Genomic DNA, 60,948 nt, shown 5'->3' on the forward strand with positions numbered 1-60,948 from the left:
GACACGATCAGATTCGTTTTCTGGAGCCCGGAATCAATAACCTTGTGTATGTGGAGCCGATTAGACATTGCTAATTAGAGCTCTCAGACATTAATCAAATACCACGTAGAGGGCTAATCAACCAATGTGGGAAGCAGAAAAATCTATGCTGTCCTGAGTCTCCCTTTGAACCCTGCAGCCTGGTTCACCTTGAAATCCCATGTAAAGGCAGCGGAGCCTGCAGCAGGCCTGCATTCAGGGGCTGGCAGACTCCCGAGCCCTCTGGAATGTGAGGCCAGAGGTATGTCGTCAGCCTTCGTCTTAAACAAACTCCAGCTCATCCTGCAGCCTCCACACACTTGCCATTGACTCAGGGCCAGTGCTGCGCGTGGGCCAGCTACAGGCTGCTCCCAGGGAAGCAAACCAGTGCTCTCAGACCTGAACGATAAATAAAACCAAATGCTCACTAACCGATCTATTATTCATGAAATAGCCCAACTGCCTATCATGCTACGTACTTGTATTCATACAATTATTCCTGTGTGTTTAAATAATGAATGTTGGGTCTGTGTGTACTTACACAGATCACTGACCAACCCGTGGTCGAATCGAACGTGCCTTTATATGAACCCTTCAAGATCAGCTTGCCCGCTTTATTTATTTTTTTTTACTTTATTTACTTATTTTTTTATCACAGTTTAGCAATAAAAAAAAATCTGTAATGCAAGTTCTACTGCAAGTGATGGTATAAAATGGGCTTGAGTAAAGATTCTGCTGATAACCCTGGTCAAATCCAGATGTGATTTAACATCAGTGAAATAGATTAAAAATATTTCCGAGCCCCTGCGTCCTGAAATGCCGATTCTTGAATGTTTCTGAACATCACCCTGTAAAAAGCTGCTTATGGCCCAACAACTCTTTCAGTCTTCCCACAACCTCTCTTTAAAAGACATTTTGTTTAGAAAAACCCACAACACATGTGCATGGTATACTCATAACTTTTTTTTTCTTCAGAGATGGAATGAACTCCAATCTCAAAAGATTCATATCAGAGTTAAGATTTCCAACGTATAGGAACTGATCGGTTTTAGACTTAGCTAAGTGGCACTCCTCACCACCCCCAGCATTATCAGGATCAACCTTAAGCAGAGAGAGAGAAAAAAACACAATTTCTAGGATTTAATTATAGAGCACACTGAACAGTACTGGGGGAAGGAATAGTGCAATTTTGGAAAAATTAGCATGGAACCAAATCTCGATTTTAATCTCAGGTCACAACATGTTAGCGGCACAGCCTGGGCAAAAACATTTAATGTCTCTGAGCCTTTGAGATGAGGACAGCCATGTCCAAGGTCATCACATGAGATAATACACGTGAGTGCTTGGGACATGTCTCCCTGGAGTTAGACAGGTCAACCAGTACGTGCCTGGTCAGCTTCCCTGGGCCTCTTCCACTAATTCTAGAAGACAGAATGTATGGATCTGTGTGCTTGGCACCTGGCAGTGTTGTGGCACATAGTTGACTCCAAAAATCCTTATTGAACTGAATGGAATTGACAGAAAAACCACCGAGAAGATATCTGAGGGACATGTGAGTGTTTCTTTGTGTAACCTTCTCAAAAGTCAATGTGGGATAGACGCTCCAAGGCCATCATCTCCAGAAATCAGAGGAAATAGTCCAGAAGAACCAAAGCAGATCTCTCCTGAAACTTCTGGCTTTCAAAAGAATGGTCATGAGTAGGAAAATGCTCCCGATCACTTCTCTGTCCCCTTCCTCTTGCAATCTTGGGAATATTCATAATCTGTTTTAGTGTAATTTGAGGGACATCCACCCATGGAAAACATTCATTCAGGGCACAGAACTCAATGCCAGTTTTCCAAAACATTTATTTCATAAACTACAGAGCTCTGGGTAAACTCCTGGTGAAAGTTAAAAAGTCGAGTCTGGAGCATCGATGACAGCACAGCTGAGAAACCTTGGGATCCGGGGATAGTACCCACACCTGATTCTCAAGCAAACATATGGAGCAGAAGCCCCGTCATCATTTTCTGTGAGTTGGATCCAGGGTACACCTTTGGATTTTGCTTGATCTCAGTACGAGGAGGATAGACAAAATGTGTCCCTACCACGTGCCTTAGCCACCAAGTGAAAAGCACTGTTCCCACCAAGAGGGCTGGGGGTGATCCATCAGCAGCTGATACAGATTCTGGCCTGAGAAGAGGGGCCTAGAATGTCACTGAGAGCGAATCTTTCTAATTAAAAATCCTATTTTCAGAGCTTAAAATAAGCAATTTCAGTACAATGTGATTTTTAAAGTCGATGACTACCTATTTATCCTGTCCACATGCCGCGATGGTGATAATTAAAAATTGAAAAACTTCACAAGAGTGGGAAATTTTTTTTAACCTTTATTCTACGTGGCTTATTTGTTGCTTTATTATTTAGCATTTTCCGATATCCAGCAAAACCCCACTGTGACACTTTTTTGTAGGCAGACCCAGAGAAAAGAGGGTCGTCAGAGGGGCTCCTCCTGCCAATTTCTGCCTTGCTGTGGGTCTCAACCAAACTGCTATTCATTTGTGTGTCACAATCATTCTTAATTTTATTAAATCATAAGTCATTATGTACAACCTAAGAGTATCACGATAGAACAGTCACATGATCTCTTTCTGGGTGTTTGGGAACTAAATCTCTGTCCTTTGGAACCAAAGTCCCCATTCCAAAAATATTGGGAATCTCCAGATAAGCCAAGGCTTCTCCCAGGGCCCCTGAGAGTGGTAGAAATTCCACTGAGTCGCATGGGAAGCATTCCTGCCTCGAAGCCTTTGCCCAGCCTTTATTTCAATGGATGTGGGCTCCGGGAGCCACTCTGTGTTCTAGAAGAAAACAACAGATGCTGACTCACGGAGAGAGGGAGGACTGGCTGTTTCCTTAAAAAATCGGAGCCTCTGAATTCCATTCCCAGACACTTCGCCCATGCTAGCCCTGGTCCTGACTCTATTCATTAGACTCCATCATCCCAAGCCGATTCATACACACAACCCAGATTTCCCCGTAATGAGGGACCTGCCGGAGACAAACGCTCTGCAGCTGCGTCAAGTCTCAAGTTATTGAATTAGGTTGGCATAACTTTAAATATTAAACAATCCCGCAGCCCCTGGTTATTGTCACTCACTACGGGAGACATATGTCATCTGATCTGCCCAACATTGTTTCTCCTTGTCTGACAACAACACCCCGATTTCCTCTGGGTAATTATCCTTCTGCCAATCCGTGGAGTGCTGGGTACCTGGGGAGAAAATGGCGTCCCACAAAGAGCCACCAGAGACCTTCTTGGATTTTCTATGTGGGCACTGAGAGGAAGGTGATTTTTTTTTTTCCTTGAGCAACACTCTCTGGCTTCTGGAAGCCTGGAGCCATCCCTAAGCCAAGGAAGACACCTGGTGACATCATCATGCCCCAAGCCAGCCAACCTCTGGACACGGAAATGACAGGGGTCCATACTAGAACTTCAGTAATTTAACAGTCTTTTGGACGTGTGCGCATATTTTAATCCACAGACCTCCCTTTTACACTCCTTTACTTAGTGACTCAGCTCTTTGCCGCCATGCCCCAAGGGGGGGGGGTTGAAAATTTCCTTCCTGGCCACTGAGCCACATCCCCAGCCCTACTTTGTATTTTATTGAGAGACTTAGCACCTTGCTGTTGCTGAGGCTGGCTTTGAACTCGTGATCCTCATGTATCAGCCTCCCGAGCTGCGGGGATTACAGGCATGTGGCACCGTGCTCCACAGAATCCATCCTCTTAAAATAAAGATTCTAGTGACACTTTGTTCTCAGGATGGCACTGGGTCTGTATTTTACTTGCCAGATCTGCTGGCCTCTGATGACAGTGTCTGGATTCTCCCTCTACCCCTCACTCTCCTGCTGCTATGTTCTTTCTTCCTTTGTTATCTCTTCTTTAGGGGTTTTCCTACAGCAGGGACTTGCAACAAGATCCATAGACGGTTCGTGAATGGGCTTCAGGGATATCTCAAAGCATCTTGGAATCATGAAGCTTCCCACGAATATTCGTGTGTACGTGCATTGGTTATCACTTGCTGTGTAACAAGTCACCCCGTAATTTAGCATCCTAAAGCAGCACACTTCTATTATTTCACAGATGTGGTGAGTCAGCCACCAGATGTGGCTCTGGCTCTGCTTCTCACCTGCAGCTATCAAGGTGTTGGTCAGGGATTTCTGTCACATCTACGGCTTTGGCAAAGGCAAGTCTGCTCTCAGCCGGTGCCAGGTTCTCATCAGTTGTCAGCTGGGAACACACAAAGTCTTTGCTGTGTGTGCCCTGCATGGCCAGCCAGTGTGACAGAGGACGAGCAATCGAGGTGTGGCAGCCTTGGTGTGATCTAACTCAGCATCGCTCCTTCTTTTGATATATGGATCAGACAAGCCCCTGCCCAGGGAGGAGAGTTTCACGGGGGTATGGACACGGGAGGCAGGGGCCACAGGGACCACCTCAGACTGTCCGCCACATGCCCGCTCGACAGGAAGAGAAGCCAAATCCTTTTTGTTTTTAAACTTCTGAATCTACACCTGTGTTTTTTTTGTTTCTGCCTCCATCATCAGTTTCACCTGAAGTCTTCTATGTGCTCATGAAACAGGCCACTAGAACTTTCTGGAAAGCAAGCTTGAGCTGACCTCCACTGGGAATGGTCATTATAACCTCTGCTGTCAAACTTTTTGTGAAGCAAAGATCTGATGTTTTCAACCTTTGCCTATCACACAAGTGTGTGTGCGTGCACACAACACACATACACACACACACACACACACACACAGGCACAGGCACTTGATGAGAAGAGGGGCATTTGGTCACACAGGCCAGGAACCTATAGAATACTGCTGGCTCTTATTGCTTTTTTGCCTAGGGACCCTTTTACACTCTAAAAAAAAATAATGGTAGAGCTTAAAGAGCTTTTGTTGATGCAGGCTATGTACTGTGTGAGAAACAAAAACTGAGAAATTTTAAGACTATTTCTTTATCCTTTTAAAAATACATCCATCATGTGCCAGCATAAATATTTTTATGAAAAAAAAATTTGTTTTTCTAAAACAAAAACACTCAAGAAGGATGACAATGTTTTACATTTTTAGAAATCTCTGTAACGTCTGGCTTAATAGAAGACAGCTGGATTCTCATATCGGCTTCTGTACTCCGACTTGGTAATATGCTGCTTTGGTTGAAGTATATGAAGGAAGTCTGGCCTCGCACAGGCACATGAATACGTCCCTGTGACAGGAGGACCGTTTTAATAATAGCCTTTTCATGCAATTGTGGATATTCTTTTTCGATATGATTCCAAAACTTAACATGGGTGGTTTCTTGAAAGTTACAGAATGTGGAATCTGAAAACATATCAATGATTGTTTTTTTTTTTTTTTTTAACATTCTGTTACATTAAAATCTGGATGCTGGTTTATCTTATATTTTCAATGGTTCTTTTACCAATCTATGGTTTTGTAACACCATTCATTTGGCCACGGGAGGGGGATCAATTCACTGAAACATGCAGATCCTCCAAATGTAGGCACATTTTTTTTATAAAATACAAAAAAAAAAAAAGAATCACATTTGCAAATATTACAACCAGTCTCATTATGAGTCTTCAGGTATTAGGAAGCAATCAAGTTCATGGTGGAGGAGACAAGTTGTCAAAATTCCTAATTTTCACTTGAAAAACTTCAATTTCATCATTGGCTATAAAAAAACTCTCAGTTATTTTCCTTGAAGTAAGAAGCCCACTGCATTCGTTTCTGAGAAAATATCCAAGTGTAAATGACCATAAGGCTGGAGCTGAACCCAGTGGTATCGGGCTTGCCTAGCACGCCGCAGGGCCCTGGGTTTCCTCCCCATTCTCTCCCCACCCCAGCCCCCAGCACGTGCACCCGCGCGCGCACGCGCGCGCACACACACACACACACACACACACACACACACATACACACACACACACACACACACACACACACAGAATTCTAAGAGCCATAGAACCATAGTTTGTCTGAGAGTTGGTCTTTCAAATAAAAATAGTGTTCCATGAAAAGAAAGGTGGCTGGTGGCTAGCTCAAGTCATTGCAGATCTTCTCCTTGGTCACCACCATTCTGCTGTCCCCCGTTTCTGGTTCACAGAAAAGGTCTTATTCAAATTTCCCACTTGAAATCCAATAACATTAATGATGTTTATTGCTTTGTCATTTCTGAGTGACACTGGTTTTTCTTTTTCTTGCAAGTGTGGTGAAATATTCAAGATCACTCACGCAGCCTTCCACCTGTGCCTGGAATTGTACTAAAGCCCCAGATGTTACCCCCGCCCCCCATTGCTTTTACATCAACAGTACAAGTGCCAATATTTTGGGGGGAAAAAAAAAGCAAAAAGCATCTTAGTGTTCTTGTAAAAATTCATTTGACTTCAGGGACACATAGATTGTGACTTGGGACTCCAAGGAATCCGTGGACTGCTCCTTGAAAGGCGTCGTGGTAGACTGTCTTCCATTCTTCATTCTAGCACTTGTTTACATGAAAGGAGCAGGGCTGATACATTATGTACCCCCTCCTGCTTTCCCAGATCTGATGGGAAAACAAAGTCCTCCAATAAAATATTTTAATTTAATAAGCATCAGCCATCTAATGATTCCCAAACTCACCAATTCAAGTTTTTCCAGAGAAGCACAGTCATTCTTAAACTTAAGTAAATATGCAAAAGAATCTTTTATCAATCTGAAAGAAAGCCTGTCTTCCTGCAAATAAAAGAAACATGTTTCTACTCTTAGAATAAATCTATACCTATTCAAAATTTTTTTGAAGGCTTTTCATCAAGTGGTCTGCCTAAAACCATCTCTCCTTTGGAAAGATTGCAATAATCCCTCCCTACTTTTGAGTTCTGTTCCTTTGCCAAATTCCATCGTTTGCAATTTACTTGCTTACATCTTTTAGATTCTTATACCTACAGATTGCAAGTCACCCCTGTTGGGGATAATTAGAAAAAAAGAAACTGGGGATTGGGAAAAAGAAAAGGGAGATAAAGCAGATGGCAGCAAAGAAATAGAGGTTTGGGCATAAAGCTCTGGGAGGAATAAAGGGAAAGGGGGGGGGAGGAAGCCCGAGCCCCCAACAGCCCTCCAGGGTGTGGGATGCAGGGAGGTGTGGAGGGCGTAAAAGGGGCTAGTAAAACGTTCCTGTGTGAGGAGTGTTGGGGAAAAAAAAAAAAGTTAAAAGGCCTTCCCAGCTGTGTTAAATAAAGCTTACCACAAAATTTTTCCACTTGAAATCTCTGAGTACTTTTGTGTCTATGAGACCAAGGAGGGATTCAGGACGTCACTGAGCATTTTTGGATGAAAGGCACATGCACATGTGTAAATGCACATGTGCATGTGCCTGCGCGCGTGCGCTCGAGCGCGCGCGCACACACACACACACACACACACACACACATTGCTTCTCAGTGCATGTATTTTCTGCAATGAATCAAAACCAATTTGAAAGCATCTTGTGATTATAGGAAAGCAGATCATGAGAAATCTCCACTGAGCAAGGACGCCTAATGGAAATTGGTGACATGATGTCTGTTGTGAAAACACCTTTTGTAGTCTTATTTCTGTGGTTATCTTTATGCTTTCATGCTAGCAAATATGTTTGAGGTGTCTGTGAGGGTTTCTACTGGCTCGCTCGTTACACTGATTCTTTAACACTACCTGTGCTGCAAGGTGGTGGTTTCAAGGGGTTCGTTGGAAGCCCCAGGGGTCACAGATGGGAAGGGAGCTGAGCGCCTGGTCCTTCCTTCTATAGGGACTTCTCAGCTGGACCTGCTTTTAAGTAAGAAAACCATAGTCAGAGGTCTAAAGTTCTTCCTTAAGTAGAAAAAGTTCTCCTCTAACTAAAAAAAATATATATATTGTTTGCCAGAATCATATGCAAAACAACCTCAGATACACGAGGACAATCAAATGGCCAATGGGCACGTGAACATGCAAAACAGAAAAATGCAAATCAAAACCAGATGGGAGGGGGCTAAGGGAGGGCAAACTGGGAGTCCAGCTAGCTTTGACGTCCATCACACGCCTGCAGGAAAATGTCACATGATGAAAGAGAGTGTGCAGAAGAGACCAAGGTCCCCAGACCTCCTTCAGGGGCACGTCTGAAGCTTCCCACCAGGCCCCACCTCCCAAGGTTCCACCACCTCCCATAGCGCCACAGGCTGAGGGCCAACGCTCCAATATGTGGACCATCGGGGGACATCTACCCTAAAGACAGCATGCCGAGTGCTCCTCTCTCTATTCGCTGTATTTCATCAAGAAGTTCACTTCAGGAAAATAGTACCATGCACTCCAAACAGTCTTCAATTATCTAGAATCTGGGGATCCTACAATATCTTGTTATTTCAATTAAGCAACGTCTCTCTCTTTGATTTTACTTTCTAGGTGCTAGACAGATTAAAAATCTATTCAGAGAGAGCATTTGACGTAACTTTCCCATGTACACATATGAACACACCACAGTGAATCTCACCATCATGCACGACCACAAGAGGCCAATGAAGAAAAAATAAAGAAGAAATTGTAAATAAATAGCAGAAAGACCAGTAGAGGAAGGGAAAGGCGGGAGAAGGAGGGGAAGAAAGGTGATGTACTAGGGACTGAATTAGAACAACTCATACTTCATGCTTTAATAATTATGTCAAAATGAATTCTAATATTATGTGTAACTAAAAAGAACCAATAAAAGTTTAAAAAAAAAAAACATGATCCATTCACTGGTCTGGGGCTGTGGCTCAGTGATAGAGTATTTGCCTAGCATGTGTGAGGCCCTGGGTTTGATCCTCAGCACCACATAAAAATAAATAAATAAAATAAAGGTATTGTGTCCACTTACAACTAAAAATATATTCTTAAAAAATCCATTCACTGTTTTCCAAACAGTCCCATTTTAACAGATTTCGGCTCTAAAAGCACAGCCGTGTATGCACCTCGTGGACCACTGCTGTCAAAAGATGAACGAACACATTCATTGTGGCCCTGAGTGCCTCTGTGATCCAGGCACCAGGCTGGGCTCTGGAAATGCACAGCACAGCTGTGGCCTGGGTGCTGTCACCAGCTAGCAAGGGGAACGTAAAGGGAGCACTGCCATCAGAGGGACCATGTGCCTCTGCTCAATTTGAAGGCCAGCTGGGCTCACGGTTGGTACTACAGAGCACAGTGACTCATGACTGTTCGTTCCCTCTCCCATTGTTGTCACCCGAGTCCACTGCCCGGAATTGATCTGATTCTGCATATCCCATTGGACTGGGGAGAAAGTGGGGAGGCGCCTCTGTAAAGAGGATTTGCATCTTGCAAACAAGAGCGGGAAGCATCTTTGCTAAAGAAAGTCAGAGGACGGTGAATGGGAATGGGCAGATGCTCGGGTTCGGGTCTCCAGGTGCTCAGAACCTGTAGAACCAATGAAGACTCTAGAACCCCCACCTGGTGTGATCCAAATGTGAAAAAAAATTGCTGTGACTCAGCACCTCTACTATGGAGACCAGGATGTGTTTGGGATGGAAGAACATCACTCCAAAAGTGCATCTGCAGCTCATTTGCTGTAGCCCGTGGTGAGGCTCAGTAGACCTTTTCCCAGTGTATGGTGGTTTGATATGCTGAGCACGTGCAAAGGAGGGAAACCAGAAGGCCTTAGAAGCAGTCTTGCCCTGTTCCCTCCATGACCCCCAGCAGAGGGAGGGACTTTCTCTGAAATCCCCTTTTCTATCTGCAGACCAGGACTACCAAAAAGGAACACAGTGGCCTTGAATCCCTCCCTGAGATTCCACAGATGAAACTCCTGTCACAGGAAGGAAGCCTGAGGAATGTCACCACATTTAATGTCACCACACTCTCACCAGCTATTGTCTGTCCTTTGTTCATTCAACTTCTAGAGAGAATTAGTGACAAACTACTGTGTGTTCTTTGGGCCCGTTAAATTCCCCTGAAAACCATTTTCTAACCCTTAAAACTGCCTACAGCCCCTCATCTGCCTTCCCTGCTGGGCGCTCGTCTTCCTGTGGGGGCCCCGGCACATTAATACATTTGGGTGCTTTTGTTCCCTGTTATCGACTGTCACTTGGTGTCAGTGAGCCTCCCGCGAGGATGGAGTGGAAAGTTCCGTCACCCCTACGTGAACGGCTCAGCAATCCCTCTGCCTGGAGATTTCAGAGAGACGCCACAGGGCTCACCTGATAAGACACAAGCAAGAGACTTGCACAGTGCCAGGGCTTCCCGCAGCAAGATGCCAACGGCTCAGGTTCCAAGAGAGAGAGAAACAGGGCTGGGGGAGGAGGGAGAGGGAGGGCGAGACAACCAGAGAGATTGCTTGCCCTGGCCAAAGGAGATCGGGGCACTGGGACGCAAACAGAAAGGAAGGGCAGAAAAAGACAGAGATGGAAACTGAGGCTGCCGTCATTCCTAAAATCACCAAAAACACGATCTTCACGACAGTTCTCCACCTGGGAACGCCACCAGAACATTCTATAGCCAGCAGGGATTATCCTGGTTATTATTATGGTCTATTACATGTTGATATTCAGATATCTAGGCTAAGCAACCCTTCCCTTACCTGCCACATTCTCATAAAGGCTTTCCAGAATATTCTTTTGTATGTCACAGCATAACTAATTAGATGACACCAAGGACTCACTATCTCCTTTCCACATATTCAAAGTGATTAAATAAAAGACAGAACTCTAGGCATATGCTTTTTTTTTTTCCTACTTACATGATAGATGTCAAAGAAACATTAAGTTCCTCCAAAGAGACACCAAGTTGTGGCCCTGCCCTCGCATTGATCCTCTTCCACAAGCAGGGTGGACGCTAGCCCCTAGGGAGCTTGAGCACACTGCTGGGTACCAGCTCTGAGTTGCACGTTCAATTCCTCTTGACGGTTCCGGAGGCTGCAGCCCCGGGACTCCTTCTTAGTTCCAGGCTTCCATCAGCCTCCTCTGGCAGGATCTGAATTTATAATTCATGCTTCTCCTCTGGTTTCCTTTCCAGGTCTCTCTGGGCTGGTGCTTAAACAAAATCTCTACCCTCATCAAGCACATGCTGGTCCTTCCTCAATTAATAATTGATAGGCATTGGGATAGTCATGTGCCAGTGTTTAGAGAGTATTTATCTTCAGTCTTTCATCTAAGGGTCACTTCTTTCATTGCTGTCAGGGGTACCACTGAGGCACAAACTCATGCAACCCTGGACATCACCAGCCAGATTTTATTCTACAGTTAACAAATATCACCCAGAAAGCCTAAAAGTGGAAATATTTTAGTTTTGCCATCAGAATCTAAATTGTCTCCCATGCAGTTACAATGTTACATTTTGCTTTGAGAAAATGTTCTCCCCTGCCACCTACTCACTCTCAGCTTTGTCCAAAGTTGAAGCTGAAGCTACCCTTAGGCTATAGGGATGGACAATATCACATCAAGAAGGTCAGGGAGTCTTGCTTATATCCTGCTACTCAAAGCACGGTCCTTGAGGTAGCAGCATCAGCCTTGCCTGGGAGCTAGTTAGAAATGCAAAATCTCAGGTCCCTCCTGAGACTCCTGAGACGGTATCTGCCTCTTCCTCTGAATGTATCTGCGTGAGTGCTGGGGGTCAAACCCAGGGCTTTGTGCATGCTCAGCAAAAAACTGTACCATGGAGCTACAGTATCTGCCTTTTAAAAAATGTCTCAGATGATTCGCATACACAGAAAGGTTGAGGGGCAATTGACAATATCCCCTGCATAGTAATTATTCCAAGGATGACAAACTCGGTCAGTTAGAACCACAAAGACTTTCACATCAGCAGTCTGGAATGAAGATTCTGACTGCCACTGGATTTGAACCTACTAGTCTGTATTTCCCTGTTGCTTGCAAGAAAGAAGAGTTTGCATGGAAATCAAATCTACACAGAGGAAGAGAAGAGAGAGGCCACCTAGAACCTCAATTATAATGAGACCATTCGGATACCTGAGCTCCTCCTGGCTTTCTGTCACTTAGAACCACCAGAATCCTAAATGACATGGACCCAGTTCCCAAAAGAAATTATCTCGTGGCCATCAGGTTCTGACATTCTGAAGGCAAGTCTATACTAATTTTTCTAACCTGTTCTTTCAAAACATTTCCTACATTAAATTTTTAAATATGTACCACTTCAGTGGTGGGCGGGGGGGGGGGACCCAGAGGTTAAAGGACACCAAATTGCTTAAAGGTTCCTTTCTGCTTTTAATATCTCAGATGTGACCCTTGGTTCCCATTTTTCTCTAAAAGATGAAAGACTTCTTGAAAATGCCAGGCACGCTGCTGTCACTTGGAAATGACAGCCAGCCAGAGAAGGTTAATGCTCTCATCAAAAATGCCCATCTTCTGAGTTGGCTGAACGGGTCTTTCTGGTTCACCTGACTACCCACTCCTTTCTCAGAGAGCTCAGCGTCTCCATGAAGTGTTCTTGCGCCGTGGCTGCCTTTGCCCACGTCCTGTGAGCACCCCGGTTTTCCCATGGGTTCTAGGTTGAACCAAACCCAGTCCTGGATCTGCCGAGCAGCCAAAGGCAGCAGATCAGCCCCTTGCCTTCTAGAGAATCGTTTTCTGGGTTTGTTTCCTATTTCTGTAGGAAAAAGAAGAGAAAAGGACACCGATGTGGCTGTCGTGGAGAATGCATTTCAAAAAAAAATCAAGGTCCCAACTGCTCACTGCATTCCCTCAGCAGTCTCGCTGACCTGTCTCTAGGAGTAGCTCCGTCGCCGTGTGTCCCAGAGCCCCCTGGCTTGTGTGCTGCTCCTGAGGGGGACTGAGCCCCATGGCTCCTCCTCCCAGCTGCCTGAGCCCCAAGTCAGCTGTTTCATGGGGATCAGGATAGGTGCACTTCATAAAGATCCTTCCAAACTCAGAAGTTCTAGGACTCTGTCAAGAAAGAAGGCTCACACCGACTCGGAGAAGCAAGAATTAACAGTTGACAAGAGTTTCGTGAAGACAGGAAGCGGGGACACTCACCTGGACCCCGATCTACAGATCCTACAAAAAGCAAAAAGGGATTTACAAAGGAAAGAGAGGCACGTGGCACCTCACACGGCCCCCTGCTCTCCCCTAAGAAGAAGCCGAGCCTGGCCCTGGGCGAGTTGGCAGAGGTGGTGAAGCCTTTTCAGAATGGGGCGTCCGAACCCTCCCGATGGGCTGTCCAGAACGCTGTGTGCAGGGGTGGGGCCGCTTTTCGTATCTGGTCAGGAAGACTCCCCTGGCAGCATTCGTTTTAAAATTAGATTTGAACAACTTAAATGTTCTAGCTGGGCCGACAGGGGTCAAATGGAGCTCAGAGGCTGACTTACTCTGTTCGGCAGAGCCAAGCCCCTCCGTCTGCTATTCTCCTCAGAAGAGCTCCGCTCTGGGAAGTGGCCTGGGAGCACAGCCTGGGGACAGACTCATTTGTCTCCCTTAGAAGATGCTGCCAGCGTATTGCACGTGAGGCAGGCAGACAGGGCCACGCAGGAGTGCAGCCCAGGGAGAACCAGAGGTCTGTTCTCTGATTCTTCAGGGTGTTCGTTTTCCATTACTGCTGTCCATGTTGGACTTTGGCTCACTCTGGACATGGTTAGAGAGGAAAGGAGGTCACCAGTCTGCAAATCAGTAAAGGACACTGCCATAGTAAAAAGCAATATCCTGGGATCTCTCCCTCCATTGTTGGTCTTTTTCTTCTTCTTCTTTTTTTTTTTTGGTACTGGGGATTGAACTCAGGGGCACTCAACCACTGAGCCACCTCCCCAGCCCTATTTTGTCTTTTATTTAGAGAGAGGGTCTCACTGAGTTGCTTAGCACCTCGCCTTTGCTGAAGCTGGCTTTGAACTCGAGCTCTTCCTGCCTCAGCCTCCCAAGCTGCTGGGCCATCGCGTGTCTTCTCAAGTGGAGCCTGGCTCTGCGGCGGCGGTGCCAGGAAGGCGGAAGGGGAACCTCGACGAGCTGTCATGGGGGCTGGGAGACGGATCTTTCTAGGTGCATGTAAAGAGGTAGTTGAAGACAGTCTGACGTTGTGGTCAGAGCAGGCATTTAATTATGGGGTTTTTATGTCTTTCTGTGTATGCCTGGGAGAAAAATCCTTTGTAAACCCATGACATTTGCCATACGAAAAGATTATGGACTCTTTGCACTGAATTCCCACAAAGGAAAACAGAGTCTCGCCTAAACGTGGTTTCTCAAGTTCTGATGCCTTTTTTTGACCCGACACCATGTGGAAAACTACATTTTCTACTCAGACGGTGCATTCCTTGCTTCCTTACTGTCTGAAAACCACAGGTCAAAATTCACAATGAAGCATTTTCAGGATGTAGATGGATACCCCGGATCCCCTACTTTTCTGGTTCACATCATCGGTCCAGCTTCCTCCGGCTCTGGAATGCATTAATCCCAAATACTTTACCCTGGAGGGTCTTTCTAGTAAATACCAGAGATAACTGTGAGCCTCGGTAACCACTGTCACTCTGCCTTCCTCCTCTGTCTGAGACCCTCGGCGAGGACTGTTCTATTCTCAACGTGTTCTGTCCCCTTCCTGAAAAGCCTGACTCTGGTTCTGCCTTGGTTCTGTCTGTTCTCCATCCTTCTCCCTCAGCAAAAAAAAATGTCTCAGGCTGAGACATTTACTCACTCAATCAAATAGCCTTCTGTGGTCCCAGAATCCCACACCCTACGGGATTTTAAAGTTGAATTTTTACGTGTTGGTTTGTTGTTTTTTTTTTTTATTTTTATTTTTTAAATCCGCAGCTTTTGGACATTCAACTATTTGGGCAGAGGAAGGATAAGAAAAACCCCGAGGTGGCTCTCATCCCTGTGAGGGATCAACCACTCACACATAGATACTTGGTGTCGAAGAGGAGCCGTGTATTCTTAGCAAGACCAGCTTCAGCCAGAGGCAGATAAACAATCCTGCAATTTATCCTGCAAGGACAACATGAGGCCAGCGAGTTGGAGAAACAGAATCCACCCCTCAAAACTCCTTGACCTTAAGCATGAAATCTCTTTAGAATGGCCCCAGCAGTCCGAAAGGCAAACAGCGTGAGTACTTTGTGAGTCTATAAATGTGCTTTACCTGCCAGCAGAGCTGTTAGAATTTAATAGGCTCATGCCGATGCTCTCCTGTTTTCAAACACGGATTTCAAGGGGCGTTTTCAAAACTGACTTTTCCCCAACCAAGAGCAAGGGAAACCAAGCCGTGGGAGAAACAGGAAATTAGCTGCGCGGGTCTGACTTCAGCGACCCAGGCGAGAAGGTTCTGGGTCGTTGCTGTCGTCATTTAATAGGAATCGATCTCCACAAAGAAAAGCCTGTTCAGGGCTCCGGAGGGCACCGTTTAGTAGAGACCTGGATCATGGGGACACCAGTGGAGGCACACAACCTGGTCTCCATGTTTATAGTCACACCTGAAGCCAGGCTCTGAGGCCACAGGCTCCCGTCCTCATGTGCTCAGCCCGCCTGTGGGTTGGGATGATTGCGATGACTCCTGTTTAGAGAGCAGGGACTCGAGGCGAAGGGGACATCAATCGATTGCCCAATTAAAAGTCAGAGTCAGTCTCTTAGCCCAGGGCTTTCTGTCTCTGTTCCCTCACAAGTACCTACGGATGAGTGAACTACCTGATCCTGAGATAAGTGCTGTCTTCGTGGCTCTCTGATTTATTTTTGCTGTTGTTTTGTAGCAGGAATGGAGTCCAGGAGGGCCTAGACACCGAGCCACATTCCCAGCCCTTTCTACTTTTTATTTTGAGACAGGGTCTCACTAGGTTGCTTGCAGTCTCACTAAGTTCCTGAAGCTGGCTTTGAACTCGAGATTCTCCTGCCTCAGCCTCCCAAACCGCTGGGATTACAGGCGTGCGCCACCACAGTCTGTCTCTCTGATTCTTATAATTTGCTAAGCGGTACTGAAGACTCTAGTTGAAATTTCTGCCCCCAGAAATTTCTCCTTTTCTATACTGTTCCTGCTTCTTTGCCTCCCTGTCTCTGTCCCACTCTCTGTGACTATATGGGTATTTCCATCTCTTTCTCCTCATTGAGGATACCCCTCAGAGCCGGTGAAGCACGAATGCAGAACTAAGCATGAGGTTAGAACTCCAGGGCCTTTGCCTTCCCTTTCTGACCAGTTTCTTGGCATCAAATCTCTTCTCAGCCTCCCAACCTCCCCATGAGGTCGGGCCTATTATTACCTGCTTCTTATAGATGACAACACTAAAGATGCAAGACCCTCGGACACCTGTCCAAGGTGCATGACTGATGAACAGCAGAGACAAGACTTGAGCCCATCTGTGATGTCACCACCCACGTGCTCTGGCACGCTGCCCTCCGGCTCTGCCTTTCTGGTTCCAGGAGAGGAGCCCTAAGCCCGCACCCCTCCCTGACCTAGCAGCCTGGCCATGCACCTGATGTCGGTTGTGTGCTGGCCTCCTCCTGGCCAGCTACTGGGTGTCACCAGTGCTAACTGATTTGGCCATTTCCATGCGGAAGTTCCAAAGCACAGAGTCACTTCTGCCCAGAGGGCCTGGCAATTCAGCAACAAGGCCATCCTGTCTACAGGGTTGGTTAAGCCCTTCAGTTACTCACAATAACCATCAGGAGGCTTGGGACGCACGCACTGGTCAGGGAGCCAGGGTCTTGGTCAGTCATACCCTTATGGCCCTGGCCACATCTGCTACACATACCTGATAGCGTGGGCTTCCCTCACTCCACCAGTGGGTGAGCTTCATAGTACAGGTCAGGCAAACTGAGACACCAAGTTGTTTGCACCAGGATACTGGCTAGTAGGCCCTGCAGCTACTCTCTCTAGCTCAAAGGAAACCCTGGATCGGGAACCAGGAGGACCTCACGGACAAAGCCTCAAGGTCACAAAGACCTCCAAAGTTTACTTCTGACCTTATGTCCAAGTGAGGATGATGAGATTAGCCAACATGGTTGGAGTAAATAGCAGCGGGCAAGCAACTTGGAACGGATATTACAAGGCCACACTCCCTTGGGTACTTAACAAATGAATATTTTTAAATAAATATTTTGCATGTCTAGTGAATAATGCAATTCGGCATCCTTGTCTTTTTGTGATAAAGCATGTATCTGTTATCAGGGGTTGACAAACTTTTTTCTGTAAAGTTAGATGACACATTAAGCCACAGTCTTTGCTGCACATTCTTTCTTCTTCTTTTTTTCTTTTGCTTTTTTACAACCTTTTAAAATGTAAAAACCATTCTTAGCTCACAGGCTGTATAAAAACAGGCTTCAGGCCAGATTTAAGCTGTAAGTCATAGTTGGCCAACCCCTAAATTCAAATACATAAAATATATCACAATTTTTGTGCTATTATTCTATCTTCATTTTTTTTCCCACTGGTTGCCTCAAAAATTAAGTGGCTGGGGTTGAGGTTCACCCGGGCCAGGCCTGGTGGTGGAGGGTCACAGTCTGCTTTTCTCCTCCTGGTCGGTACTTCACTCCTCATGGGATGTGCAGTCCTCAGCAGGGGGCTGGGAAGAAGTGGAAGACATATCAAGTAATGAGGCTTATTTTTGCCTTTGGGTGAATATTCGGAAATCATCCATCTCTCCACTCAGGTCTCCCCATCTGCACGATAGGTATCATACATCAGCCAGATCCCGGGTAGTGAGCATCCGTTCTCTTGTGTTCCTGTGACCTGGCACATTCTGCACAGAAACTACACGTTTTTAGGCTGGTTCTAACCTGTGGCTTTTCAGTGGAAGCATTTAACTCTTTCCTTTGTTGAGGGGAAGAGGAGGAATCCCAGATCAGCCAAACCCTGCAGAGTGTGGGGAGAGCAATGAGCAATGTGAGTCACATAGAACCAAGCCCTCTGTTCACTGCGCAGTGGTCTGGGTGGCCCTGGGTGACGACAGGCTCCTCTCTGCAACAACCTGAGTCCTGTCTGCAAAACCAGGGCTTTGGAACCAAGCCCGTCACTGGCAGGTCGGTCACGGATCTGCAGGGGCCTCACTGAGCTGCCCTGGCTCCTCCCAGGTGGGGGCCAAGCAGGGCTATGCCCACCCTCCCTGTGGGATGCAGCACACATTCTGCAGAGCTGCAGGCTCTGGCCTGGAACCCCGCAGGCTTGGGACCTTGCAGGCCTGGGACCCTGCAGGCCTGGGTTCCAGTCTCTGCTCTTGTCCATCCACATAATAATCACCTGGAAAACTTCTAAATCCCTCTGAACCACACTGGCTTGGAACTAAAAGATCTCCTGAATCCTTCTGCTTCTAACTTCCTAAACCCCACGGAAGCAGCCCCAGCCCCTTCAGCAGAAGCCTTTGGTTTCCCAGAGGGGAAAATAAATAAAGGACAGAAAAGTTGAACTTGCCCACGACCTCTGCTTTCCCACCCACTGCACGGTCAACATCCTCTCTTGTGCTTCTTCTCCAATTTCACAAAAAGGAAGGGAGGTATCCATTCCTACACAGCCAAGTTCCGCCTTCTGCCCAGATTCCTTTCTGTCCCCCTCTCCCAGGATCACATCTCTCCAGTCATTTCCCCCTGCCTGCGTCTCTACTCTCCCTCGGTCCCACTTTCTACTGTGGAAAAGCCTCCAATGGCCCCATTCTGAAACCACCACCATGGAACACTGTCCCTCCATCCTGCTTCCCCGTCACCCCACAGCAGGTGACCAAGAGCCGACTTCTGCATTACCAAGCTCCTGGGGTCCAGGGTCCCTCCCTTTGTAAACAGCCCCTGTGAAGCCTGCTGTGTGCCCAATGCACCCCTGAGAACAGAACTGTAGGGACCCCGTGTTTGTCATCTGTGTACCCTCAGAACCTGCCACCAAGCTCTGCCCACAGACTCATTGTCACTTATACCAGCAACATGGGAAGAAGATGAAATGCTCACTTTTGAAAAGCCACACCCCACCTCTGCAAAGGGTCCTGCTTCATCCCCACAGCAAACCGGGCTCCTTGGTTCTCCTGTCTTGAGAAGACTGCACCAGCCTGGAACGCAGGGCGTCCTCCAAGGGCCCCTTAAATGGTTCTTCTGATTCCTGGCCAGATCCTTCTTTCTCTCCCTTCTTTAATAGAATAATAGCACTAAGGGGCAGGTTAGAGAAGATGGCATTTCACCACCCCCACCCCCTCCCAGGTCTGCTACAAAGAGGGGGAGGGCAGGGGCGGGGCAGATGGTCAATGGGCTTCAGGGAGACCCAACCGGGGGTGTCTTCCTGGAGCCCCCAGCTGGCACAGGGCAGCCCCTCCGGTGGACAGATCTGATCGCAAATGGGGAGACAAGGAGAGCCAGCAGGAGCAGAGCCGGCAGGGAAATTATTTCCTAATAAAACTACAAAGGGAAGGACGATAACTGGGCACTGCTGACAAGTATTGTTGTCTTGTATCAAAATCTCTTTATAAACCTGTTTGAAGAAAAGAGCCCGGCTTCTCTTTGAAGTCCCAGTTCAAAGCCATTGACTTGCAGGGTGGGGGGATGGCAGGGGAAGAGAAGTCAGGACTTGGCAAAGTCTCTGTGCAAATAAATACCTTGGGACTCTGAGGACACATTTTTTTTTTCTTCTGGATAGCCCGTGGAGATCCTAATTGTTCATAACAGCCGAGCCCCTGCCTCTGAACCAGGCACTCCTTGCCAAGTATCTCATTTATCACTAAGCATTCCTGGAGACTGGAAAGCTCTTGCAGATGCTTGGTGTAGAAGGTGGGAAATATGGAGGAGGAGGGAGACCAGCCAGCCCCAAGGGCAGGGAGAGAGTGACACTCTTGACCAGGCACAGTCTACGTTTAACATGGGTTCCAACGCGCCAGGCTTTCTGTATCTAGAAGTCACACTCTTCATCTGCCCCCTATATCTGTCTCCTTTGATCTGTATTCACGACCTTAGTCTCTCTCTCTCTCTCCCTCCCCACCCTCTATCTTCCTCTCTCAAAACAGGCTCCTCAATTCTCCAAATTAGTGGTTCTTAAAGTGTGGTCCTTGGACCAGCAGCAACAGCATCACCCAGGAAGTTGTCAGAAATGCACATTCTTGGACCCCAGCCCAGACCTCCTGAGGCAGAAGCCCTGGGAGTGGGTCTTGTCATAAGTCCACCAGCAGGTTCCCATGTGTGAGTCACTGCCCCAAATCCGAGAATAGCAAAAGGTGCCTGAAGCCCAGTATTGTTTTTCCAGAGACCGTGGGATTGGAGCCAGGAGCCAAATGCTTAGGCAGAAACGGGGTGTCATCCATAGGAGCAAGATTCCGAGGATTAGTTGAGCTAGGTTTAGAGAGAACGTTAGGGTGGAGTGATGAAATCTTCTTGGGGGGTGTTGCTGACGCCCACTCACCCCTCCTCTTTCGTGTGTCTCCTTGAGGACATATTAGGTCCCACATAGCCTGACTTTTTAATTTTATATCAAAAGTCAAGGGCATCCTGACCCTTGGGACTGTTATCCTTGGGAGTTAGCTGGGGTCTCTCAGGTAGCATCCATGAGACAAACACAAGGTGAGTCTTCTTGTGTCCCAAGAAGAGAAAAGAAGTTGTTATTGTTTGTTCTACTTGAAGGTACAAATGGGTATCAAGGGATGATGTGAAATGCTGTCCCTCCTCAAGAATCACCTTTGAGCTTCCTTTACTGTGCGTAACTGTGATGATGCTCACCCATTACAAAAATTACCCTTTCTCTCTCTTTTCCTCTCTCTTTTCCATGTTGTTAGGAAGGGGGATGGGTTGGCAAGCTTGTGTGGTTTCCCTGATACAGGGACAGCGGTTAGTAAACAAGGTTCTTTTGCCTCATCATTCAGGTCTGGCAGTGGGGGGGGGCGATTTGGCAGAAAGTAGATGTCCTCAAACATTTTCCTTTCAGGATCCACACCCCGAAGACCTCGCCCAGGACTCGACCTGGCATTGGTCTCCTGCCTTCCCAGCGTATACAGTTTTCCCTTTACCACTTCCCTGGCTCGATTAGATTTTCCTTCTCCACCTTTGCTGCCTGACATCCTGTACATTCACGGGGAGTTGTTGGTTATTTATTGTCCATCTCCATATTTCCAATGTCAGCTCTACCACCCCAGATGGTGATTCGATCACTAGGGATTCCTGGAACCTGAGCCAGCACGTGGAAGGCACCCTCCTCCACCCAGAGAGTCCCCGCACTCTCCACTCTCACAGTTCACGTCCCTCCCACTCTTGAGGGGACGCCTCGGAACGGCCGTGGTTTTGATCCCCTCTGAAACAGAACAGCTTGCAAAACGTCACACGAGAACGAGACCCATCGTCCTGTCATCTAGACCCCCGCTGGTGGCCCACGGAGCTTCCCAAGTAATAAAACCCTCATCATCTCACACAGCGTCTAGTGGAACCCGCTGCCAAGGGAGCAGAGGTCACAGCTTCGGGGCCAACCGAGAGAGGCGGCAAGGAGAAGGTAGGGCGTCCAGACCGGCATCTGTCGTCCCCAGCAGGTCTCCCCTTTGGCAGAGAATCCCTGAATGGCTGCTTTACTTTATGCAAATGAGGTGCTGATGAGGTCACTGCGTTCTGCTGGATTATTATCTCTGACATTTTATTCATAATAATTATAGAGCCTTTCCACCTTCAAAGTGCTTTGCAAACAATAATTAATTAATTAACACTGGTAACACCCTGGTGAGGTAGCTTAGTATTATTAATTTATCTCTACAGTATATTATTATCCACCGTGTTTCCTCCCTCCCTTGCAAAAGGGGTAGGGGAGCTTCTGTGCTGTCTCCAATCCCTGCCCGTCCTCCCAATTTCCTCCTTCCATCTTCCCCTGTCCTCAGCAGCACCTGCTCCAGAGCTTCCCCAGCCCTGTAGACGCAGCCTCTTTAGATTTTAGACCAAGTTCACCACCCCCCACCCACCCACTACAGTACCTGGGAGAAGCCTGTGGATTCTGTTTCCATCCCCAGAATCCCCCCCCCTTCTGTTTCTTTTATTAACTTAAAATTCTCAGCCTCTCTCCCCCGGCTCTCCGACCATCCTCTCCCTCCTCTAATTCCCCCTCTCCCACGTTCTCTTTTTCTTTTTTAATTCGAGTACAAACATATCTGCAAACCCCTCTTCTCCTCCTCCTCTTTGGCTGTGAGATTCCTTCCCATCTCTACAAGTCTATCTCCGGCTTCACTCGCCATTCATCCTCCTGTTATTTGGATTTTAATTATGTAAATTAGACTTCTCTGAGGGATGCTTGGAGGAAGGGTATCATTTAACTCCTCTCTGCCCCCCTCCTCATTTTTACCTCCTTTCCTCTTGGTTCAGATGCCTCTCTCCTCCTCATCCTGCCACCCAGTGCCCCCTGCGTGCCTGGCTCTGTGCTCCAAGCAGGGACAGGGTCGAGACGGTGGCAAAGACAAATTCTGACCCAGGCATCACCCCCGGACATGATGCCAGAAGTCCTGCAGCAGAGCCCCTGGGACGGTGCGTGGGCATCCAGAGGCAGTGGTTAACGGGGATTCTGCCTAGGAACAGGAAGAGGGAGGGGGTACAGGTGTCTTCATGGAGGTGGGCACACTTGAAAGAGACAGAGATTTGAGCAGAAAAGAGGGGAAGGGCATCCCAAGTGAGGGGAACAGCGTGGACAGGAATGCAGGCATGGCCTGGAGGACTCTGATCTGGTGTCCTCGGAGCCATCCACAGGCAAGGGCCCGGCTGCCACCCCTGCAGGAGAGTGGGGCGGGGGCAGGGCGTGAATGTCACTGATTTTACCCAACATGTCATAGGGAGAGAGAGCAGGGGACCCACATCACAGAGCAACCAGCATTGCTCCCCAAAGCCTCCCCTCAATTCCTGGTCCTCCAAAGCCCCCTGGGAACCAACTCTGGATAAGTCTTTCCCTGGATTCCACAGCCTCCAAGACCGCGTCCCCAGCCCTGCAAGTTTTCCAGGCCTGCCCTCCTCTTCTCTGGCATCTGCTCATGGTGTCTCAAAGTCCAGGTGTGGGCACAATTGGCCTTTTTTGAGGGCTGAGAGGGAAGGTGTTCATGCCTCTCCCTTAGCTCCTGGTGATGGCCACCAATCATTGGCATTCCTTGTCTTGAAGGGACATCGTGTCCGTCTTTGCTCCATCTTCATGGCATTTCCCCTGGACCTGTGTGTCTTGGTTACAGGACCCCATTATGATGGCCCCTCATGCCATCATCTTACCTAAGACCCTCTTCAACTGCATCCCAATAAAACCACCATCTGTTGAAAACGCTCTGAATACACCCAACACCAGAGCTCAGCCTTGTTCCCCTCGAACATGCTGACACTTAGCTTAATCTTCTAACACAAGGCCTGTTCTGTAACGAAGGGTTGCACAGCTCACATCACTTACCGTACGGACAGTGAGAATAATGGTGTGCAGGTAAGCCTTCCCATCATCATAGAGAAAGCATAAGGCTCAAACATCATAAGATGGGGGATATCGGTAGTTGTATCTAGTGACCACCCCATTCCCAAAAAAGGTCACATCCTGAGGTACCGGGAGTTAGGATTTCAATATAACTCTAGGAGGGCACTGTTCAACCTAGAACAAGGATCGATAACAGATCTTTAAGGAAGTCCAGGAGTCGCCTGATATTATGGTGTAGCCATGAGGCGTTCCCCAAAAACTTATACGTGAGGCAATGCAAGAATTTTCGGAGGTGAAATGATTACTACATCATGAGAGGTGCAACCTAATCAGTAGATTAATCCACTAATGTGGATTAACTGAGCAGTGACAGTAGGCAGGCAGGATAGCCGGGAGGAGGTAGGTCACCGGGGGGCGTGCCTTTGGGGGTGACATTTTGTCCCTGGTGAATGGAGTTCTCTCTGCTTCCTGATTGTCACAACCTGAGCTGCATCCCTCCATCACACTCCTTCTGCCACGATGACCTGTCTCACAGCGCTACCAATTCAGCTGACCCTGGACTGAACCTCTAAAAACAGGAGCCAAAGTTAACTTTTTCTTCTCTCTGTTGGTCTTTCAGCTCTTTTGGTCACAGCAACAAAAAAGCTGACAGAAACACCTGACTAGATCCACGTCAGTCAGAAAGGTAGCCATGATGACAACAGTGTGGGGGACAGGTGAGATGTCGGGGACAGGAGGACGATGGCCCAGAGGGAGGGAGGACTTCTTTAGGAAAACCTGTGACCCCCAACCTCGTCTCCTCTCATCTCCTCTCCCACAGGTCATCCCAACACAACTGTAAACAACTCGATCGAAACAGTCCACGCCAACATTTATTGTGTGCTTACTGTATTCTAGGTCCCGGGGCCAAACGACCCCGTCAGCATTTCCTTTAATCCCCATAAAAGTTCTTTAAGTCGGGTTTGAGTTAACAATCACGTTCATGGCGCCAGCTCTGCGTCCAGCAGCTCTCTAGGTTGTGACTATTAACTCATTTATCCTCATAACAATCCAGGGAGGTGAGGTCACTACTGTCCCTGGGGTTTCGGAGAAGGTGACAGAGGCTGTAAACTCATCAGAGTGGGGCTCGCCCCAAGCCGTGAGCGCTCACTCCTGCCCCTGGAAGCCCTGTTCTGCCCCCATAAGCAGCCCTCGTGGTCCGGTCAAGCCGGGAGACCTCAGACCGACGGGAGCCTGGGTTGATAGAACTCGCAGAATACAGAAAACACGGACAGTCTTCTGTGCGTGGGAATGCGTCTGTGCCCACTGAAGAGGCGGAGCAAGGGTTGGGGTGAGAGGTACGACAACTTGGGGAGGAAGGAGCTTTCCGTGCGGCTGCTCCTGCGTTGACTGTGAGATAAGAGCAGAGATTCTCAGAACAACAAAAATGGCCAGGCACAGCCCCGGCCGTGGCCCTGCCTCTGGACTCACCCCCATCCTCCCCACAGCAGCCATTTCTAGATCACCCATCTAATAAGCTACCCTCCCCCTGCCTGCTGCATTTCAGGACTCCGTGTGTGTGTGTGTGTGTGTGTGTGTGTGTGTGTGTGCGCGCGCGCGCGTGCGTGATCATGCATGTCTGTGTGTCATTGCTCCACCTCCCCCACCTCCCTCCCTCTGCTCCCCTCATCCCTCCACCTCTTTTCTGCTCACTCATCCTTTGGGGCTCAGTCTAGAGTCTCCCCCAACCCCTGTAACCCCACTGTCTTACATCTGCCTCCACTTTGGCATCTGACACCGTTTGGGCCAAACCCCCTATTTTCAAAATTGTGATAAAATACACATCCCCTAAAATTAAACACTGAGCTCTTTTAAGGGCATAGTTCGGTAGTGGGGAGTGTGTTCACAGTCTTTTGCAACCATCTCCAAAACTCGTTTCACCCAGCAAAAGAGAACCTGCCCCCATCCAAAGCGACCTCTCCCTTGCCCCTCCCCCAGCCCCTGGCCACCACCGGCCCACTTTCTGTCCTAGTCTATTAGTCAGTGACTATTCTACTTGTCTCCAGACCCCTCCCTGTTTTTCATTGTGTCGTGGTTATGTCATGAGTATGGCGTCAGAATCCATCATCCCAGTGTAAGTTTTTTTAAATTTTATTTTCAGATCCCACTCTGAGCGCCCACCCCACAGGGTTATGCAAACCTCCTGCATCACCAAGGAAATGGGGACGCCCCACCCGCTCACTGGCCACCTTCAGCCCTTCCTGGTCCCCAGGGTCATCCCAGCCCACAGGGGCCTCCAGGGCTAGCTGCTCCTCTGCCTCAAGTTCACTCTGGGGAGCTGGGCCAGGATCCCTGGAGCCTCACGACTCCTGCCAACCCTCCACTTCACGGTCTCTCCATGTTCCTCTCGTCTTCCTCGTCTCCTCCTTCATCACCCCCCAAAGTCCTCTCGCTGAGCCGGACTCATCTCCCCTGCCTTCTGCTGCCCTCAAAGTCCTTCCCTATCCAGCCCACCTCTGGGAACCCTGACATCCTTTCTACAAAGAGCTTGGAACTCTGACAAAAGCCTTTGACTTCAATCAGCTTCTGTTTTCTGCCCTGAAAATATCCCGAGGCAAGGACAGACAAAGGGCCCCTCTACCTGTTGGTCCCAGGGACCGTAGGAATAGAGCAAAACGCAAAATCATCATCAAAACATTATTTTGCCATATTTACATGTTCTCGTGGGTTCCCCCCACCCACCCACAACTAAACTATCTAGCAGGGTGTTGTATTCTCTCTGTATTTCACACATCTCTACAATGCAGCGGCTTCTCAAGGAACGTGACAGAGACGGATGTGAACATTAAGGTAACTCAGGAGGTTTAGCCACAGAAGCCTGAAAGACCCACTTGAGCTCAGGTAGGGGGTGTGGAAGTACAATCCTGCTACCTATAATATTTATTTTTCCTTGGGTTTGCCTACCTAAAAATGTAGGCCTGAGTCAAGGTTTTAGAATACTAGGAAATTATATTTTATTTAAAAATCATGGTTTGTTGGGAGAAAGAAGTGATATAGGCTTAAATGATGTGATCTTCTTCTCCTTTACAGGCAGCCTGAACCCAGTATTCCCCTCTGTGGTTCGGGATCTTTCTCTCTAACAGGGTACAGGCTCAGTATCCCTTATCCGAAATGCCTGGGACTGAAAGTGTTTGAGATTTTGGAATTTTTCAGATTCTTGGATATTCATGCAGCTTTGCTAGTTGATCGTCCCTAATCTGAAAATCCAAAATCCAAACACTTCGAAATCCAAGATGCTCCGAAATGGGGGAATCTTTCTCAATGTCAACATCATGCTCAGAATATCTCAGGATTGAGATTTTCAGATCAGGAATGCTCCACTGACAGGAACCTAGGAACGGGAGCATCACATGCATGTTCTTCCCGTGGAGCCCCGCTCTGGGAAAGGAGAAGAAGAGCAAAATGAGAGAATGAATTAACGGGTACAGGATTTCACACCCAAAGTGGGAGCAAACGGCAGAAGCACAAGGACATGAGGCCGTGTCCAAGCCAAAGGGGAGCTGCCATTTGTTATGTCTGGTCAGGACGCTGGGCAGCCACAGCGTTCTGGGAGCCTTGGCCAATTCTGATAAAAAAGAAAGCTCTGTCAGGCTGCTGGTCTCCACAGAGAGAATCCGCCCCTGCCGCGGAGCAGCATCCAGACGGTTCTCTCTGGCCAGCCATCTGCAATGGCCAGCCCTATTAACTGACCCCTGATTCATCCTCTCCCATTCACTTCAAAGGACACCCCGTGAGGGAAAGAGACAAAAGGCTGTCAAGGGAACTTGGGGGAAGGGAGGGAACTGGCTAAATAATTAGCCCCGCAACCTTCAAAGTACTCTATAATCATTAATTAATCCACCCAACTGGGGTCTGTGGGCAGATGGACGTTCATCACCCTCCCCGACACGCCCATTGCTAAGTGGAGCCTGGGGGTTGAGCAAACGTGTATGGGAGCTGCGGGGCCACCTGAGATGAAAGGGACCAAGACCACGGAGCTTTGGCTTGGAGGTCGGCTGTTATTAAAAATCCATGGATGACCTTCGAGGAGTGGCAAAGGGGACCCAGGAGGCTGCAGAGACAGAGTCCACCCCTGGCTGGGGGAACTCGGATCAGTGGATGGGCTTCTATTCCAAGTTCATCAAAGGGGTGATAGTTCTGGATGGGCAGGGAGGCAGCCCCTACGTGGGTCTGAACCACGGTCATATGTCACCCCAAGGAAGGAGGCTCATCCTTAGACCGTGAGGACCACCACCCAGATCTACCAACTGTAACAGCAGTCCTCACCTCAAACAGATCCTCTGAAGGCTTGTGGGCAGGTGCCTAGGACAGAGCGCACCTGCTTCCACTGCAGGGCTTCCCAGACCTGCTGTGTACCATTACTGGTGACCTTGGCCATCTGGGGGAGATTTAAAATTACTCCTTCTATACCTTTCTAACTAGCATCACATCTATAAATATGTAGTCCTTGCAATAGACCAGCTAACTAGGCTGCAGTTTACTATTTAATCCCTCACAGAGGACTTCACACTTCCCGAGTCGCTATTTCCATCCAACTTAGGAAGGAAAATGAGTGGTAGGTTGAGATGTCACCAGGGAAACAAACCACTGATTTCTCAAGATGCACAAACAGCAAATCCACAGAAAGACCTATCCCTAGGGCATGCGGACACCCAAGGTCAATGTCTTAAAACTGTTTGGACTCGATTCTGAAATGTATGTTAGCAAAACCTATAAGGGACTGATATGTAACATCAAAATGAATGATTATGAGAACTCCTGTCACTGCTGAATGCGCACCACAGGTCCGGTATGGGGCAGAATAGTTTTCTGCGTTTTGAATTATTTTCCTTACTTCTTAATAATACAAATAATTATTTGAATTATTTCCTTATTATTTTCCTTTGCCTACGAGATGGCTACTCCTCTTATGCCCCTTTTTCTAGGAGGAGAACTAGAACATGCAACTTGCTCCAGGTTTCACATATTACAATGGAGCAGCCACAGGACCTCTCCTGCCTGTTGCCAGAACCAGTCTCCCCATCCTGGGTTTCCCCTTCTACAGGCAGGTTCTGTGCAATGTCCGATTTTTCGAAGGATGCCCACTGAGGATGGAATCGAAACAAGTCTTCCAGGGCATCCCTCTGCTGCTGCAGCCTTCTTGGCAGTTGGACACCCTGCCAGGTCTTCCCCAACAGAGCACCTGCCCTTTGGGGCCCTGGGGCCTGTCCAGCCTGTCCTGCTCCCGGCTGGTCTTCTCATACCAGCCACCACCTCCCTGAGGAACCCATTGCCAACAGAGACCCGCAGCCTTCTGTGCCACCGTGTGCTGGCCTGCCGTCCGTCCGAGGAGACTTTCCAGTATCTGTTCTAACCTACCCTGGTCCCACATGAGGAAGATAATGTGTGATTCCACTGCCCCAAGAGGACCAGAGTCGGCAAATTCACAGGTAGAGAATGGAGTGAGGTTCCCAGGGGCTGGAGGGAGAAGGGCAGAGGAGCTTTTGCACACATGACTATCGAGTTTCAGGGAGGGAATGGAAAACCTTTAGCAGTGACGGTCACACCACATGGTGAATGTGTTTGATTCCACTTAAAGTGATTTTAATAATAGCGTTTTTGAATTTTTTTACCATAACAGCAAGCAAATGAAACACACATACACGCTACACCCTGGATGAACCCGAAGGCGTTGGACCAAGTAGAAGAAACCTAGAGGGACCACGCTGAGCAGTACCTAGAGCAACAGATTCGCAGGGACGAAAAGGAGGATGGTGCCCACAGGGGCAGGACAGCAGGCAGGGGAACACCAGCGTTTAGCGGGCGCAGGGTCCCTGTTCGGAACACCCAAGAGATAGATGCTGGGGGGTGGTTGCCCCACATTGTGAAGGTGCTCTGTGTTCTGAAATGCGCACTTTCCTAGCTCTAATGGCAAATCATTGTGTCTTTTACATACAACAGTCTTTTTCTCAAATGAGGGAGGGGCTGGTTAATCCAGCACAGCCTCCAAAAGGAGTCTCCCCATAACAGAGACTGGGACTCCAGGGTGGTCATGGTGAGGCCCCTCGAAGGACCTCCGACCTCTGGGAAGGTGGAAGGACACCATACAAGGGACACTACCAGGGGCAGTTCTCTGAAGCCCTCTCCTGCAGGCTTGGCTGTGCTCCTCTTCCCAGGGCCACTGCCGCTGCCTTCCCGGCTCACCTATCATCCAAGGAGCGGGGCCGAGAGGCTGGCCAGGTCCCGTTCTCATCTCCTTTCCGGCTCCCGAAATACCCACTGGTTTTCATTACCCACATCCCTGATTTGAGAAAACTCAATATTCTGATATTCCTCTCAAAGTACAGATAAGTCACATGGGTGCAAGTCTTCCGGGTCCTTAAAAATGAGCATATCTGTTTAAGATCTGATATTACACATATACATGATTTCTAAATAAAACACCCACACTCCATTTGTCAAGAGCATGCTCTTCTCGTAGAGCAAAACACACTGACAATCCTCCCAGGGCCCCCAGGACCACGGTCACCAAGGTTTCCTTCATCCCAGAAAACTCAGCAGCCACTCAGTGACCCAGACAGCGACAAAGTGGCCACCGGCAGACTCTGAGCCTCCTCACCTTCCCCTTTGGGAGCAGCTGTCAACGCAGGTCCCTGCCTGCCTGTCCCTGCACTGGGCCATCACTGAAGCCAGGTGGGAAAGGCACCCTTGCTGGGGGCCTGCTGCGCCCCCCCACCCCTCCCCCCACCATCAGCGTGGGCACAGGGGTCTGCAGCAGGTGAGCAGCCATCAGTGCCCAGTGACCTACTCAGAAAATGGCGGACATGGGAGGTGGAAACCTCCTCGAGATGACAGGGGCCTGCACGCAGCCTCGGTGGCGTCCAGCTGCAGTCAGCAGCTGCCCGGGCAGCCTGTCCCACCTTAGCTCATGCCACTTGCTGACATGGGCGGGCAGTGCTCACTGCCTCCCGGCCTCGGCACTCCCTGGCTCAGCCTCCTGTGGCACAGGAGCTTCCACGAGGGCTGGTTTTGACTGCGGCTGTCGGCTGGAGAGACACTTTTTTAAAATTCATGACCTTTCCCGTCAGGGTTCAGACATGGATCGGAGGAAGGCTTAGTCCACTCTTCCACGGGTCTGCCCCCCCATCGCGCCTCCCTCCGGCCTCTTCCTCCCCAGCCTTCCTTCCCATTGTCCTCCTGGATCTTTTGCATTCATCCCAGTCTTTAATCCCCCCAATAAACCAAAGCCAAATGAGAATTTCCCTGTCGCCAAACGGAATGCGGGTGCTCTGCGCTCGCCCGCCGTGCGCCCGGCTGTCAAAGGTATCTCCCTCTGTCAGGTAGGGAAGGGCCACCCGAGGTGCAGCTGGGCAAAGGAGATAGAGCCCCATTTGGAGCTGAAAGGAGGCAGGCTGCGAGGGCTGCCTGTGTTCCCTCTTCCAGGAAAGGCTTTCACCCAGGGACATCCACCTGGGGCTGGGAGCTGGGAGGTGCGGTCCCCGGGGCCGGCTGCTGAGCTGGCAGCAGCACCAGGCAGCACAGCCCTGCCAAGGAGAATTAAAGAGCAGGGTGCTCGCTTCCTGCCACGAGTCTAGGCAGCAGCAGAGACCCTGGGGTGGACTCTGTCCCCGCAGCTCTCTCCTCTGGGGCTTCCCGAGGGCATCCAGCGAGGACACCACCCAGCATCCTAATGACTGGGGGCCAGAGCTCAGTCTGGAGGAGGAGTCTCCTGCAGCCACAGGGGAGAAGGAAATGGAAGGGAAGCCAAACCTGCCGACTGTCCAGGGGCCCCTGGCACATCTGAGTCTTCGGAGCCAGCATGAGTGAGGTGCCCACTGGGGGAGGAGTGATGGGGGATTGTTGGCGAGAACTTACCTTTTCCCCCACCCAGTCCCATCGGTCTCAGGAGGCGGATCTTAGGGGCCCCGCACCATGGTCCACTGATGGGTCAACTCGACGAGCCCACCACACCCAGGAATTTGGTCAACACGTTGCACGGAGGTTAATTTTCAGATGAGATGAACATTTCAATCGGAGCACAGCAGTTTCCCCAGCCTAATGTGAGAGGGCCCCCTTCTGAGAGCAGAGAGCCTTAAAGGGGAACACTGAGGCGCCCGGTTCCCCCACACCCCTGCCGGGAGTCTGCTGCACACAGCCCTCAGGCTCCTGCTGCCCTTCCCCGGCCTCCAACCTGCCAGACTGCCCTACTATCTCAGGCCTCCCAGCCTCCGCCTTCACCTGAGCCAACTCTTTAAAATAAACTCCTGTTGGTTCTGTGGCTCCGGAGAACTCTAATGTACTTGTTCTGGTTTGAATCTCCAAATCGTATGTCAGTGGTCTTGGGAGAGGGGCCATGGGGAGGTCATCGGGGCCAGGTAGGGTCATGAGTGCAGAGTCCCAGGGACAGGATTACCGGATTCCTAAGAAGAGGGGGTGAGACCTGGGTCAGCCCACTCACTCCCTCTTGCCATGGGTGTTGGTCAGCTTTCCAACACTGTGACAAGATGCCTGAGATAATCAACTTGTAAGGAGAAAAGACTTATTTGGCTCCCAGTTTTGGAGGTTTCGGTTCATGGTTGCATGGTGACATTGCTGTGGGCCTGTGGTGGCACAGTACATCATGGTGGGAGCATGTGGCAGAGGAGGCCTGTTTACCTGATTAAGGCCAGGAAGAGAAAAGAGAAACTGGAAGAGATGGGATCCCTTATCCCCCCTCCCCCCCCCCCCGCCAAGGGCACACCCCCAGGGACCTAAGCTCCTCCCATGAGGTCCTGCCTCCTAAAGGTTCCACACCTCCCATAGCACCCCAGGCCGGACACCAAGCCTGGACACATGGGCCTTTTGAAGTTATTTCCAAAACACAGCATCACAAGAGGCCTTGTGCCATGCCATGGCACAGGGAGAAGGCCTCACCAGATGCCAGAGCTATGCTCCAGAACTGTGAGAAATCATTTTTTTTAATATACATGACTCGATCTCTGGCATTCTATTGTAGCAACTCCAAATGGGCTGAGAACACTCTACTTTACAGAATGGGAAACTGAGGCAGAAAGCAGTTCTCTGCTCAGCCCAGGGTCTCGAGGCCTCGGGCAGGACTGGAGTACATGCTGCCTGGCTCCTGATTGGGCTCACTTGGCCAGCCCCAGTTCTCTCAGGCACAGGAAGTCACAGTCACCTCTCCGTCCACGAGCCACAGGGGAAGGACCGAGGAATGCATCCCTGGAAAATCCAGCTTGGTCGACAGACATCTGAAACCAGTGCTGCATTTTGATATCTGGGGCTGTGAGCCTGTGATTTAAATCTCTCTGGGCCTCCATTTTTTTCTGATCTGCAAAATACCATAAAAACTTCCCAGGGCGGTTGAGGGATTAAATGGGATGATTTTATGTGCAAATAGTATTTCCCAGGACAGGAGTAAAATCCCTGGGATTGTGTGATTAGACAACTGCTCCAAATTCTAATGGGCTAAGCCCCCACTGGCCTGATGTCGTCTTCTACGGGTAATTCCTTAATGAGATTCCGTTCCTCAGAGCCCCTTCCTGCCCGGGTCCCGACCTCAGGGCTTGGGTCCCAGCCACCTCTGCTCAGGTCACCAGGCCCTGCCTCTGAAGCCTCCACCACCTCCCACAGCACCTGTGGCTATCCATCTGCTCCAGCTCCCTCCGACCTGGAGTTTCTGCTTCCAGGCGAAGCTAAGCCCAGAGCAAAGCTGCAGGTATAGCAGGGGCAGGTGGGATCCATACCAGACTCCAGCGCCCAGACCCTCTAAGCATCCCAGAGTCCCGTTGCTCCTGGTGACCCTCACTGTCCCCCGATTCCTCCCCTCCATGCTGTCACTTCTGTCTGTGTGCCCAAAGCCCCTATGTTTCTCAGGGGTGTGCTTCCAGGGCCCAGGATAATAAGTGTGCATGAAGGGAGGCACTGAGGCTTCGCCAGTGACGTCACCGGGACAGATCCCGCCAGGGCCAGAGGAACCTAGTTTGGAGGTAAGAAACTCTTGTGGTTGGTGGGTTGGTTTTTCTGGTTCTGTTCTCCTGGCTGTTTCTGTGCCGAAGATGGTCCATGGACCAGGAGCCCTCACAAGACACCAGGCCTGCACTGCGTCACCCCACCTCCTGCACCTCTGTTACCGTGCCATTGTGTTGCTGAGGATAAAAGAAGAGAAGCAGGGTTTGCATCCCAGTGAGCCCCTGCAAAAGAAGAATCTTTTAAAATTAAGACAAATGAAGAAAAGAAGCAACACACCACCATCTCACAGAGAGTTTCAGAGCCAGAATTTAGCCTGGGCTTGTCTGATTCCAGAACTCTTATCATCCTGAACTGCTGTGCTGTGACTAAATAAGGACACGTCTGCCCATTTTCAACAAATATTAATTATTTTTTTTCTGTGAGGCAAGAAACATCAGTTCTTTCCCAATATTGTCTCTTAGAAGTCAAATGATTTTGAGGAAGTGACTTGGACCCTCAGGCTCAGTTTCTTTCCTCTATAAAAGAAGAGAAATGGAGTAGAAAGTCCTAATGGTTTTTTGAAGCTCTAAACATCTACAGTTCTAGGAACTGGTGGACAGAGACCCTAAACTACTTAATACATTTATATCACATCCTCCTCAGCTGGAACTCAGCACTGGGGAAAATTCTTAGAAATAAACAAAAATATAAAATGTAAGCTGGCTCTCAGATTTACATATTGTGTTGCAAAAATTTGTTTTGCTGATTCTTTTTCTTTGAATGGGAACATTAGGTGCAGGATATATAGTTATCGCCGTAATATCACTGAGATGGGAGCTATTATTGACTGGCCAAACACATTTCCAATTCCAAGAATTTTCTTTGAAATTACTTGCTTGATCACAAGAATGTTAAAAATCCCCACTTCACCCAATAAGCAATAGGAAAAAAAAATATATTTATCCTTTCTATTTTAAAACAAGCATGGAGACTCTCTCTTTTTTCAATGGTGAAAATAATCATGAAAACACATATAATCTCCCTCAAAAATCATTGCAAAGAAAGGAAAGAGAATGAGGGAGAGAATTGGTAGAACATCGTGTATCCACATTCTTGTTTTCTTCCTCCAGGGTTAAGGCTGCCTCCTTCGAGAGAGCACAGAACCCAGGTGAGGTTTCAGCCTCGTGTGTGGGTAACGGTACCTTCAAGAGAAAATGTGGTATATATACACAATGGCATGTGACTCAGCCTTAAAGAAGAATGAAATTATGGCATTTGCAGGTAAGTGGATGGAGCTAGAGCTTATCATGCTAAGCAAAATAAACCAATCCCCCAAAACTATAGGCTGAAGGTTTTCTCTGATATGCACATGCTAATCCACAATGGGAGTCGGGGGCTAGGGAAGAGTAAAGTTACTTTGGATTAGGCAGAGGGGAGTGAAGGGAGGGGAGAGGTAGGGGGTAGGAAGGAGAGTAGAATGAATCGGACATTATTACCCTACGCACGTACAGGAATACACAACCAGTGTGATTCCACAACATGTACAACCAGAAAAATGAGAAATTATACTCCATCTATGTGTGATGTGTCAAAATGCATTTTACTGTCATGTATAACTCATTAGAACAAATTACCGTCATGTATAACTAATTAGAACAAAAATTTCTTTAAAAAAAAAAAGTAAATAGGAACCGCTGAAGTTTAATCTACTTCACACGCACCGTGGTCCGTTCCACTGCCCACCCCCTGGCCTTGGGCATCCTGGCCATCACCCAAGGGAGCGCTCATCCTTGTCATGGGAAGCTCCAGTGTGTCATTTTGATACTTATTTTTAACCATTTAAAATCTTTTATGCATTTCCTTATGTTTTGCAAATGAACAACATCAGCATTCTCAGAAGGGCGGTCACAATCCTAAAGGAAGTAAAGCCTGCCTTTACCCGCTCTACATGTAGCTACCACCTGGCTGCTACGGCAGGCGGCGTCTGTGCAGAAACAGACGTTATCACTGCCCTAAGACACCACCTGTGGGATTCACCTGGAGGGCCACCTTCTCCAGGATACTTTCCATGCACCTGCATCAGGATGCAAAGCTTCCTCTCAGGGCCCCAAAACATTGGGCCCTTGGCGCTCATGACTCCATCAGCTCTAATGGAACCGCTGGGCCACCCGAGCAGGTTCTCTTCGCTTCTGCACAAGCGGAACGTGATCAATGAGGACTCCACCCACAGCACCCTTAGAGAAAGCATCGCAGTGGTGACGGCGATGCTGTTGGTGAAGACAGAAATGAGAAAGAAAACACTGTCCCTTTGGAAGAAGGATTTCTTACTCGTCTCCTCTAGTCCCAGATGCTTGGACGTGCCTCAGCGCAGGCACGGAGCCAAGATGGCAGCATGAAGTCAGTTTCTTGCAGGGCCCTGTCCTCTCTGATTGGTACTATCCTGCCTAATGTACTTAAGCTGTATTGAAATGAAAAATGAATAGGAAGTAGATCTTGCTGCTAAGACATATGTGTCAGAAAATCATTATGAGTATTAAATTACAGCAATAAAATGAACCAGAACTAATCTTGCAAATTAAGATCCAATAAATTTTTTTTTCACGGACACACCTTTTCTTTTTTTAAAAAAAAAAAAATATATATATATATAAAATAAAATTGAGCCTAACAGAGTTAAAATTGAATGGAAAACATTTAAGGATGGGGTAGGAATAAGTAGAAAACAGGAAATTTCCATATGACCAATAGATGAACATTCCGGAGGGCAGAGGTGGAGGGTGTTCAGCGGATGGTGACAATACTACCCTTGTGCCAGATGGCATAATGATGGGTTTTTAAGCTGACACACCTATGTATTTTACATGTAAAATTTATGTATACATATTCCCCTTTTCCCCCTCACCCCCACCCCATGCTTCTTCGACAAGGTTCTGCTGACACGAGGAACTAGTAAATTTCTAAATTTCTGACAACCTCTTATTTTTAGACTAGACGACGCTGTCGTTCAAATTAAATCTGAAGCTATAAACAAACCTTTGGAGAGCTGCCTGTTCCCTGGAATAACAGGATATCTCCCTCCACCCTGGAGCAGGAGAAGGAGACCGTAATTAGCTCATTGTCCATGAATAGGCACAAAGGAGGCGGAGTTCCACGAACCCGTTCCCTTTCAGCCAGAGATCTTGGGGCAGATGTTAATTAAGTGAGTAACTTCTACCATCTCTGGGGAACACACGGTGGTGCACGTCTCCCTCTGTTCCAAAGGGGACAGTGAGGAAGAGAACGTGCCTTGGCCAAGGACACTCAGTGATGGTCCACAGACAGGAGGAGACACGGCCAGGATCCAGCTCCGAGCCAGTACGCCCCCCCTTGGCTGGGGCTTTGGCAGCACATCCCAGAGCTGCTCTGTGACACCCAGCAAACCCAACTATTTATAGCCACACAGTCATTATAAATAAAGCTGTTTATAACACCGAACCGTGGCCCCGCATGAGTTAACACGCCACGGCTGGCAGCTATAAATAACCCGGTTACATGCTCAAGTGTGACGACTGACTGAGGCTTCCTCAAATTGTGACAAATAATGACAAGTTTGTTTGACAAACATTCTGCTGACATTCATCTGATTTTGAATAAGCGGTGCTGCTTTCTTAATTTGGTCCCCGAGGCCCGGGATCTCGGGAACTTTCTTTATTCTTTCCCTCGCTCACCTCCTGCACCAGGAGATGGTCCTGAGTGTGGCTGTTTTCCCCCGTCATCAACTGGAAGGGATTTGAGGCCATTTAAGGGGAAGCTTATTAAATCCACTGTTTCTCTCTTGGGACCGTTCTGCTGTAGGGGCTTTGCCAGGGTCTGGGGAGCTTTGTTAATGACCTGAGGGCACGGGGGCGGGGGGACGTGGGCCAGGCCGCAGAGCCGGCTGACACAAGGTGGAACAGGCAGAGGCAGAACCCTGGGCTCTCCTGAAACCTTAGAAATGCTAGAAGCCACTCACAAGGAACCCGCGGGAGATAAGCCTATACAGAGGGATTTGCCTCCTGTGACTCCTGGCCCGAGAACTCTTGGATAAGCCCAGTGGGGTCCCCAGGGCTGGGGTTCAGCTGATATTAGCAAAGGTACGAGCCACATGGGGCCCTAAGTCGTCACGGACCTTGCAATTGTCTAGTACAACTTGGTCATGTTACAGTTGGAAGAGCTGAGACCCAAGGGCCTCCCAGAGCCACACTTGAACTTAGCTCTCTGGGTCTCAGTGAGGGCCTCCGTCCAGCATCATTAAATGAATTAATAAGCATCCAAAGTTTGAGACCATTCCTGGCCCACAGCTAGCAATTGTGGGGGTGGGAGCGGCCATCACCACCGCTCCTCTTTGCTGCTTGCTTCTGTTTTGACTCTCAAAGAAGCCCTGAGTCTGTCCCTCCTTGTCCCCCACGTGCTGTGACTTCTCTGCATTATCAACTCTGTGTGCACTGTCTCACCCGCCCCCACTTTCCCCATCCATCCTACACTGAGTCTTTTGAACAAAAGCTCTCATCATAAAACTGCTGTCCGCTGCTCATCCCACCCCAGGCTGAGCTGGAATAGCAGAAAGCACACATCAGATTCTGTTTGAGTCCGTTGTGTTGCTATAACAAAACGCCTGAGGCTGGGAGATGTGTAAAGAAAAGTGCTTTATTTATCTCCTGGTTTTGGAGGCTGAAAGTCCAACATCTAGCAGCCGCTGGGGAAGGCCTCCTGGTTTATATCACCACATGGCAGATGGCATCATGGTGGAAGTACATGTGGGGCAGAAAGAACCATCAGGTGGCAACACAAGAAGCAAGAGGGACTTGGGGCCCAAGTTCATCTTTTATAAAAACCCACTCTTGAGGGAACTGACTGCAGTCCTGAGACAATTACCTCAATCTCTTCCAGGAGTGGGTCCCACTCTTGAGGGAACTGACTGCAGTCCTGAGACAATTACCTCAATCTCTTCCAGGAGTGGGTCCCTGGTGACCTATTGACGTCTCACCAGGCCCCACCTCTTCACGATTCCACCACCTCAACAGCTCCACACTGAGGACCAAGCCTGCCGCACGTGGACCTTTGGGGACACACTCAAACCACATCCAAACCATAGCAGGGACCCACCAGGGCAGGCTGGCACCGAGGGCGTCTCTTCAAAACATTGTGTATTCTTGTCCCTGACTTGCCTTGTCCTGGTCCTGGCCCTGGTCCCTCCCTGGAAAGTGCCACCCTGTTGGTTCCATTGTCTACCAGAATGACATGGGCAGGTCCCCCGTCCCCTAGCTGACAAGAGCCCTTGATGACTGGCCCCGCCTGCTGTACCCCCAGGTGTGCCCCTCAACTCTTCTCGGAGCACATGCCCTCAGATGGCTCTCTGTCTCCTTGGAGGAGGACACGCCCCCTTTGCAGGTCGAGACCCTGCCCATCTCTCAGGACTTGTCGTAAATGCCCCGGGAGCTGGGCCAGTTGGCTATGACAGGCTGCTCCTTGCTTGAGTCCCCGTGCCCTGATTTCTGCGTCTCTTTCAGCGCTGGCCGGGCTTAACCCCGCCTCACAGTTATTTGTGAATGTGCTTATGTTTAATCCTCTTTGCTCCTGGTTAAGGGGAAGCTCTCTCTTAATCATCTTGGTATCATCTCGTGTGGTGTCCACCCAGGAAAGGGTGAGAGATTTTGAAAGTCAGCTTCCTAAAACTGCAAGTTAAAGAAACAGAGGTTTGAAGGACAGAGCTTCGCCCTGCCCCGGGATCCGCCCGTCAGCCCTGCTTCCTACACTTCCCCGCCCTTCGGCTTCCTTAGCTCTAAGACTGACGGAGCCCCGCTCTCAGTCGGCCTCCAAGTTCTGCTGTCTTTGATGAGAGAATTTTTCGGGCTGTGCCAGGCCTCCCCAGTGGGGTCCCCGTGCATCTGTGTTCCATCCTGCGCTGCTCAGCCTCCGTCCGCTGCCTGTCAGGGCCCGCAGTTGTCTGAGATCCCTTCAGTGCTCCACAGACTCGTGACAACCCCGCACATCAGAGCTCGCCCCTCCCCAGAGAAGCCCAGGAGAACATTTCAGTGACAAGCTAACCACCAAAGAGGAGAGATCACAAATTAAACCCTCCTAAGAGCCGGAGTCCTCTCTCTTCCTCCAAAGCTACGCGGGGAGGAAGGCGCTGGGCAAGAGAGGGACTTTGGGTCCCTTTGTGCTTTTCCATATTAACACAGTCACACTTTGCTATGCAGATGTCACTTCCAATAAACACCAGGGCTTTCCAGGGCCTGGACTCTAATTGAAGGGATTGTTACTGTTGGTGAATGGCTGGGGAATTAATTAATGCAAAGCCAACCAGTTCATAAATGCCTGCTTTGTGAGCGCTCCCAGCGTCCTGGGGACCGCGACTTCTGTGGTCAGCGCAGCTCCCGGGGACTCCATGTGAGCAAATGATATTTATGATCTCGTGGTCGCCAGTCCCTTTCTGAACAGCCGGGAGGATGAGGCCTCGCCGGCAGCCCGCACTCCACCGCAGCAGCAGAGCCAACCACACCGAGGCTGAGCAGGCCCTGTGCAAAAACCACCCTTCAGTCTTCTGGATGTTTCGCCCACAGCCTCACTTTGTGAAGAAAGGCTTCATTTGCAAGTCATAAAGACGGCAAAGGGAGTGTTTTGCTAAACCCACCCCGTTCCCAGTTTGGTTACTTAATCTCTGTGCTGGTACACACACACACACACACACACACACACACACACACACACACACGCACACACACCCCGAGTTTCTCAGGTCTCCATGGCCCACAGCATTCATCTAATTCAAAGCTCAGTTGTGGCCCATGGATTCTTCTAGTAACCTATATCCTAGGAGCACAGAAGGAAAAAGTGGAGGCCAAACACAACAGGCCCCAACCCTGATGTGCGCACACACAGCTCACAGAATACAGCGTGGTTTTATTCCTTCCCCCAGAAGTTCAATCCCAAGTTCTGCCCATGCGGCGTGACAAACCCGGGTTCTGTTCATGCTTTGTGACGTCCTGAGTTTCAACTGCGGCAGACACAGTCCCTAAAACTCCCTTTCATCTTAGGAAAAAAAAAATGCACTGTGACATTAAAGATGGCAGAATTGAAGACGGTCACCCCCGCACCACCACCCCACCCGGAAGCTTTACTCTTTGTTGTGGTATCTAAATGTTCTACAGGGAAGGCATGTTTTACATTCACACATGCAAAAAGCGCTCGATGTAAAAAGGAAGACTTATTTTAGTTCCACAAAATCCCTCAAGATCCCCGGGTTTGCCTTGGCAGCTTGATCTGATCTTTGAGGGAGGAGTGGGTGTTCTGCTCTTGAAAATTAGCCTGGGTCAGAAAGCAAGGAGACTATGACATTCTCTGAAATTGGATCTTATAGCATAGGCTTCTTTCTGTTCGACCTTAGAGAAAAAGGAGGAAGCAAAGGAGAAATTCTTTCTTTGAAACTCCATTTTCTCCTCGCCATGTGCTTATTCCTCTCCCCACGCCCGGCCACCCAGGTAGTTCCTATCATTTGCCCTATTTTGCTTTGTTTTGGGGTCCAGTATCAACCATTAGCACGAATTATTCAGTATTTATTTAGCTCCTTTTTTATATATTCATGTTTGCATTTTAATTCAAAAATCCAATTTTATAATGAAAGGTGTCGGCTTTTATTGGAGATGATGTCTTCACATGTGGGCTCCTGGCTCCTCTAGAAAGGCAGGCCCCAGGATCAGTCAAACTGATCTGTGAAGAACAGTACCACTTTAGCTACAGCATGTCACCTGCTGTCACCTTTATCCACATTCCAATTAGATGATGAGGGTGATTCCTCATCATGGTCACGCCATCTAGGACCTAGAGAGAGAGAGAGGCAGGGCCTCCAAGGAGCTTCCCCAGGAACCTGGTCTTGGGAGGAATCTCTTCATTGGAAGTCCACTTCCCAAACCAGCAGGGGAAGCTGTGGAGGCCTTCTATCCACTGGCAAACAAGCAGCCGCTAGTTGACTCTGAACCTGTGTTAGACAGGCCCAGAGGCAGCTTCTGCCAGACCCCAGATGGACTCCCCTCGTCTCTGTATAAAATATATATCTGCCAGAATTCCCTGCCTTCTGTCACCTAAAACCAAACACAATCTTGACCATGCTGGCCAAGGTGTGTCACAGAAAGAGTATCAGGACCTGTCGTTTATACATTTTTCTCCTTTATTTGGCTAGAATACAATAAGCAATTCCAGTGCATGAGGTTCTGGGTCAAAATCCCACAAGACACATAGCTCTGGCTCTTGACAAGCTCATGTGACCATCAAAAAGGGACAAGTGACAGAAAGCTGAGTTAATTTACCTCCAGATCAGTAAGTGCATCTTTACTCTTGAAGTCGCAGGCTGCACGTCCCCCGTTAGAAGGCTCCCTGGCCACAGGCAGGCAGCTGACCGCTGCCTCTGGTGCACCCCATAATAGTCAGCTGGTCCCTCAGCCGCAGCACTTCTCGCCATGTCAGCATTCCTTCCTTGCACGTCCGCGGAGTGTGTGGACTGTGTGTGTGAAGGGGGAGGGCTCAGGAGGAGAGGCAGAGACTGGGACTTCACATCTCCAGGTACCCGCAGGATCCGGACCTTTCAGACAGATGAATACCGATGGAAGGAAGTCCCCTGTGTCAAAGTCTTGGACCTCAGGGGGGCGCAGGATGGTGGAGCCTGCAGAAGGGGGAGCCTGGGGCAAGATCTTGAGGTCATCTGAGGTGTGCCCTTGAAGGAGATCGAGGGACCCTGGCTCCTTTCCCTTCCTGGCCTGTAGTGAGCACTTCTCCTCCCCATGGTCACTGCCGCCCACCTCACCGTGATGGACGGAAACCCCCGTACTGTGAGCCCAAATGATGACCTTTTCTCTTGATAAGTTGTGTATCTCAGGTGCTTTTTATTAATGCTCCATGAATGAATGAATGAGTGTCCCAGTTCCCTCATCCCCCACGGAGATGGCCTCGACCCACAGGTGTGCCCACCTGTTCAAACAAGGGACACCCTTCCTCGGGCCTACTTAATATTTGCACTGTGGTTATTTGCAGCTCATTACACAAACTTACAGAATCTGGGGGTGACACAAGCCTCATCTCATCAATCAAAAGCCTTATTTTGCTGTCTTTGTTTTTTTTTTTTCCAGAAGGGTAATCACTGCCTGCGTGAGCAAGGTGTGCGGCAGTCCTGATGTGACTGGGCAGCGTCCTCCATAACAGGTGGTCTCACGGGTAGGGGAGGGCAGGGACGGGTGTGCCAGGAGGATGGGGAGAAGCAGGCTGCCTCCACCCATCCCAGGAGACCTGAGCACTCGTTCAGGGGAAACTGGACCAATGCCCCGATGTCAGGGTGGTTATGGGGTCTGTCATGGCCTGTTGATGTGATTGTGGGGAATTCTACACAGAAATGACACTGGCTAGGGCAGGCCTGGCTCCAAGCCAGCTTCCACCAAGCATGGTCACACTTTGGGCTGGTGAGGTGCTCTCGGCTAACCGCCTGGCCTCCTACCGCCATTTTGAGTTCTCCCTGTTTGTCTTCTTGCCTGAGGTTCTAAGGGAAAGCTGGCCCTCTCCTAAATAAATAAAAGATGCAGAGTGTCATCGGTTCTAAGGGAAAGCTGGCCCTCTCCTAAATAAATAAAAGATGCAGAGTGTCATCGGTTCTAAGGGAAAGCTGGCCCTCTCCTAAATAAATAAAAGATGCAGAGTGTCATCGTGGGTGCTTGCCCTTACAAGTGCAATAAAGGTCTCTTACGTCAGAAGCAAAGTTTGGAAACAATTAATCATTCTCACATCTTGGAGCAAAAATAAGGAAAGAAGACACAAATAGTAAGGTCAGACACAAATAGTCAAGTCTAGGGGGGAAAAAGGTGGAAAACATGGAGCAGGCTCAAGGCAGCCCTGGTGCAGCCCTAGTGCAGCCCACGGCACAGATGGAGGAAACTCATTCCCCGGTGAGTCAACAAGGGATTGGCACCAGCACGGCAAGAGGCTGGCCGAACTGTTGTGGGAGAGGATGGAAGGAAGAGCGGAAGTGGGCCTCCCCAGCAGCCGGCTGATTAGAGAGAGTGGATACAGCTGAACAAAACAAACTCCATCACCACACAGGTACCTAACTGAGATTTAAGGGATCATATGGCAAAATGCTTAACTTCCATCAACATTCATTCATTGAACGTCCATATTGTATCCTGCTATAATCATGTAGGACTTTTCCGTTGTATTAAAATTCTCTTGTATTTTTATTAAAAAGGGATACCAACCCTCACCCGTTCATTCAACCTTTATCCACTCAATGCCCATATTGTACCACACTGAGATCAGGCAGCCCCCCCGCCCCCCCCCCTTTTTTTTTTAGCAATACAGTCTCCGTGTACATCATGTCGTAGATGATGCCCTATTTGGTTTTGTGGGAAGGAGTATATCATAAAACATTTCAAATGGGTTCTGGGGTGTGAGTCAGAAGACCTTCCAGGGGGTGGATTTCTTTGGCTCAGTAGCCAGGCAACAATCACGGATCTGAGGGTGATAAAGACCTTGAAGATGGTTTCATCAACCTCTTCATGGTAAAGACAAGCAAGCTGAGCTACTCGGGCAATGTAATCCAGCCCCAGCGTGCTGGAACTTGAGAGGCCTTGCTGCTTGGAATCCCGAAGCCTGGTTTGTCTTTCTGAGACAAGAAACACTCGGCTCTCTTGGATGTGGCCCTGTTTAGACCTTTCCCTGCCTTGTGCCATTCTGCTCTCTGAAGAAGAATTGGCTCTTCCCAGGGCCATCAGCTCTGCACCAACCAAGTGCATGAGCATGGGGTCTCCTCGGGGCAGAGAGACGGCAGGCGGGGACAGGGCAGGACACTCGAGCAATGAATGAGCAGAATGGGCCAAATCCTCCTGCTTACTTGGGAGGAGAAAGCTTCTTTGCCTCAGTCCTTTTTTCCCACTTTGCAGTGACAAAAGATGGTTTCTCAAGGGCTTGGCTTGGAGAAATGACAGTCCTTCCATACCCTCCTCCCATTATTCTCTGGGCTACTTCTCTCTTGCTCTGTGCAAACACTGGAAGTGCTTTTCTGATCATCTTAAGTGCCTACTCAGTGCCTGCTGCAGGTCCGCATTCTGCAACTGTGGAGCATAATTATAAGCTTCTGCTACTTTGACTCTTCAGCCTAGGTTGAGACTTCTTTTGGCTCCTCATGGCCCCTGTGATAAGATCCATCTCTCCTAGCCCCTCTTCTCAATTCAGTCCATGTTCCCAGGACTCTGTGAACAGGAGTCCTTCAAAAACACCTTTCCATGTCTGTTTTTTTCCAGTGCCATGAACCCAGCTCTCTGTGTTGGTTTGAATGGAGTTCTTGAAGCAGGTTACCCTTAAGATTCATTTCCCGTCATAACAAATTACCATAAACCTGGGGATTTACAATACAAATTTATTCTCTCATAGAGTCCTAAAGTCTAAAAGTAAGGTAGCAGAAGGGTCACGCTCCCTCTGGAGCTTTAAAAAACTCTTCCTCGTCTCTTCCAGCTTCTCACGGTTCCAGGCCTTCCTTGGCTCATACCTGCATGTATGAGTCAGCTTCTCATTGCCGTGACAAAATACCTGAGGAAAAACAACCGAAAGGAGAAAAGACTTATTTTGCCTCATGGTTTCTGAGTTTTAGTCCATCACTCACTGGCTCGGCTGCATTTGGGCCTATAGTGGGGCAGAAGTGTTGCAGTGGTAGCACACGGTGTAGGAGAGTTGCTCACCTTACAGCGGCCAGGAAGCAGAGAGAGAAAGAGAGAGAGTCAGGAGCTGGGACAATGTACACTCTTCCAGGGCATGTCCCCAGGGACCCACATGAAGCCCTGTCTTTTAATCCATTGATGAGGTCAGAGCCCTCATGAATCAATCACTTCCCCAAATCCCCACCTTTGAACATTGCCTTGGGGACCAGTCCTCTAACCCATGAGACTCTGGGGGACTCCCAAGTCCATCCACGACACTGTATAACTCCAGTCTCAGCTTCTGCCTTCACCTAGCCTTCTCCTCTTCTCTGTGTCCCCCTCTTTGTCTTTTCGAGGACACTTGTCACTGGATGTAGGGTCTGCCTGGATAATCCAGGGGGACTTTATCTTAAGATTCTTTAACTTGACTATATTTGCTAAGTCCTTTTTTCCAAATCAGGCCACATTCACAGATTCTGAGGTTTAGGGTGCGACTACATCTTTTGGGAGGTCACGAAGGAACCCACTACACTCTTCTAGGGATGGATGTCTGCCCCAAATCAGAACTGAATCATTGTACTTCAGAGTTGTTCAGCACTGTGTCAGCTTTCCCCGACTGTGACAAAGTATCTGAGATGATCAACTTGTAAGGAAGAAAGGTTCATGTCTCCTCACAATTTTGGAAGTCTCAATCCATGGTTGGTTGGCTCCACTGCTTTTGGGCTTGTGGCAACCCAGTCTCTCTTGGTGGGAGCACATTTGGGGAGGAAGCTACTGATCTCATGGCAGCCAGGAAGCAAAAAGAGGAATAGAGAGGCTGCATTGCCAACGTCCCCTTCAATGGCATGTCCTCAACGACCTAACTTCTTTCCACTGGAATCTGTCTCTTAAAGGTCCCACCACCTTTGAGGAGAGCCACAGGCCGGTGACAAACCTTTAACACACAGCATTTGGGGGATACTTCTTCACACCATAGCGAATGTTTCAACCTTTATGTGCTGAATATTGTGTGTGCACTGGAATGCTGGATAGTAACATGGCATTGGAGACACAAGATGAATAAAGCGTTATCTCTGTCCCTCCAGAACTTGTTAATCTGATGAGTCACAGAGAACAAGTAGATCGTCACAGCACAATGTAATAGATGGTATGAACATCTTGGAAATGTCCCATCACTCAAGAATGCTTTGGTCCGTGTCCCGGGTAATTCCCATATTCCAGGCGCTGTCTTTTTTTTATTATTTTTTTATTTTTCGTTCATATCACTGAATCTGCTTAAGCAGAAAAATGAACACTGATGGAGTGAGAAGGGTGACAGGGGGACCGCAGAGATTTCTTCCCTGGAGAAGTCTCTCTAGGCCACGGATGTCTGTGTATTTAAAATACGAGGAGACATTTGGTAGAAACCCAGCACGGGGTAGGGGTGGAGAGGCTTCTGGAGTCTGAGCAGGGAGCGTCTCAGAGTCAGAATACAGCTCACACGCGGACAGAATTGATAGCTCCCTGAAGCCACTGATGGATCTGTGCACAAATCAACAACTTGAATGGATGCCAGGGAGCCGACGCCCTCCACCACGGCGGAGTTGTTTAAGCATTTTAATACTTTATTGCGTGGGGCCGTTTTGCTCAGCTTCTCCTTGCTGCGGCCAAAAGACCTTACCAGAAAATCCGAGAGGAGGGAAAGTTCATTTGGGGCTCACACCTTCAGAGGGCTTAGCTGATGCATGGCCGACTCCATCGCTCTGGACCCAGGATGCAGCATCACATCGTGGCGGAAGGGCATGGTGGAGGGAAGCAGCTCAGGACATGGCAGTCAGGAAGGAGAGAGAGCTCTGCTCACCAGGGACAAAAATAAATAAATCCCAAGGTGTGCCCCAGGGACCTACTCCAGCCATGCCCTACGTGCTTACAGTCACTGGCCAGCTAATCCATATCCGTGGACGGATCCACCATGAGGTGCTGCTTCTCATAATGTGATCATTTCACCCATGAGCTTTGGTGGGACACTTCATGTCTAAGCCATGACAGGAGCCGTGCCTGCCCTCCCACACGAGCCCCCGTCTGGCTGGTTCTCTAGGTAGACGGCCCGGCTTACACGGGTGCTTTCCTTCAGTCCCCCTAAGGCCAGCTTCTACATTTCCTAAGCAGGTTGGAGGGTGAAGCTGATAAGGTCCCAGGCACAGAGACATCAAACAACACCTCATGAAGTGATTCTAGAAGTCTCTATCTCACAGCATGAATTCCTTTCTGTGGCTGAAGTTTTCCATAATTTGGGAAGCAACTTGTGGATCATGTGCATCTCGGAACACCAGGCGTGGCATGAGTCGTGTAAATAGACAAGGTACCGATTGCCCGGAACACTATGATTCAAAAATAACATGCTGTTCCGTTGCTTTTGAGTGACCCCTACTCTTTCCATTGTATCTTATAGTAAAGGGACTTTTTTATGACTTTTTTTTTTGTAGTTGAAATTCAGTGAATATGGCACAGATAAATCATCTTAAACTAGTCATTTTCTTCAGTGCCCTGCCATTATCTTTGGGGAAAAAAAAAAAAAAGGACTAAATCCAAGAAGAGAGTTTTTAAGAAAATTGACAAGGAGCTACCAGATGTCCAAGAAAGGCCAAAGCAGAGCTGTGACATCTCCTAGAAAGCCCTGCTTTGATGGCTGCCCGGTAAGAACTCTTTCTGCCCGAGATAAACAGCCACTGGGAAACACCATGTTAGAAAGTCTAATATTTGCTCTGCAAAATGACTCATGTGAAATCCTGAGTGAATATTTCAACAAAGAAAAACAGTAGTGACCATAATCGGTACTACAGAGGATAGTCCCTTCTCATACCAGATTTTACAGCTGAGAAATACGATGAGGTGGACGGTGAAGTTGGACTGGGTAGTAGTACCTCAGACTACACTTCAGCCACAAGAAGATGATGTGTGCTGACCTTATCTATCTCTTCAGGACCAGGAATCCCCACACCGACACTGGGTTCTTTTATGCAAGTGATTCTGCACCCAAAATCGGTTTCAGCCCATTTTTCTTTCCTAATTCAGTCTTCCAGGAAGAGCAAGAAATTCCATCCTTTGAAGAACAGAGAAATGCAGATGCTGAATTTTGTTTAATCATCTCACGGAGGGAGATGGTAGCATGATACACGATTTATCTTATAGAATTCTTTTTCTTCGTCCAGAATTGATGTATTTGTACCATTTTTATGACAAACACCGGTTGAGAGCCTACAGTGATCAGGCATTGTGCTAAGGACCAGAGACGGGGAAGATAGAAAAATAAACAAATTAGAATACAGTCGGCCCTCCATATCCCTGGGTTCTGCATAAGCAAATTCAACCAACCTTGGGATAAAAAGTATTTGTGGGGGAAAAATTGCTTGTTTGCTGAACTTGTACAGACTTCTTGTCATTATTCCTTAAACAATATAGCCTAGTAATTATTTACATGACGTTTGCATTTTATTAGGTCTTACAAGTCATCCAGAGATGATTGACACATTCAGGAAGATGTGTGTAGGTTCTAAGTAAATACCGTGCCACTTTGTATGAGGGGCTTGAGCGTCTGCCGATGGTCGCATCCTGAAACTGCGCCCCCAGCTCTGGAGGAATGATGGTACAATGAGATTAGCAATGATATGAAAGTACAGGCAAAGTATCATCAGAGAGCAGTATAGCAAGACATGCCTTAAAGGCTCATGACAGAGAAGGAAAAACAGAAAGATTCAAGCAGGAGACCTCTGAGCTTACTGACTCAGAAGGAAAACCCCTTGGCATGGACATTCTGACCATCTATGAAAAGTTCCTTCCCCTTCATTCCCAATTGGAGCAGGCTAGCACTCTGGGTTTCATCGCTGCCAAAGTCATCTCCTAACAACCAGATCTGAAAAGGCAAACTGTTTAATTTTTATCTGTCTATTTTCGAGAAAAGCCGATATGATCCAACCCTCTTTCAATTCCTGGAAAGTGAGAGCCTCACCTTTCCCCCTCCCTGCTGGAACCTGGGGCACCCTGTATCCATTCCCGTCTCAGATGACCGCTCGGGAGGACCCAGAGCAGAGGCCTTGCACCCACTTTCCACTCACCTGCCACTGGTGGACAATGGCCCTTAGGGGATCTGCGACCTCTGCTTTCCCAGCAGAGATGGAGGGTTTGGGCTTCACATGGCAGCCGGCTCCATCACCCTAATGATTCAGAACTTCTCTTTATGAGCACCAAACCAGACTTCCCTCCTGAATACTCCCACCCGCTGGCCCTGTGGTTCTCTACAGCAGACTGGAAGAAAACACTGGAAAACAATCAGCACGTTGTGCTCAGTCAACAGCTATCCATTGCAGCGAGAAAGACATTTCCATTACTAATTTAAGGAAAGGTCAAACAGGCTATAAGGAAATGAAGGAGAATTAAAAGGAACTGATTTCCTACCTGAGCTTCTCAATCTTCTTTCAAATACAGGAAAGGAAATATCTGTAGGGCTCACTGATGTGAATGTGGAGGATGCTCGCAGCCAGAGGGGACCAGCCCAGGGCCCCTCTGACCCAGGTTGTCCTCAAGGTATCCTCCTCACCACCCACGCCTACCTCAGGACTGGGCTTTGAAATATCCGCTACACAGTGTCTTGCAATGGCCGACGTGGCCCTAAGCAAGATATGGGCACAGTGAGGCCAAAGACCAAGAGGGCCCCATAGTGGGTCCTTTGGCACCAAAAGAAGCTCAACTTAAATGAGTAACTAGAAAAAGTAATGGATGAAGATTTATATTTAATAACTTACATTTCTCCCTCTCAGACATTCCTTACAGGTGTGTGTGTGTGAGAGAGAGAGAGAGGGAGATCGATCTATATCTGTCTCTATATCTTTATCTCAATCTCTCTGTATCTGTCTCTAAATTAGATATCTATATATTTATATATATGCACATATATATATTTACCCATATACTGATATCTGTATGTAATATGTAACAACATTCCTTAACCACCTACAAGGCAGGTTTGGATCTAAAATTGCAGGCAACTTTAAGCCTAGCCTCCTCGTTCGAAAGAAAGGATTAATTTTATTCTACCCATTACCCATTAAATTAGAAATTAATAAGTGTTTATTGCATGCACAGTAAAAAGGGTTCTGATGCATTTTTAAAAAATAATTCTTCCTTCCCCTTGAAGTATTTATAATCTAATTAAGAAGAGAACACATACAGCATGACCCGGTGCCTGGATCTCACCTTGTCGTAATTACTAGTGATTTTCAACTTACACGGACTGAAATTCTCTGCACACTCCATCCATTCTCCCATTTTACACCGGTGCCTCTCCACTGGCGTTTATCCGACCGACAGAAACCCTGAGCACTTGGGGCTCTTGCTTGGTGGTGCTGTGAGCCTGCAGCTGAGAGGTGCCATGTTGCCGTTTTTATCTGTACAGTGATGTTTCTGCAATTATTTGAAAATCTTTTTATTGCATTTTGCCTCCATGGTTTGATGAAAACAAGTGGAGAAATGGAAAAATGAAAGCACTTGAATGAAATTCTCAGGGACTTAACACAATCAGGAGAAAGCTGGAAATCGGCAGCCCAAGGTGGTTAAACACTGACTGGATTTAAACCTGGGAAGGAAAATAATAAAACTCGGGAACTTTTATGAAGTGCCGTAAATCGATCTCCAAAGATTGGATCTAAAAGCGGGGGTTTGATTAGAGATTCCATCACCTTTTAAGGCCTTTTGGGAACGGAGTCCTTTCCTCTTCTTCTGTTCTGCTTCTGCACGTCCCTGGGAGACGGGCCTTTTCAGGAAGTCACTGCCTATAAAGGTAGCAACTGCCTGCAGACACGGCGGAGGTGGCAGGATCTTGGACCCGGCTCCTATCAGTTCCCAAAGCCCCATATAAGTTAAGTGTCGGGGTTTGAGGAGGTGGCCCCCAAAGGCCTGTGTGTTAAAAGCTTGACCCCCAGACCACGGTGCTACTGAGAGGTGGTGGAGACTCAGAAGGAAGGTCTAGTGGGAGGAAGTTAGGTGGCTGAGGGGATGCTAGGACCTCGGCCCCTTCCCTCCCACCACGAGGTCAGCAGCTTCGTCTCCACCATGCCCTCCCCCCATGATCTGCTGCTCGCCACAGGCCCCCAAAGCAATGCGCCCTACTGACCAGGGACTGAAACCTCCAAAACAGAGAGCCAAAACAAAGCTTTCCTTTTAAAAGTTGATTACTTCAGGTGGTTTCTTACAGTAACGGAAAAGAGCAAGGAAGGCACTTGTCTTGGACTTTCTGTCCCTTCTCTTTTCATAAATCACTTCTTATGCCTTCCCACTTGAGCTCTAGGATTAACGTCTCCGGTCTAGCCCAGTGGCTCTCAACCAGGGATGCGTTTTGTCCCCAGGAGCCGTTTCAAAAGCTCTGGAGACACTTTGGGGTTGCTCCTGGCAGTTAATGGGTAGAAACCAGGGATACTGCTAAACCTCCTACACAAGACAGCCCTCCTGCACGGAGAACTACGAAGCCCCAAATATCAGTCACGCTGCTGAAATTGAGAAAAACCACGAGTTTCTAAACTCTGCCTCTCAGTTAGGAGCCACCCTTCTTAGTTTAAGATTCCCTGAATCCGATTAATCATGCTCAATCCCTCTGGACCCAAAGTTTGTCTCCCTGCCTGACAAAGGGTGAGTGGTTGTGTATGTGCAGATGCACAAACAACCATTCAGAAGAAGCCTGGTTCACGAAGAAACAGGTTAATAGCGATCATTTACTGATGAGCTACTACGAACTGGCCAAGCTCCCGTTTAAGAGCTTTTGTGGACATCAGCACAATAAATCCTCCTGACAACCCCATGGGTAGGCGGGCTCTGATCCTCCTGTAGCTGATGAGCAACTGCCAGGCTAAGAGAGGTTATGTAATGTGTCCAAATTCCCAGAGGTCTTAAAGGGCCTCTTCCAGGCTGGAATTCAGAGAGTCGGATCCAGGAGCCAGAAGAACAGACTTGGTAGATGAATGAAAGGCCAGAAGAGTGAACGAAGTTTTAACCCAACATAAAGAAGAGAAGAACTGGGAAGTGGGTCAGAAGGTGGTTCCCAGCTTATTCCTCTTCATGCCGACTCAGCTGCAGAAGTTGCAGTCTGGGGCTGGGAGCCGAGCCCCGGTTCTGGGCAGCCCCGTGTTCCACGCTGTCACACCCTGGCTCTGTCAAGGCATGTAGGGAAGAGACTTTTCCTCCTCTTCAGACTCACTGCATTCTGTTAACCAGAGCTTGTTTTGTGCAAAAGCTGCAGAACTGTAAAGAGGAGCAAGGAGCAGCACGTGATCTGCTTAAATATGCCGGAGCGATATGCTGACCAGCGAGGTTTGTTTATTAAAATCTTTATGTGGGGTGAAGCTCAATTGAGCTTATGTCAGCTGGTTTATGGAGGAGCCCTGTTCTCAAGATTAGGCTGCTGTTTGTCTTCTTTACTGGGCTGACAGAGGACGTTCTAGAGAATACATTATGCCCAAAACATCTGTATTACAGAAAATCAACAATAAAGAGAAACAGCTCCAAATGGAGTTCGTACTTCGGAAGGCTCTTGTCTGTCAGTAGATTAAACCTCTATTTTTATCTACGGAGGAAGCGAGAGGAAGTATAAATGAGTCTGAGAACAGCAGAAAACGGCCTGCTCTTTTCTGCCAAGTTATTTTTACACACTATGGAGGATGCAGGGTGGGCTTTTGTTTAAAAAAAAAATAGAAAATTATCTTATCTCAAATCAAAGGACTCAGGGCTGAATTTTTCCCCCCCACTAAAATAAGACATGAGGGTTGCTAAGAGGTTGACCTCTGATAAGGATCTGGGCCGTTTATGTACCTCTTTATTTAAAACTCATGGTGTCACAGGCTTGCCCAGATGGGACAGGTCTTTGGGGGAGGTGCTAAATTTGTCACCAATTCCTACATCCAAATAGTAAAAAATGGTAATGATAAGTTGCTAACATGTGTCGGGCACTTGCTATCATTAGGTGTTTTGCACTCACGGTTTCATGTAAGCGTCACCTGTGTAGAGTTAGGTACTGATATGATTTGCTTTTTGGAATTTCTCGATTGAAGTAAAATATACATGCAGAAAATGACACTGATTTTAAAGTGTGTGATTCAGTGAGTTTCACCAACGGACCCCACCCATCACAAGACACAGACGAGTCCTGCCCAGCCACCCCTCCAGGCATTACTCCCTTCAAGGTAAGCACCACCTTGACCTCTAACCGCGTGAGCTGGCTCCACCAGGCGGTCAGCTTCACCGCCAGGCGTTCTGTGCCCTTTGGAACTGGCTTCTTTTTCTCGATATTGTGCTGGTGACATCCACCCACAGAATTGTGTATAGTTACAGATTGTTAATGCCCATCGCTCCGGAAGTTCCCAGGACACGAATATGCCACGATCTGTTTATTTTTTCATTTTACTCCTAGAGAGTTCTATGCCCACTCTGAATTTGAAGGTGAAGGTGAAGGTTAAGAACACTGGGACTCAAGAGGTCAAAAAGAACTCCCCCTGGTCCACGAAGCTGCGGGATGGTAGAGCTGAGGTGATAACTCAGATGGGCCTGACTCCAAAATCCAAGGCTGTTAGGCGCCATGCTCCATGTCCTTTTAGAAAGGCTAAGTTTGCAAGGACCTCTCCCTGACGGGTCAAAAGGCTGTTTGTGTACATCACTTGGGAGGTCCTTGGAAGAGGACATTAGAGCAATGTGACGGGGTCCACATCTGCCCACCTCTGCAGAGCTGCAGCCTTCGGGCACTCGCTTGGCCTCTGAGTCCTTCTGCTGCTTCTCCTTTCTCCGCTGCTTTGACTGACTGTTCCAACAGACCTATCAGGATCTCAGTGCTGAGGGACTAGCCACGCACACTCACCCGAGACCTGGAGCTGTGGGCTTAGACACGGGTTTAGAGCCCAGCCACAGAGGACGGGAAGGCCTCCATGGATTCATGAGTCAGAGAGAGCAGGGCATGTCCCTTTACTTGCGTCTGTGCACCTACTTCAGCCCACGTGTTGGCTCCCCTCTCTTCTCTCTCTCTCGTAATTCTCCAACAAATACTTTCTTCTGTTGCCAGATCATTCTTAGGGTGAGCATCTCTGTGCCACATCCACCCTATGAGGGGAATCCCTAATGAGCATTCCAGGGAAAGAAATGGAAAGAAAGGAGACTCCTTTCAAAGAAGCATCTCGAGATGGACAAAGGATGAACGCATGATCTCTTGCTGACCGCTGTCCCGTTCAGATCGGTGGAAATTTCACGAGTGTTGGGTCCAGGAGAGCGGGGTGTCTCAGGCAATGTTTTTGGCCCACTCTTTTTGGCCGCCTTCCCAACCCTCACAACCAGAAAGGGCTGGGGAGACCAGTCTCAGAAGAATGGCAAGACCTCCAGGGAGGGCTGCCCGGCTCTCACTCACGGCATCTTAGTGTGTTCGGGCGCAGAACTGACCACGGCTCACGCCTAGGAGGTTGTCGGGTCAGTTTACAGCCGATCGTAAAGCTCGTGCAGTGATCAGGAGTCGACGATCGCCACTTGTTAAGATGGCAGAAACACAGGGTCAGCCGGGATGTGAGCCGTTACCCGTGTAGGTGAGCACCGCTGGGGTTTCCAGGCCTCACGCCAAGGAAGCCTCCTTCACATGCCCTGGAGGAGGGGAGCGGCTCCAGGGCCCGGGGACAGTACCAGGGCCACTGTCCCAAAGCACCGCAGACTGGAGGCTTCACCCACAGACAGCACCTCACAGACCTGCAGCCTGGAGGTCCACGGTCAAGGTGTCGGCGGGGTGGGCCCCTTCCGGGGGGTGCGAGGGAAGCATCTGCCCAGGTCTCTCTCCCTGGCTTGTCGATGGTCTCTGCCCGTGCATTTGTGTCTGTATCCAAATTCCCCTCTTATGTCAGTCGTACTGGATTAGAGTCCCTCCTCATGACTGTCATTTGATGGCTTCTGTAAAGACCCTGTTGCCAAGTAAGGCCACACACTGAGGTATTGGGGGGTCAGGACACTTCAACTTATGAATTGTGGGTGGGGGGCACAATCTAACCGTAACCCTGATTCCCGTGAAACTCCTCTCTAATGCATCAGCTCAGCCTCCCGGGAGTCTGCAGGGTGCAAACTGCCCCCCGCCTCCCGTGTTGGCCCCCACCAAGTGTGTATGCTGAAAAGGAGGAGGGGAGCTGGACACGCCCTGCTCCCCTTTTCTCGTGGTCTTCTGGTGTCTTCCCTTAGCGCCTGAGCTACTCTGAGAATGCTGCTTATCCCCCCTGGGAATGAGGGAATGGCTCTCCAGATCTCCTGGGGTCAACACTTCTCCGCAGCCCCTTCCATACCCTGATGGGTCCCTCCAGATCTCTCTTCCCTTCACACAGGATTATCCTTCCCTTCCGTTGCCCCCCAAGACTCCTCTTCCTCTGCCCCGTGAGCAATATTACCAGATCTCACTCAATTCGTATCAGTGTGACAGCTGCTTCTCACTCATCATCAAACAGGACAGCGTCTTGTTCCAGTGCGTTTTATGTGGCTGGATGGAGGAAGAAGGTGGGGTGTGTCTCCCTCCATCTGCAGTTTCTCAGTATCTCACTGAGGTTGCCACTGACATCCGGTTCAAAGCCTCAGTTTCCTGGGGCCACGGATTCTTCTTCAGGAATCCTGCCCTGGATCCTGCTGCCAGGGAAAGGGACATGGCACAGTTTCATGGCAGGGATCTCAGACTGTCCATCTTTTCTGGTTATTACGAGAATCCAGATCTCACCTAGAGTGGGAGAAGAGAGAGCCAGTATTGGACTCTCCACTCCTACATGAAAATATTATTTTAAAAATCCTGCTCCATCTGCCATCCTATTTTTCAAGGAGTCTTTTCTTTTAAATTGACTTTTAATTTCTAGATGTTATAGCATGCCCTCTTGAAATTTCATAAAAATTCCTTTTGCTTAATTTGAAAGAAAAATCAAATTGCTAAAAGCCACTTGCATGGGTCAGAAAGAGTTAGGCTGCTGGGTTTGACCTATAAAGGTGCTTTAAAATATAATGCTTGACCTTATTTCTCTAAAAATGTAAAACCTGAGGATTTCTTCTGAGAGCTCCGAAGCTGGGAACGGATGGGTAGCTCGTTGTGTTTTGATTAAGGGACTTCAAAACCACCTGCAGTGCCTGGCTGAGTCTTCCCAGAGAATGGGTAACAGTCCCACAATCACTCGGGGGTTAAGGAAAGCACACATGTCCCTTCAAGATGGAAACCCACTCCTTACAGCACTTCTGGCTAACACGCCTAATTACTACCTCCAATTAGCAGATTTAAAAACAAAACAAAACAAAACAAAAATAAAATAAAATAAGGAAAAAAGAGGAGAGATGTGGAGAGCCTCGTCCCACATCAGGGACACACCGTGCTCTCAGTCCACCTTAGGTTAGGCACGTCTCAATCTGCACTGAAAATTCAAAGACAAAAGTGAAACTGAAAGTCCTACTTCCTAATCCAATTAAATTCAAGTTGTTAAGTAGCCCTGGTTTTTCACGTCCAAATATACTTACTTAGGTTAATATATTTGATGCAAAAAAAAATAGGTATTCAAAATATTTTGATACATTCCTTTGTAATTGCTTCATGCAACAAATACTTATTGAGTACTTAACGTGTTCAGGCAGTAAATAAAGAGCTGCAGAAGCTCAGATGCTAAGGAGCTTGCATGCTAAGGTCCAATAAGCTTGGGCTTATCAGGGATATAGGAAACTTACAATAGAAGGTACAGGAACACATATGTGGGCAAGTCCCCTACCCCAGTCTTGGAATGTATGAAAGGCTTGAAGCTGGAGCTTGACGTTTGTCAGAGAGGTTGCAATCCTCTAGAAGAAAGGGGAACATGGCCTAAGCCGGCCTAGGCTGGGGAGGTAGAGAAAACTAGTCGGACTAGAGAGATTATAGGAGAAAGGATCTATTGGACTTGGTAATGGCTGTTTCTCTTGTCCTAAGGGACTGAGTCCGGAGAAGCGCAGACAGGAAGGTGATTTCTTTTACCAAGTGAATGACGACACTGCGCTGTGCTACATCTGCTTTGTAAATCTCTCTTTTCACCCTCTGCATGCTTGTTTATAGCCAGGAAAATATCCCTTGTGCAGTAGCTTTGATGCAACTGAATCTTTTTATACCAATAAATTCCTTCCTCTGTCTCCTTCAGACAGACTTGCGGCTGCTGCCTCTGCTTAGAGAGATTCCTCCACCGGACGCCCTTTTAAGCCAGAATCGGAAGCTCCTTTAGCCTTCACACCCAGTAATGGGATGGCGGAAAGCAAACACCAGCTCGTTCACTGGGTGATCAGGCCTCCTTTCTGCAACGGCTTCCGCGTTGGGCATTGGAGGTTTTCCAGAATGAATAATGCACTGCTCTTGAGCTCACAGAGCCATAGAAAAGACGACTGCAGTGTGATAAGTGACATCCTAGAGGAACAAATTCCTGGGAGTGCAAAATGGAGAGCCTGAAGCCGGAGCCTGGGGCTAGGAAGAGTATAGAAGAAGTTTCCAGAAGGAGGAAGCAGTGACACTGTGCCTTGAAGAGCCCGTCGTCATTGCTCGGCTGGAGGAGAGCAGGAAAGAGTGGAGGGGCGTCCAACACCAGGAACACAAGTGTCAAAATGTGAAAGCAGAGGGAAGATGGGGACAGTAAATAGATGACGTGGTTGCCATGGTTTGTGTGTGTCCCCAAAGGTTCCTGTGTGGAAGCTCGGGCCCCAGTGTGGCAATGTGGAGAGGTGGTGGGTCTTTAAGAGGTGGGCCTAGGGAGGCAATGAGGTCATAAGGGGACTGCCCAGAGAGGGGTCAATGCTTCTCTCACAAATTGAATTAGCTCTCTCCAGACAGGATGTGGCAAAGCAAGGCCACCCCTCATACTTGTCCAATTCATGTGATACAGCCAGGGAACCTCGTCAGTTTGCCAGCACCAGAATTGTGAGACAAATAAACCTTTTTTTAAATGAAGTATCCAACCTTGGTTATTTTGTTACAGCAACAGAAAACAAAGTAAAACACAATAGAGCCAGAGTGTGATGAAGGAGAGTGATGGGAGAGCTGACCAGAAGGAAAGACAGATTAAAGAAAGGCTAAGAACCAAAGAAAGGAATTCCAAATCGGTGACGGCAGAGACTGCCAAGCAGTCGAGGGAGGACACCAGAGTGCTTCTTGGCAGCAGTGCAGACAGAAGACTGGAGAAGAGAGGGGCGATTGGCAGGAGGATTAGCCAGAACAAGCAGAACAGCCCAACCGAGGTTGAGCAGAACAGAGGCTGTAAGAGAGGCAAAAGGAAAGGAACAAGGGGGCAAACAAAGGCCAGAGGCATTTCTGAAATAGAATCTAGAAAAGTTGGTGTCTCAGGATATCACCTGTGAACGAGAGAACCTAAGGTTTCTAACTGGGATGAGAAAGTAATCAGAACAAGGAACGACTATGAGGGACTTGGAAATGAAGGGCTTGGGAGTGACTTAGGGGAGGGCTGGGATGGACCTTCAAGTAGGAGGAGACCAGCGTCAGGGACCCTACCTGACTCCCTTTTGCATGGTCTTTGAAAACTGGAGCAAACCTTTTGAAGTGTTTTTAGGCTCCCTTGGAGGCTGGGCAGTTTCTTGAATTGAGCATCCCCTTTGGGGCTGGTTTGTACAGGGTGACAGGGGGTCAGGGCAGCCTCTGGGATGAGCAGTGTATACGTCCATCGGCTGTTGGAAGTCCCCGGTGTGCCTGATGGGCGTCAGCACACAAGACACAGAGGACCCTTTTGGAGGAAGAGAGAGGGTGGCAGAAGGTTGGGTTGTCCCAGCTTAAAGAGAGCATGAGGAAACAAAGGGGACCAAGAAAGGCCAGGCATGGGAGTGTGAGGAAAAGGAAGCGAGGAGGGGATCAGGACACGATGCCAAAGCATCATCACTTCCTGCACTAATAAAAGGACCACTGGGTTTTGCCCCTTGGTCAGTGCGAGCCTAGAGGGACGGGAGCAACTTCTGCAGAAGGAGGACATAATAAGTTGTGTAAAACAACAGAAGACAACAAGCATAGACTACTCTTTCAAAAATACTGAGTGGGTGAGTAAAGCAGAGAAGTGTAAAATTTGTTATGCACAAGATCTAGTTATAATAAGAGCGTAATATACATATTTAATAAATACAGAGACAAGCTGCCAGCTGCAATGACATACACCCATAATCCCAGTGGCTCAGGAGGCTGAGGCCGGAGGATTGCAAGTTCAAAGCCAGCTTCAGCAACTTAGGAAGGCCCTGAGTGACTTAGTGAGGCCCTGTCTCAAAAAATAAAAAGAGCTGGGGAGGTTGCCCAGTGGTTAAGCACCCCTGGGATGAATCCCTGATATCCCCCCTTCCAAAAACTGAGACACGCTAAAAGACCAATAAAAGGTTTCAGCTATTAAAATATTCTATAAAAGAAGATTATTTAAGAACATGGGGAGATGTTCACTGTTCAAGTGAACAAAACAAGATATAAATACACATACAGCATAATCTCTATTTTTCATGTATTCCTAAATATAAAACATATGCATCAAAAACACTAAAGTGGAGGGGAGGCCTGAGTCTATCCCATCACTGGAAGACCCCCATTGGAGCTCAGGCTCAGCCCAGAGCTGCCTCCACCCACTGGCAGACTCCCACTAGAACTGAGGCCCAGCCCAGACCCACCTTGATGACTTGCATGAGCCAGGACCCAGGGTAAGCTTAGGTCTGCCCACCACCACTACCTGGGAGCCCAGGCCAAACCCACTTCCATCTTGAGACACTGCAGCCATCCCCATAGCCTTCCCCACACAGTGGCCTCTACCTTGGGACAACAGGCAGGGCCTAGAAGCATCTGCATCTTGGAGCAGGCGTCCCAAAGCCAGTATAAGGCCCACCCTTTCAGCCCCACCTCTGAAAGACGTTGCATCCATCTTGGGGCACCTCCACTGCTATCTCCAGTCACCTCCACCACCTATAGTTGCAGTAGAACCCATCCTGAGACAACAACAGGGTCTGGAAGCCCAGCATCAAGGTGAGATACAGATAATCTGCACAGATACTACAAGATTATAGGTTAGAAACGGTAATACCTCAGATCCACACTGCAAGAAAGGAAATCCCATAGACAACATGAAAAAACAAGGGAGGAAAGTGCCCCAAATCAACCAGGACACAATAGCAGAACCCATGGGCAGCACAGGTGATGAAATGTCAGAGAAGGAGTTCAGAATGTTCAGATCATGAAAATGATCTGATAATTAAAGAAGGACCTAAATGAGCAAATACAGGCAAAAATTGATCACCCTGACAGAGAAGAGAGCAAACACAGGCAACCATTGATGACACCAACAAAGAGAGAAGGGAGCAAATACAGGTAGCAAAAGATGACTTCAAGAAAGAAATAGAGATTCTGAAAAAAAAATCAGAAATCCTTGAAATGAAGAAAACAGTAAACCAAATTAAAAACTCAATAGAAAGCATCCCCAACAGCCTAGATCACTTGGGAGACAGAACGTCAGATAAGGAAGACAAAGTATACAATCTGGAAAATAAAGTTGACCACACAGTGAAGATGGTAAGGATCCATGAGCAAAGCATCCAAGAACTATGGGATAGCTCAAAAGACCAAATCTAAGAGTTACTGGGAGAGAGGAAGGCACAGAGTTTCAAACCAAAGGAATGCACAATCTCTTCAATGAAATAATATCCAAAAATTTCCCAAACATGAAGAATGAATTGGACTATCAAATACAAGAGGCTTACAGGACACCAGATGTTCAAAATTATAACAGATCTATACAAAGTTTCATTCTAATGAAAATGCCTAGCATACAGAATAAGGATAGAATCTTAAAGGTCACAAGAGAAAGGAATCAGATCACATATAGGGAGAGATCAATTCTTATATCAGCAGAGTTTTCAATCTAGATCCTCAAGGCCAGGAGATCCTGGAACCGCATATACTAAG

At 48.4% G+C, this 60,948-nt stretch overlaps 2 long non-coding RNA genes across 2 annotated transcripts; both read left to right on the forward strand.

The window, feature by feature from the left end:
- Nucleotides 1–32,879: 32,879 nt before the first annotated feature.
- LOC120889247 (uncharacterized) lies at nt 32,880–35,902 on the forward strand. The gene is made up of 4 exons (XR_005733153.2): nt 32,880–33,064; nt 33,223–33,335; nt 34,428–34,578; nt 35,186–35,902. It is a non-coding gene; the product is annotated as an uncharacterized LOC120889247 (long non-coding RNA).
- A 15,923-nt stretch (nt 35,903–51,825) lies between these two features.
- Nucleotides 51,826–57,960, forward strand: LOC144366369 (uncharacterized). The gene is made up of 2 exons (XR_013425447.1): nt 51,826–54,580; nt 57,164–57,960. It is a non-coding gene; the product is annotated as an uncharacterized LOC144366369 (long non-coding RNA).
- The last annotated feature ends 2,988 nt before the right edge of the window (nt 57,961–60,948 follow it).

The sequence above is a fragment of the Ictidomys tridecemlineatus genome, chromosome 8, assembly GCF_052094955.1.
Source record: "Ictidomys tridecemlineatus isolate mIctTri1 chromosome 8, mIctTri1.hap1, whole genome shotgun sequence".
NCBI classification, from domain to species: Eukaryota; Metazoa; Chordata; class Mammalia; order Rodentia; family Sciuridae; genus Ictidomys; species Ictidomys tridecemlineatus.